This window comes from Agelaius phoeniceus, chromosome 2, assembly GCF_051311805.1.
Source record: "Agelaius phoeniceus isolate bAgePho1 chromosome 2, bAgePho1.hap1, whole genome shotgun sequence".
NCBI classification, from domain to species: Eukaryota; Metazoa; Chordata; class Aves; order Passeriformes; family Icteridae; genus Agelaius; species Agelaius phoeniceus.
This window is the reverse complement of record NC_135266.1, coordinates 28,004,102-28,076,190: the sequence shown is the minus strand read 5'-3', so window position 1 is coordinate 28,076,190 and position 72,089 is coordinate 28,004,102. Positions and strand designations below refer to the sequence as shown.

The window sequence follows — 72,089 nt, the reverse complement described above, 5'->3', positions numbered from 1 at the left end:
GCACACTGACACTGTCCCTCTGTCTTTCTTCCAGAAGTGGTTAGACTTCACCTGGAGCTTTGAATCTTCTACTGCCTTTGAAGTAATTAATTTATTCTTTGAGTTCACTTGGCTCATCCTCTCACCTTGAGGTCCTGAGTGCCTGTTTGCAGCCTGCACCAACCTGCCATCATATTGGCAGCATGAGAAAAAATGTATATTAGGAGAGGAGCAAAGGAGAGAGAATAAAATTAATTTGATCCACTCTCTAAAATGATGACACTTTAGGAGAAGTAACTTATGCAAGTGATTGCATGAACATGGTGCCCTCTTCAGTACTTCATGTGCGAGTTCCCCTGGGGATTGACTTGCTGCAGCCAAGGACAGAATGGCTATTTTACATGTTGGCTGCTGCTATCTCAGTATCACATCCAGAGCCTAAGCCACACAGCTCAGCTCCCTCCCCCACATTTTTATTTCTCTCTTTTCTATCATCCTTTCATTACAAAAAATTAAAAGAGTACACTGTAAGATCAGTTGTCTCTGTTGACGTTTGTTGCAACTCCTATGGGAAAGGAAATACAGAATAAAGTCTGGGGTTTATGTTTTCTGTGTCTCCTATTAGCTTCACTCAAGATCAGCCAAAACACCTTTAATGATGTCAAGGCACAAAGTTGAAATTACAAGCTGATGTTTAAACATGGCTTATTTTACTAGTTTGGACTGCCGGCAGTTTTGTAAATTTCCTTAGTTCTTTTGGTTGATGTATCTGTAGATCAACCAACTGTCCTCTGCTAGGAATACATCATGTTTCAGGAGTAACACTGTGATCTACACTATGAAACTCACAATCTGTATCACTTTTTTTTTAGCTGAAATTAGATTTAGTGGCTTCATATTTGTGAGCTTGGAACAGTATGATATAGCTTTTATAAAATAAAATTAAAGACATGGGAAATAAGTTTACTTACACACACAAATTGGTGGGACTGGAGTTTCAATGGAGTTATGAATACAAGTTGTTCCCTATATTTCTCTAAGTTTCATCACAGCAGTTACTTTCTTAACATTAAGACCACCTCTGTTCACCTGGTTCATACCCTAAATTTATTTAATTTTGAGACAAGTCACCCTCTCTTTAGTATTTTTATTCTATTCCCAAGTGACATATGGCCCTTGTTGCACTAAGTGGGAACTTTTGCTTTTATTTCTAGAAGCCTCAATTTTCATTCCCTTTGTATACCAAAGGTGTCCTGATGAGTTGATGTGAGCAGGGAAACAATTTGCTTGAAAGAGGCACCTCCATGAAATTTTGGTAAAGGTCCCTGCATAGCCACAAAGCTGAGGCATGCTTAGCTAAGTAGAAACAAGTGACTTCTGAATGCTCTCTGGTGCCTGAGTGTGCTGAGACCAAGTAAGGGCACATGCTGTGCCCAGGAGCTCCTTCAGCCAGTTCCAGCCAGCTCAGCAACCAAAGGGAGCCCCTTCCACTCTCCCTGCTCTGCCCTCACCCTCTCTCACCCTTCAGCAAGAACAAGGACAGGGCACCACACTAAGGACCTGCTCTGGGTTCAGTGAATTTTAATCCAGAGCTGGCTGTCTGCTCAGATGTGCTTTTTAGCCAGCACAACCACACCAGCTGGGGACATAAGTAAAGAGAAAGAAGTATTTTCATTTGGACCTGGGAGACCGTGGAGCAAGACGAATGTGTGTTGGGAGTACTGCTCCTTCTTGCAGCACATCCCTCATGCCACCTGAAAACATGCAATGACAGTGGAAAGAACTCCCTGCTGCTTCATGCCCTATCTAAAATGTTGCACACACAAGTGAGACAAACGAATTCCCATCTTTTATTATTTTACAGCAGAGAATGTTTTACGTATGAAGGAAATGTATAACTTAAAAACTAAAACAGAAATCTTGCTGCTACATGTTCATGCAAGCCAACAACAATTAATTTGCTTCAACCTTGAGGTTTTGTTCCTCAGACTTCCTAGATAATGTAAGTCAATTATCAGGTAAAGATTTAGACATTTGTCATTCAGGATTGTAACATGAAGAACATGGGGCTACAGTGCAGCTACATTGCCATAACCCCAGTTCTGCAGTCAGACACCAGTGTGGAACCATGCAAGACCTTACTCAAGGGGAACTGATTGCAGACTTAAGACCTAGGAGAACTGGTAGCAGTGATGAGGTCCTGATGAAAATACTTAAGCAAAAACCTCAGTTTCTCTGAATTTTCTGATTAAAGAATTATTTGAATTTTGGTTGAATTTATAACAAAAATAATTTTCCTCTCATGAAAAGGCAAGGTTGTATTCATGATGTTCATGCATACTTGGTCTTTTTTTGCTTTTTTTTTGCTTTTTTGGGTTTTTTGGTTTTGTTACCAGTTGGTTCTTTCATGGTTTCAGGAGCTTTTATATAGAATCCCTAAAGCTCTGGAGAGTGCAGGTAAGCAGGGAAATTAATGCACATTAGACTCATGGAGAGACTGATGTTCTCTCACCAGCTCGTGCATGCACCAGGTGTCTCTTATCTGATGGGTGCTTTGGCCTAGCTTCTATCAGGTTTTAAGAATTTGAATTAAAATATATCCTTGACAAAGAGAAGGGCACATCCAGGACCTAGAGCAAATGTGTCTGGGATCAGAAGTCCTGGTGCTGTGAGGCTAAAGAGTAGAGTGGGTAGCCTAAAGGGAGATGTGGGCAGGGTAGTCTCCAGTGGATAATGATGAACTTTCAGGCTGCCCTGTCACATCCTACATGTGTTGAATATAATAAGGGGATTTTTATTTGCTACATGGACAATATTGTTGATTATCATTGGCTTTCCAGATTTAATTCCATGTCCCCTTCCATTCTCCACCTTCAATAATGTTTTCTTTGTTTCATAGATGTGGTGCTGTTACAAACTAAACTTGGTGTGTGCTAGGAGGAAGTATTACATGACAAAAGTATTTAATTTCCCAGGGACCTGGTTGAAAAATCAATCCAATACTCTTTGTTACTCATACAAGAAAGAATCCCTAGAAAATTAAATAGGCTTTTTTTTTCTTGCCAGAAGTACCTGAAAAAAAGTTTCAAAAGGGTTCTTCTTCTCATTCATTTCTCAGTGGAAAGATACTTCATTATTGCTTTTGTTAGCATCATTATCATAATGAAATCTGAATAATTATAATAATATACTTCAGCAAACTAAAAATGCTGAAAGGAATGAAATGTTAAAAAACCTAGTGTTTTTTTCCTTTGCATAATGTGAAAGTAATATGAATCACATATATTTACTTTTCCAAAGCAGCTTCTATTAGTGTACTAAAAACAGTGGATACGTTGCTTCCCAAATAACCTTCTCAGTCAATGTCTAATGGGAAAATAAACCCTGCTTCACCCAAGTGTCATAAAATGAGCCAATCATAAAATGACAAGTCTGCGCCAAGTTCGTTATCTGATCCACTGACTTTTTCACAACAATCAGCTTATTTATAATCTGGTGATGCATATCAGCTGCCAAGAGTAGCATACAGTAGTATTAAACTACTTTTACAGAAAAAAAACCCCCACCATTTGTATAACATTAGTGAGATTCCATTTGTGTGTTCCTGACAAATGGCTCCCCTGCAGTTGTCTAAGCATTAAGTTTCCAGACAAGACCCATTTATTGCTTCATTTATTGATATGCAATGCAAGTTATAGACTAAGTATCATATCAGTGAATCTAAATCAGTAATTTGCACTGTTCTTAGAGACATAATGTCTGGAGAGTCTAAAACTAAACTAACTCCAGGAGATGTTTATGAGTATTGTGAATGAGGGATAAAAAACCCACCCAAGAGCGATAACTTGATGATGGGATTTTAATTTAATTTGAAGTAATGCAACCAAACTGCATGAGAGGAAGGAATGGAGGGAACAATCAAGTCTCTTAACCAACACTATTTTATCCTGCCATTAAATTGTTATAATTACCCAGTATTTGACCAGATGGCAAGTCATTTCTAAAGTCAGACCAGGTGTTCAAGATGCAGAGATAATCACAAAGCTGATGACTGTGGTGAAACTAATTAAAAAGTGTGTTGCAGTGGCACAGTGGTGCTGTGGAGCAAGAGAATGACCAAAAATAACATGACAGAAAAATTCTGAAGTACTACTACAAAAATGATTTGGAAAACAATAAGCAAAACCAAACAGAATTTAATTAATTTGAATGATCAAGTTCAGAGAAACACTCTAATAAACTATTAGGTAATATAATCTATTGGGGGGTTTCTGGGATTTTGTTTCTGTTTTCTAACAGAAATAGGAAGACAGAAGCCAAAGGCAGAGCTAATAAAGATGAAAAGTGTCAACCCAATCAGAAGGGCAAAACACAGGCACAGATGCACATCAAAATGAAATATGGGCACAGAAAGTCCTTTTCATGCAGATGAACGCTGATTACACGGCCACAGCTGGAAATTACAGAGAGCTTTATTCATTAAAGACTGACTATCTTCAATTAGGCTTTCCTTTCATGACAAAACAACAGAGTAGCAGAGAAATGAGTTGCCATGCTGTGCCTGCAGTTCCCCAGAACACACTGCCCTGCAGCCAGCACACTTCTGCTTAATAGACCCCTTCACCTTTCTGGGACCAAAAATCAATTCAGACATGAAAGAAAATGCATTTAACTGGCAGGCAGGGGAGAAAGCAAACTTTCAACACACGTAAACACCCCACAACACAAAGAAGGAAATCAAACTGTCTTATTGCCAGCTGGGTGCACACAAGTCTACCCTGCCAGCTCTGTACTTCGTGATCTTCTCTGGCTGCTCTAAAATGCAGGTGTGAATGCTCATGCTGTGCCCTTGGCCCTGAGGAGATCACTAATAGGCCCCGTGCTATGTCCATACACGAAGCCTGATGCTAAGGGGGCCTGGGCACAAGTAAAAGCTGAGATCTATTAAAAACAGCTCTTCATGAGGTTTTCCACTCAAGAAATGGGGGCGGTCACTGCTGCCCAGCTGGTCAGCCTTGGCAGAAGGGCTGCTCCTCTCTGTGCTCTTCCAACCTGCTCCAAAGTCTGTGGATGCCCACAGGGGAGGAGGGTTCAAACATCAGCAGGCTGATGCTTGGCAGGACTTAAAGTCCTCGTCTTCAGTAAGAATTTTTGCCATTTGCCAGAAATGATGAAAATTATATGCACTCCTTCACTGCGTGGCTGCCACATTGTGCTGATGATGTATTTTGGCACAGCTGCATGAGGAGCTTTTGTTAGCAATGGCAATTAGATTTCAGAGTCTCTCTGCTGCTTGGCTTTTATCTCTGGGAGAACTTTCAGATGTGTGACCTGACCTTTGGGCAAGGATGCTCAGAGCATTTTCATTCTCATCAAGCCCTCCATCATTACAGAGAGTTTCTCCTTGTTGCATTTGTCTTTCCCTGCAGAAAGGTGGAAATGTCTTGGTGCAGAGGTGCTATGATTTGAAATAGGAATAGGTAGCAGATGGAGTTGATAAATCTGTTGGTAGTCTGATTAATTCTGCCAGTAAGAATTTTGCACTCACATTAGTTCTAGCAATAGCATATTGTTGGCCTCTCTCTTGATTAAGGCTACAGACTGCAGGAGCCCTGCTGCTGCAATCAAATGTTTCTTCGTACCTTCTCCAGAAACCAAAAAGGATCAGTAAGTCTGTTAATGGCTGTGAAAAATATATACCTGTTGTATCTTGCCTAGTCATTGATGTCCACATGCTAAAGCATTATCTCACTGTAGTTTTCATCAGTTCTCCAGCTGACTCGAAAACACAAGATTCATTTTTAATCTCTTCTTTTTTTTTTTCTTTTTCTTTTCTTTTCTTTTTTTTTTCTTTGATCCTATATTTTGGAACTTTTCAGTCAACTCTTGTTGTGACATTGACGTTGGGAAGACATTTCCCTCGCCACTGGAATGAGAAAAATAAAGGCCCATAATTGGAAACAGGAGTGCAGACCCCAGATAACAGTTCAAGTCTATGGAACACTGTTTACCCAATTGAAAATACAGCTGCATTCATTCCAGCAGTGGCTCCTTAATACAGAACATACACTGCAGGGCATGAGGTTTTCCAAGTATTTTTAACCTCTTAGAAAACTGGTATTCTAGCACAAATGTCTCAAGGCATTTCATATTCAGTGCTTTGCAGTTTCCAATGGATATTTTTCTAGGGACAATTGTGAATAAGTAGACCAAGGACTGCACCTTCTGTGAAAGCTGGTGCAGGCACAGTGTCGTTTACTATTATGGTTATTATTAATAAGTGCATAATTTCCTGCACCAGCTGTTGTTTCTATGCTGTCTTCTTGCTGCCATATTTGCCCTGTGTTTAAACTAGCAGGGGGATTGCTATTTTTCAGAATAAGGCAAATAAAGATAGGTTAAAGGAACTTGGAAATAAAAGCTCATGTACAAATTCAATAAGGACACCACAGGATTGAGGTAAGCACACTGCTAGGGAAGAAGAAACTTTGCTGTTAATCTTCAGATTTTTAGTTACAAATTAGAGCACACGTATTTGACCCTCTGACCTAAGGTTCAAGTTTATACTGACCTACATGCAGAGGTCTTTAAGAACCATGCAATCAATTTTAAGTGTTCGATATGCCTTGCCACCTGCTCACATTTGCACACAGAATTGATGGAAAGGCCCTTTTCCCCTGGCTCTGCCATACAATGTCCTCTGCTGGCAGGTGACACTGCAGAATGGAGGAAGACTGGGTTAAAATCTGCTGCTTTCCTTGCCCAGGAGAAAGCTGGTATAAATGTTTCCCCCAAATCAGGCATGTGCCTTGGCTGTTAAGCATAAAAAAGAAAGAAGCTAAAGAGAAGAAATAAAGGGAGAGAAAAAGAAGGTCAAGTAAGTATTTCTTCTTTCATTAATGATAACTGACCATTTCCTTGTATTAGTAATATGCAAAAATAAAAATCTCTGACTTTATCCTGATACATGATATGCCTGTAGGAGCCCTTTCTGTTGTCTTTCACAGTTGTGTTCAGCCTCAGATGGGCTTTGGCTTTCCAAACCTCAACCCAAGGGCACTTAGAACATTCCACCTCTTCAGCGTTGGGGTTCATGGCCAGCTCAGAGCTGATATAACCAGGGAAAGCCCCCATCCCTCAGACAGCGGTTCTGCATCTCTCCTGGATTTTTTTGTCCCTGCTCCTACTTTCTGTACATTTTGGGTTTATGTCCAAATTCCATCAGGATCTCCTTGTTCATCTAGCAGAACTGTTGCCATCATTACTTGACTTCTTTTGTGTTGGGATGGAACATGCTTGGAAATTGAGGAAGTGATTCTTGGAAAACAATCAGCTCTCCTGGATCTCTCTTCTCTCCAGGGCCATATCCCATGGTACTTTTCCAAACAAATTTCTGGCATCATTTTAGGATAACACTTCAGTGATGACTTTGCATCATTTGCCTCACTATTTGCTTTGGATTTCCCTGTTCAAAACAACCAATTAAACAAAATTAATATTTTTAACAATTCAATAAGCTTTTTTTCCCTATTAGGAAACCTAGAGGTTCTGTGCTGATCTCATGTAGCTTTTGCAAAAATTCAGGACCACTAGCTTTGTGAATGGCTTCAGTCCTGCAAACCTGTTTAGCTGTGACAATTCTGGGCAAATTAAATTTTAATGCATGCTCAAGAACCTCAAAAATCAGTCTCCACGAGAGTAAGATCAGTCCAAGTAGATGTCATCTACATTAATATGTTAATTCTGTCATAGAATGCAGATGAGCATTCCAGTAATAACCACACTAAAGCTAATAAAACCAAGATGTCTAGAGAGGATAATTGCTCTATGACCTTGCTGCTTCCCAGTGAATGACCTTGTAAGCTTGGAGAGTGAAGGTGGCTGAAAATGTTCTGATACAATGTTTTTCTATTAGAGAATGATCCCAAAACTGGGACATTGCAGAAGGACATATATATTGTCCTGAAGAATTTGACACAAAATTATTTATTTTGTTTGTTTGAATAATTTGCAACTTAATGTGATCTCAAAACTCTGTTCGAACTAATGCACCAGTATTTGAAATGCATAGGTACAATATAAAGTTCAAAGCAAGAAACTAAGTATGAAGACTTTCAATAAACTCATGTCAATGTTTCTCACCCTTTTTAATTTGCTCTTTGAAAATCTTTACTTCTCATTCTCAACATGAAGAAGGAATGAAAGGATACAGAGTTTTTCATTTTTTAACTACCAGTACTTAAAGGAGTGTATTAAGGCAAAATGCAGTCCAGAGTCTCTTAAATAGAAAAAAATGGTGTCAGGTTTATTGTTTGGGATTTCTTTTTAATTTATATAATTAAGACATTGAGATAATAGTAGTGTTCTCATGGTTTGGGAAGAAATACCTGCACTCTACAGAGAAAACAGATGTTTTATCAAACTCTGAAGATAATCAGCATATTTACATACACACTTTTATGTTTAACTGCCAATTTCTGTTTCCCAATTAAAATGGTTTATTTGACTGTTATCTTTAGCTAATTAGTACTTATTTTAGGGAGTGAATACAGAGCAGGTTTCATGGGAAAGTAAACTCATTGGCTTCAAGTAGGGAGAATAGCTTGGTGGCTGAAAGAGAATTGCCCCAGATAATGAATTCCTGCGTGTTTTGTAATGTAACCTAATGCCTCATGCAGCTACTAAACTCCCAGATGGCCCAGCTGGGGCACATACTCATCAGGTGACATATTAGCCAATTTAAAAGATAATTAGTAAGCACCCCTCTTTCTGTATTCTTTAAGCATTAGAAAGATTCACATTCCATTCTTTTATGTACTGGCCTCCAATTCAAAGCATATGGAAGATTCATTTTTTTTTTCTTTTTCCTAGAGGTGCTGTTCTCCTGCTGCTCCCATTGACTTCAGCACACACTTATTTCCTAGAGATGCTGCTGTGCATCTTGGCTCGTGCACCTTTGATTCTCTAAACTTCTTCACTGTCAGGGTATCTGCTACTGCAGATGCCTCTTCCAGGTTTCACAGCAGGGCCAATTTCTTTTTATTTCTTATCCCAACAGACCTGATACTTAAATTCACCAAGAGGGGTATGGTTCAATTACTGGAGGATGTCAGTGCTGTGTAAGTGTTGGCATTGGGACAGGCCTAAAGTTTGGTAAAATTATTCACAAAATCCAGGAGGAAGATAAAGAATGTGCAGAAGATGAGTGTAGAGCATGGCTTAATTCTGAACCATCATATGGACCTGGCTCCATCTCTTCAGAAAACCATCTTAAAGCTGAGCCCAAATAAACTGAGGGCATAAATGTATAAATACAGCTGAGTATAGCTCTCCCTAAGGATTTAGGCTGAGCAGGCTCTGAACCAAAGGGTAGAGCTATTCTGTCTGGTATTAAGTAGATCACTAGATTCCTCTCCCCATAACATTCCAGCTTGATTCCTTCCCAAGAATCAAATAGTGAAAGGTGTGAAGTCTTGAGCCAATATTGTGGAAGGCATGTGCTGGGACCTGACCCTTCAACATCTGGATTTCAGACTATTTAGCCTGGATCTTTTTTACATACCCCAGATTCTCAACCTACATTTAATTTTTCCACAGAATACTCACATCCATTCTAGCAAGTGTAAATAATGTGAAGGCATTTGAAGCATACATACATATACTTAAGCATGCAAGTTAATATATATAGAATAGTTGCATATACTAGACTCAGTTTTCTGTCTAGAAATCTGTTTAAATCTTTTGATCACACTGTTGTCTTCATTTTTTCTTTACCCAATTGCTTTTCAGTCATTAATTTCACTTTTTTCAAATTTGCTCATATCTGAAGTCTCAATTTTCTACCCCTAAAATCCTGACAGGACAATTTGTATGGGTATTATAAATAGGGAATTTTGTTTTAATAGATTGTTACGCATCTACCACTTAGTCTCACATAAGTGTTTAAGCAGAGATGGCAAGTAACAAAGTCTTGAACCTACCTCTTGATCTGCTATTATTTTATGCTAATGGTTTATATATATAATTACATATTTATATATATATATATAAAATTTGGGCAGATCTTCAAACCTCCCCACCCACTTGCTCTGCTGCATGTGGTTCCTGCCAAGTTCAGTGACATACAGGAAGAGCAGATGGTGATCCCACTCTTCCCCCCAAATTCAGGATCTGGGGTTCTTGCAAGACACTTCTATTTCGGAATGGTTAGGCCTCCACTCCAGACAAAACACAGGGTGACTCCATAGGGTGTTATTTTTCCAGGCTGTGGCAGAGATGGCACCTGGCTGATCAGCCTGGGTGTTTCCATGCTTTGCCACTGCTTCTCTTCTTTGTTATATTGTCATATTTTGATATGCAGCGATTTAGTCTCAGCCCTCAAGGCTGCTCCTCTCCAAGAGCCAGTAACTGTCATGGAGCTGTCCATAGCCATGCACCCTCCACATACAGCCTGTGCCCTGACTTTTTAGTCCTTAGCTGTTATTCCACACTCAGACCCCACGTCAGACACAAGGACTCCTGGTGCCAGGCTCTGTTCCACACAGCAGACTCTCAGAGCAGCCAGGTGGTGACGAGCCTGGCAGGACAGGGCAGGGGCAGGCAGGGTAAGGGTTAGGGTTAGCAAAAGGCCTGTGGCTGCTCTTACTGGGCTTGCTACCACTTATAAATGCTTAAGGAGAGTGAGAAGACCCATCTGTCACAGTGATGTACCAATTACATATCTTCCCAGCCATCACAGGAAGAGAATTCATAGACTGCCCTTTGCAAACTCTTTGTCCTGTGTCTCATTACAGCACATGCTGCTGGTGTGCAGCAGCTCTTTTTTTCACAGTTGGGAAGGTAGGAAAAATGGTAAAAGTTTCCCTTCCCCATCTTCAGAAGTGCCAAACCTGTTCTGTCCTAGTAAATTGCAATGTGCCAGCAGGGAGCAACTGCTTGGAATTTCTGTCTCTTCTCCTGAAATACCTCCCAGTTGAAAACACCAAGGTGCCTGCTGTGGATTTCAGGAATATGGGTATATATCTGGATTCCACAAGTTGCTTGTTCTGGACTCCTTCAAATTAAGGACAACCATATAGACTTTTGTGAAACATTGATGGGAAAAAAGGCTCTGAGACTTAGAGGTGAAATTTTCAAGGCAGTGAATGTATACACAGCCAAGTGTTAAAACCTTGAAAAAGAGATTAAATGTATAAATGAGAGTCATTTCAAAGAGAGAGCAATAGAAGTCTGCACAGCAACAATTAAGAGTACTATGTAAAAGGTGCTATATTGAAAGAGAGAATTTATATGTCTCTGTGAATGGGACAAAATTTAAACCATAATTAGTCTTGTTGACAAACTAGAAATTTTGCCTATTGAAAGTTTATTGTTTATAAAAACTGGTATAAGGATATTATGTTTATAAACTCTAATGATCACAGAGTCAATGGCTCAAATTTTGGAAAAAAAAAAGGTTTAACTGTGTTAGAGGCCACATAATAATTATTTGACATTTACAATTTACAACAAAATTATTAAACAGGTTTGCTCTTAGGTACCTGTGACATTCAGTGTGAAGAGCCTCAAAGAAGTTTTGCTGTCCTTAATATCTTCAAGGATCTGTCAGCAAAATTTACTTTGAAGAGCAAAACTATCTCTCCCTGAAATCAACAGTCACCCACACTGACTTCAGTGCATCAGGCACCTGGTGAGCAGCTCTAAAATTCAAAGTCATTTCAAGAAGTTTCAGTGAAAGGAGGGGTGTTCAGCAGGAAACAGCTCAGGCATTCAGAGTCAATGCATTTACATTTGAATAAGTCTATATAATATATATTTATATTTGCACTACAATATTTATGAATATGTGTGGAAGGAGCCTATAGAGCATGTAGCAACGCAGTACCCAGAAGAAGGGGGTAGTTTTCAAGACATCTCAAATAAAATAAGTTGATAGATGTTCAGGGAGGTTTTGGGGCAATACCCTGAACAATCTGTACAAATTACTCTTTCAATATGGCAAGTATGATGCACAACTTCTAAGGAGTGATAGAATCATAGAATGGTTTGGGTTGGAAAGGACCTTGAAGGTCATTTAGCTCAAATTCCCCTGCCACGGGCAGGGACAGCTTTCATTACACCACATTGCTCAGAGATCCATCCAGCCTGGCCTTGAAAAATTCCAGGGGTGGAGCATCCACAGCTTCTCTGGGCAACCTCTTGCACTGTTGCATCACCCTCACAGTAAAGAATTTCTTCTTAATATCTAATTTAAACCTGCCCTCTTTCAGTTTACAACCATTCTCCTTTATTCTATCATTACACACCCTTGTAAAAAGTCCCTCTCCAACTTTCTTTTTTCAACTCAGGACAGCCCAACAGCTTTATTAGTTTTGGTTTTGAGCAAATATATGGAAAAGTGCTTTCATTTCAAATCTAAAATGAAGCCAAGGCTGGGCTTGATTCTGTTCTTTGGTGATAAAACATACATTTCTTCATGTTCTTCTGATGTTCCTTCATAGCTGCAGCTAATGATGGATGTCATGCATGATTAGTTGAGTTTCAACACAAGACAGTGCTGAACTGAAACTGGATTTGAGAAGGCAATCCTTAGGCAAAATTTTCTGCCTTTTGCAGGAGCAAGGCCCTTCGTGTTCTAGAGCTGACTTTTAATTGTAACTGTAGGTTCAGATTCAAGTCAAATGATTCAATATGTAGTACTTAAATTTTGAAGAGATTATATGCTGAGGTTCCATTACCCAGTCCTGCTTCCCTTTCCACATTCCCCTATACAGGAGTGCTTTGCAACTTTTTATTATTATTTTCCATTGTAAGTAGTGCTCTTCTGGTTTCCTTTCCCTTTTTCCTCTCATAATTCCTGAATGTATTGCTTTGTTCAGACATTAAAAAGCTGCAAATATTATTAAAAAATTGCTTAAAGTCATTGGAAAGAAGCACTGGAGCACAGGACTTTGCATTTCAGATCGTAAAACCAACACAAATAATTTAGTTCAGATTGGGAGGACTGTAACTCACTGTTCACCAGAGGGGCCTGCTGCTGATCTATATTTTATGGAACGTACATTTTTAATGAAAAAGGAACAGTTTTCCATTTTGAAATGAAATGAAGTACTGATTGTTCTGTAATTTAAAAAGAATAATAAAAAAAAAAATCTCTTGCTGCTCCCAGTTGCAGTAACCTACCTGATTGCTTATTTTCCTTGTAAGTCTGTTCTAACACCTCATTTCCCTCCTCCCTCAAAGAGAATTCTGCACCCTCTCGTTTTTCCCTTCTCCTCCCTTATTTCCCCCTCTCCTGACCCCTAGGACTATTGCTCCTTCCCTCGAAATGCCCAGACTTGCCCACAGTACTCTCCAGAGGGATGTTGCCTCCATGTCCATGCCCAGTGGAACAGATTTTCCATCTCAACACCCAAAGGGGCCAACAGTGTCCTCAGTTGCAACAGGCACAGCTTCAGCAGCAGGTTGAGGGAAGTGACTGTCCCTCTCTGCCCTACACTGGGGCGGCCTCACCTCGAGTCCTGTGGGCAGTTTTGGGTGTCACAATTCAGGAAGAATATAAAGCCATTAGAAAGCAGCCAAAGGATGCACACAAAGACAGTGAAGGCCCTTGAGGGGAATCCATGTGTAGCTCCTGAGATCACTTGCTTTGTTCAGCCCAGAGATGAGGAGACTGAGGGGAGACCTCATTGCAGTTACAGCTTCCTCACAAGGGGAAGAGAGGGGCAGGCACTGATCTCTCCTCTGTGGTGGCCAATGACAAGACCCAAGGGAATGACATGAAGTTGTGTCAGGAGAAGTTGGATATTAGGAAAAGGTTCTTCATGCAGAGGATGGTTGGGCACTGGAACAGCCTTCCCATGTAAGTAGTCACAGCACCAAGCCTGACAGAGTTCAAAATTTGGAAAATGCTCTCTGGCTCATGGTGGGACTCTCAGAGTGTCCAACATAGGGCCAGGGGTTGGATTTAATAATCCTTGTGGGTTTCTTCCTATTCAGCATAGTCTTTACTCAGTATATTCTATGTCTTGTCTTGGCCATCTGTGCTGGACATCTCCATGAGTTCATGCCCTGAACAGGGGTTTTATTCAGAAACCAGGACCCCCTTCCACAAATTCATGTGCCCTCCTTTGCCCCAGCCACTTTGAGCAGGGCAGTCTAAAGAGGTTATTGCTGCCCTGGGGCTGGAACAAGTGGGGTCTGTGCTGCAACCTTGATCTGTCATTGAGGGCTATTTTGATTTAAGGTAGCTACTCCACTATTCTCAGATTGCCTTTCACTCTTTTCAAGGGGGTGTAGATTGATGGCATTGGCAAAACAACACAAAGAAAGGCAAACTGCAGATGCCAGCTCCCTGCCTGGCCTGAAGAGAAACTTTCTCCTTTCACAAGCACAGTACAAATGCCCAGTCATCCATTCCCTAGCAGGAATAAGGGAGAAATTATCCTAGAATATGGCCCAATGCCAGCATATTACAAAGATCCATATACTATATGTAGTGGCACTGCACTTTGTATATTTTGAATCTCAAACATTTCTGCAGGAGCCTCTGCAGGGTCTCTTTTATCAGCCATGGGCGCTCGGGAAAGAGAAGGGAAGGATTTAGAAGGCAAATTAACAAGAAGCCTTCTCACAGAAAAAAAAAACTTTCCAGGGGCTAAAAACAGATGAAGCAAAACTCTAAGCTGCTGCTCTATCTCCCTCTAGCGAAGCAGCAGTGCCTGGGAGGGGCAGATGCTGCTGCCTCATGCTTCATTTTGCTGCATCTTCAGGCATCATCCACCAAACACAGCTGGTTTTCTTTTCTTATGTAGCCTTATTGCACATACTGCCATACTCTTCCTCCAAAAACAAACTAAAAAAAAAAAAAAAACAAAAAACCCACCAAACAAAAAAAAATCCAAACTAAAACCAAGCACAAGATCTGCACAGCACACAAAATTTTATATATAGATTTTGCTCTGCTGTTCGTCTCATATTCTTTTCTTTCAGTTCACTGGAGTGGTGACTAAGCCTTTCCTGATGATTGCAAAACTCCAGGTGTTTGAAAAAGAAAAATCACTGCATGTTTATTTCTACAAACAAAATGTAAGCAAGATGAATTAATTAATAAATTTTGATGACAGCATCTAAGCAGCCATTGTTATTTCTATGTATCTGACTAGTAAATGGGATATGATTATTCCACTTTAAAGAGCATGTTGGAAGATTGGATTTGGATCTGGTCTATCTGTCAGCTGCACCACAATTAATTTCATGTTATAGAAAGCAGCAGTATGGAGACCAGCAGCCAATGTAATTAGTGATTCACCTTATGTGTCATGTGCCTTCTCTTTGGAATGCAGGCAGTATATATACATGGCCATGCAGCACCCTAAAACAGATTAGTGTGGTCCTACTGGTTTAAAGCCAAGATTGCCTTAAAATTAATTTAAAGCTTCATATCTGACCCATAAGTACAGCACATGAGAAGTTCTTCATTCTGCACTCATTATAATCTTGAAGTTCATATTTTTTTGCAAAGACAAAAGAAGAATCTGACTTCTTGCATTTGGTGAATTGTTCCTGCAGAAGTAGGAAAGTAAGAAGCCAACTTGCAAACTCCCCAGCTGCTACAAGGTCCAGATCTCCATTCTGGACTGGTCCTTCCTTCACACACTGAGTTGCCATTTGGTCACTAAAGGAGCATGCTTGTCAATCACATCTCAACAGGCCTACACAGAGGAAACCTGTCTCTATCTTTACATCCTAGACAAGGGCAGTATTTTTCTAAGACAATAATGTGAAATCAAGAGGGAATGCTTAACCAGTTCCACAAGGTGGTACCTCTCTCCCATCAAATATGTGATTAACATATAGCAGAAGAGAAAGTGAGTCACAAGAGGGTAATGAGAGAAGACTGATGCTACCTTTACATCATGGTTAACCTGCAACAAGAATCCATTTAATCCTGCGGATTTGTTAAGCCTTTTCAACTGTACGTTTATTCAGCTACAGATTGATTTTTAAATATGTTATCTGGCTCTTTCAAGGACGAGTGGTGCTTCTAATCAGTTCCCCCACAAAATTAGATACTGTTTACACACTCTAACTGCAAACATCCTTGACTTCAGGAGATTTGCATTCCACACATTTCTGTTGTTTTTTTATTCTGGAACTATTATGGAATTATAGAAGCAGAAGACTCAACTGTCTACATTAGTGAAGTTTTTCTTTTTTTCTTTTACTGTCTGTCTCTGCTTTATATATTCCAAACATGCACAAGATTTTTTTCAAAACATGCTCAATAATTGGTGTTACTGGTTTTCTCTGCTGCAGCATGTACTGTAAGAATGTACATTTTAGAGAGAAAAAGGAAATCAATTGCTGTCTAGCAGGCTATACAGAGTTTTCAGATGTATTCTACCTTATATCCTATTCAATATCCCCAGGAGACAAAAAAAATGGATGCAAAAAGTGGAAATAACATTACTAACTGAAATACTACATGTTACATATATTATGTTCACATAATATGTATATTGAGTTCTTGATAGACAAGTCCTCAGCTCCTCTTTCTTCCAGAAACCCAGCATGGTGGCAAATTCCTGCAGGTGGCTTTGCCACTGTTGCAGCAGGGCTTGAAGGAACTCAAAACAGCACCTGCCCCAAGCTGTCTAAAGACAACTTGAAATAAAAATCATAAAGATGCAAAATGTTGCTCCTTGGATTTCCAAAATGTGTCAGTTGACAAGGTCATGAATCAAGTCATGTGGGATCTGCAGAAAATTCAGCCTGCTGTATTGGTACTTTGGATAGTGCTTGAAAAGTGACAGAAAATCAGTAATTTATTACCCGTGTTTCAAATTTCAGCTTCTAAAAGTGACAAGTTTCCAGGGTTTGTGACATTTGACTAATAAACACTGTCTCATTTCTCCATTCCAGGGCATCAGGTTAGCTCTGACTCACAAGAAAAAATCCTCCTATTAGGTAATGAACATCATGACCTGCAACTCTCAGCCTCTATTAGTCACAAGGAAGATGACTTCTTAAGAGCTATATTATTTATTTCAGCAACCCTCAGTAGAATAGACAGGACAGTGGGATCTGCATGTAAATAGACTTCAGCTGATTGCTTTTAGGTTTGTAGCTAATTAGGAAATTTGGGAACCTCTGATACTAATCTATTTAACCTCAAGAGAAAATCATTGCAAGAGAAAACATTACAGTAATGAAATCTCCTTTACGTGCAGCTCTGTTTGCCGATGGGTATGGGCAGCAAAACAGTCAGACCTGTGCTGCTTGTCTCCCTCTGCCTCGCACAGACAGATACACAGAATCGCAGATGGAAACCTTCCCCTTTTCAGGAGCAAGTGGCTTGCTCGTCTGGCCGGCAGGTGGAACCCTCCTACCTCTTTTTCTCTTAGAGTGTCCCTCGAAATGAAGAGAAAAGCCGCCCCTGTCCTTTTGCCGGCTGGCTTTGCTGGTGGGGCAGCCCTGCTCGCTCCCCTCGCCTCTGATCCCGCTGCCACTGTCCCCAGGAGATGCATACGACCTTTCCAAAACAGGGGAGATAAAGCCCTTTCCTGGGGGCTATATTTCATTGTCTGACCACAAATGCGACTCTGAAATGCTATGAAAATAGAACATGCCATCAAGCTTTTCTGACAAAAGTGTGTTAGCTTTCCCCCCTAAAGGGGTTTACAAGAAATATGGAGAGGTCCTTTTTACAGGGAAAGGGGTATGGGCTTTAAACTTAAAGTGGGTAGATTTAAATTAGCTATAAGGAAGAGATTCAAAGCAGTATCTGTCAAAGAATTCAAGGACAATGTCCTGGGGTGACTTTATGATGCTTGTATCCCCATTCATCTGTTTAGCCCAGAAATAAGTTTTGCACCTTAAAGACTGATTCTTTAGCTTTTAAAGCCTGAGCATTCAATGCCTTTCACAGAGAGAGTCTTATTTAAGCAGAGCTTTAAACAATTGCTTTAACAATACAGTTTCTTTTTTATTGCTTTGTTTTCTCTTTTTCCATGTCCTACACAGGGATTTACTTACTTTTCTCTCTTCAAAAACATCACATTACCAGAATATTTATTCTGCACACCTCTAGAAAAATATTTGATTGGTTAACACAAAATAATAATCAGCTCTTTCCTTTGCTGATTTCACCTGTCAATTAATTGCTAGTTGATACTTCCATTGAGTTCTGTCTTTATAGTCAAAGTGAATTATTTTTCATATTTTAAAACATTTACAACAAATCAGTCCCACTTACCTCTGGAGTCATTCTAACCATGTGTAACCAGCAAGGCCTGGAGCAGTAGGGTCATGTGCAAAGAACGCTGCTGCTTCTTAGCAGCTGATCTCTGTCCTCACATCCCCCCTCTGCCCAGCTGCGTGCTCTACCAGCCTTTCCTTTCTAAGTGATATTGCATTGCAAATGCATCCACATCCTCTTTGCTTTTAGCACCACTGGTCCAGAGATTTTTCCTTCCCATTTCATAAATGTGTATTATTTTATCTCCAGATGGATTAGCTGCATATTTCCAAGTTCAGTGTCACTCACTCCTCAAAAATACTTGCAACTACTCCCCAGTCTCCTTTGTGTGAAGCTCTGTCTCTCCTAAGGGTTTCACTGTTTACTCCCCTTGTTATGTTTAAGTTTCTTCTCTGAGACAGATCTCTTATTTCCTGGCCTGCCTCAGAAGAATACATAATGCAAAGAATGAGAGACATAAGTTTTAAGTTATGTTGGAATTTTTTACTTCATTATTCACTGTTCTTCATGAGCTAACAGTTTATTCTCAGATATTAAAAGAGATATTTCCTCCACAACTACATTAAACACACATCATATAGAAATATGCTTTACAGTCTTATATTAAAATTGTCATTTTCTCCTTAATGATTAGTTCACTACATTTTTTCTTCTCCTTTATTGCTGCAAATTACTTCATGTTTTATTGCAGTAGGCTACTGTTTATAACTTGCTATAAGGTATTTATATATATTTATATTTTCTCATAAAACAAACAGGGTAGACAGCAACTTCATACTGCTCTGAAAATCTTTCCTTTTTTACTTCCCAATTTTTTTTTTTATTTTGAAATCTGAAAGAATTTCATTCATCATTTGGCCACGAAGCAGTTGCAGCTAAGTTTTTTTTCTTCCAATATCTAATGTCTTCTGACTGACCAATGTCCACACATAGATTCCCACTATTTTTTCTTTGGGCACTTCTGTGAGTTTTCAACTTGTAGAATGTCTCTAACTGGCAGCATCAGGAATGGAATACCTGTATTTGTTCACTTAACAAGCCTAGCACAAGTAGCAGCGTCAGTGCTGCTCTCATGCTGGCTCTGCTACAGAAAGAACAGATACAGTCCCCCCTTTCTATGCAATGTATAAATCATTTCAACTCCAGAGGGAGATGCACCATGTAAACACACACCAAAGAAAAGCTCATTATTACAAAAGAAAATATATATTCTTAGAATATGTCATTTAATAATGGTGTCTTTGCTGAAGGTGAAGTTCCTTGTCAGGGAAAGGGGAAGCCACATATGACACATGGCAGGAACATAATTTTGGTTAGGAGAACAAGAATAAGATAGTACTGCATAAAGTAATACATTGATTTGTAACATGTCAGCCGTGTTGTGGTAACTCTTTGTGTTTACCACAAGATAATTGAGAGGCAGCTTATCCCTAGGTGAAACTGAGATTAAGCTGTTGTTCATCTACAAATGAAGCAGCACGTGTGAACCAGTATTAGCAGTAGAATAGCTAATAGCAAATCCACTCTCCTGAATGTGGTGTCAATGCCTGCAGAGATCTCCTGAGGTATGCACAAAGACCTTGATTATTAGAATGCATGAATGTCTAACCTGAACTAGAAGCAAGTGCCCATCTTTATTAGCCAGGTCTGGATATAGTTTTGCTCTGAGGTCAGTGAAGATTTAAACTAAGAGCCTCAGCTTATCCATAGCAGCCACACAATGCTTACAACATGTCTGTACTTTCTGCCTACAGCAGGACAGAATTGTGAATTCAGAAAAAGAAAACCTTTTCCATATTGTCCCCTGGTTTTTTAGAAGCTTATTTTGCTGTAGGTAGTTGTTTTCTCAGATAAGGTTTGGAGGCAGGGGACAAAATAAATAGTGTTGTTCTGTCCTTTTTCCTTTTCCACCTATGAATATAGAATATATGTGGAGACATCCAAAACCATTACTCATGGAGGCAGCAAAAAGCTAGGTTTGTAATGAGTAAATCTAGAGGCACATGTGCACAACAACCAAGAGGTCTGGGCACCCTCACTACAACTGCAGTTGCTGTGAACTTACAGTGCTGATGGTTTCTGTCCAGAACTGGGAGGAAGCTGATCAATTTTCTGTGCTGTGCTTGCACACATATTAATTACCAAACTAAGATTTTGCTTCATGTGCTAGAGAAAAATATTCCTCATAAAAAGACTTCATTCCTATTGTGGCCATTCCAGAGACCACCCATTCCCTGAAGTGGACACCTGAGCAGGCCCAGACCTGCAGCAGCCTGCAGGATTCCTGAGAATAGCTGGGCTGCAGCTCCATAAGATACTGGTGCTTTCAGGCTTGGAAGCACAATACAGTGAGGACTAGAAAAGGAAATACAGGTCTGAGGAAGGTGGTAATCACTTCAGATTGTAAACTTTGAAGTGTGGACAGCCTGGTTGTGCTTTTACTGGATCTTGCTGCCCTGACCGCTGCCCAGTGCCTAACACTGAGTAAACAAAAGAATTGTGGTGATGACCTTGGGGGGGGTTGACCTGTTGAAGTCATCAGACTCACCAGACATTTCTGTTATCTTCAATGCAGATTAATAGAAAGGTGATTTGCAATCTAATGTTGATTATCTTCCCTTCACTAACTTGGTTGTGTGCACTACCCAGAATGCTAACCATGTTCTAAGCTTTGTAACACTATACAAAAGAGGTCACCAAATTTTTGTACATTTTTTATTTTAAAATGACCATAGTGAAATTCCAACAAGAGTTGCCTATGAGAAAAACCCTGCAATCTTTATATATGGCAGTCTTGATCTTTCCAAGAGTCTTTGTTTTTTTCCCTGAAGAAAGATATAATACAGCATGTCTGTATAATCTTGTTATCCCAAGACCAGATGGGCTAAAGACCTTAAAAACCAGGTTCTATTTTTCACAGTCTACTTCTAAATAATAGGCCTGAGGAAGAAGTGAAAATAATATTTCTCTTCTCTTTGCTCTTCTTGAATAATCCAAGGGACAGAAGCCATGTCAATGTATCTCTGATGTCTGGTAAGAGAACTAAGGAGTCAACTTCCCACCCTTGGCCATTTCACCCACCTGGGGAAGGGAAGCCTTGTTTCCATGATATGTGGAGGAGAGCAGGCAAGAGTTTTGTTCCCCCACTGGCTCTGTTGGGGGTCATCACTGCCAGGCACTGCAGGAACCTTCCCTTAGCTGTGGGTGCTGCTTGCTGAGTAATTATCTTCTCTAATTCCAGACTTTTCACACTCCAGCAGATATCATACTCTTGGCTGTAATCTTTACCAGTCTCAAGTGGCTCTTCTCACATGAAAGCTCTGGAATCACAGCACCTTTAAAGTGCTTCTTTCTTTTTCTACTCCTAGAGGAGTTTGAGATGCAGGCGGATTCAACTTTGCTTTGTGTTCCTCAGCAAGGAATTCACCTAGACCCCAGGCTCAACACTGCTGATGCACAGATGATCTCTGCAGACATCATCCTGCAATGCCACTTCCAAATAATAGAGCACACAAAACCCCCTGCAACTCATCAGACTCACACAAATCTCCTTTGGGTCCAGAATGCAAGCAAGAAGCAGGATGAATGGATCCATGATACCATATCCTGTTGCATTTACATACTTTACATACATGGTGCAGCAATGAGGTCCTTTCTAGTACCTCATTGCTGCATCATGCAGGCCTCACCTGCAAGTGTTTGTGGCAAACCCAAAGGAATAATCTCAGAGATTGCATGGAAATACAGTATTTCACAACCACTGTGTAACTTCCCAAAAGTATGCCTGAAACAAAAAAATATTGTTAAATAAAACAGACAGAAATAAAAGTAATTATGTCAGTACAATCCTTTCCCCCCTTCTCTGTTTTAATTAAGCTTCAGTACCTCAAAGCACATATCAAATGTATCTTAGTACTGTTACTGCAAGAGGCTGGTACTTTTAGAACACCAAACCTCAATGCTCTATCTTAAAAACACTACAACATCAGGATTCTTAGGCCAAAATTTGGCTCTTTGTCATGGATAGAATGCTAGACAGACTGGGCATCAAAATATTTTTTTTCAGAAATGAACTGTTCTAAGAAACTAGCAAATGAAACATTCTGCAAGTCAATGCCCATTGAACTGATTAGATAAACAAGGTGAGGTTGGATGGGGCTTAGAGCAATCTGTTTTAGTGAAATGTATCACTGCCCATGGCAGAGGGCTTGGAACTAGATAATCTTTACAGTCCCTTCCAACCCAAATAATTCTGTTACTCTAAGCTTCTACCTGAAGGGAAAAAAATCTTTTAAAAAAACTGCCTTTTTATGCCAAATAAAAGCTGACGATATCTACAAGAATACTTAATTTTCCAGTAATTTTGGAAATTGTCAAATTAGCTGAATTATCCTAGTGGAGTTTGGAAGGTACCTACATTTGCTGAGCTGGGAAATAATCACAAGTCTCCTAGCAGCTTCCCACCTCCATTAATATAAAACAGAGACACAATCAGATCCAGTGTCACACACTATCCACTTGTGCTTCTCACAGTCTCCAAGGTCTGAACCTTCATTAGGGATTCATTTTACAACCAATGGGTGAGACAGTAATTCTCACCCATGATGAGCATTGCATGCCCCTGACAGAAAAGCAGCAAGGATTTTTGGGGATATGAGATCTCACCTATTAATAGATGGGCAGCCCTCAAATGGGGTGCCAGTAAATAAAACATCTCAGCAGCCTGCTTAGGAAATGGGTGGTGGGAAAGAGATGGGGACCTCTTCTGTTTGAGCAAAGGGGGGTTAAATGAGGCAAAGGCATCAAAGGCAGATTAAATGAAGACAAAGGGAAGTTGTTCTGCCTGGGACAGGAAATTAAAATTGGAAGCATATGGTTATAGAAACACAGGGAAGGAGTGACAGGTGGGCAGGGAAAATTCCCTCCACCAAACTCTCCTCTGTGCCTTCATTCCTGTGCTGCTGAGCAGAGCTTTTCCTGACAATTCCTATTACCACCTGGTGATTTATAGGCATCTCTCTCTCAGATGAACCAAAACACATCTCTTCTGATGGACTGTGTTCTGCAAAGCATGAGGTTTTACAATACAGCTGCTATGTGTTATGCCACACAGCAAATGTTGGAATATTTATGTAGGTTTTTTAATACAACAAATATATTTCCTCAGATGCTCTTGACTGAGCATATTGCTAATGGGAGTGTGCTTAGATTTTCAGAATAAAATTCCTTTAGAAAGGAGAAGATGCTAAAAAGCTCAAGAGTCCAACATGATTTTTTAAATGCAAAACAAGTTTTCAGCTGCATTTGCTATTCTTTCTTGTCAAAACTGCTCTAAAATTTACACTACAATATTTCTCATTAACTCATTCTTCTTAAACATGTCATTACCCAGAGGAGATGGATCATAGTAGAAGAAAGGTGTATATTAGATGTTAGGAGAAAATTCTTTACTCAGAGGGTGGTGAGGTACTGGAACAGGTTGCCCAGAGAAGTTGAACACATCCCTAGAAGTGTTCAAAGCAAAGTTGGATGGGGCTTTGAGCAACCTGGTCTAGTGGAAGGTGTCCCTGCCCAGGGCAGGAGGGTTGGAACTATATGGTCTCTATAGGATCTATATAGTCTCTTCCAACCTAAACCATTCTATAATTCTATGAACTTTTAAACCTGTGGATGCCAGAAACTCAATCTCAAAAGGCACTTTTGAAGATTTCTTATTCAGTACAATTTCCAGATTGCACTCAAGGAATTAGGTGATCAGCAGATTTTAATTTCACCAGATGTATGTATTAAATATCCACTGAAAAAACAAAATCTAAGAGATACATGTGAAGGTTTTGTTCTTGTTTTTGTTGTTGTTAAGAGCAATTCCTTCCAATTCAGAAGCTAAAGGCTAAACCAGAATAGACAGAATAGACATTTAGACAGAATAGAATACTGTCTAAATGACATCTTGGAGTGTCTTCCTGTAAATACCCCTTTACAAATAAGAATACATTATAATTTTTATATGCTTTCTTATGTACTGGATACTTGCTCCTGATATCTTCACGTGCTGCAGGAAAGTTTGCATTTCCCAGGCTGTGTTCATAGCTTGAACAGAAATAGATTTTCAACTCCATACTTTATTTTCATATTTTCACCACCACTACAAAGAACCCAAACTTCAGGTAGTGCACATCAACAAAGTTCCACTAATGTGTTGGAAGCAATTATGTCATGATTAATATCTCCCTTACAAATTTTTTGTGCCTCAGATTTTGAGAATGACGATCATTTGTGTTACTGCCACAGCCTCTGTTTGCTCAATTGATTGCTTTGTTGTTGTTTTTTTTTCTGCTCATCTATACAAGTGAAATGATCTTGTCCTTTCCCCTTTTCTGCCTTTCTCAGATCATTTAACAAGACACACTTTCCATGTAGTCCTTTGTGATGAAAAAGGGGAAAAACTGTGGGGAGAGGGACAGAGAAGTGAAATCAGTGTCTGATCCATACAAGGTAATTTACTTGCTGACAATGATTTTGCTTTCCAAAAATCTTTTTTTTTTTCCAAAAATTGTTGTGTTCATGGCTAGATCCCTTTCTTTTGTTTCCCCATGGGGTCATACTTCAGTGTTTCAGTACCACGGTCTAGCTTTATTTGAATCTGAAAATGCTAAGATTGTGTTTGTCTTTGGTATAAAAAAAAATTAAAAAGTAGGTAAAGAAAAAGCAAAACTGTATTTTTATTGTAGCTACCATTAAATGCACAGAAAGTTGCAAAAAGCATAAAAAATCACTCAACTCCCGCTTCTCCAACCCTTAAAAAATATTATTTACAATTATATTGCCACTTTATTCCTGAAAACCCAAATTTGTTTGGAATAGACTTTACTGAGGATCCTCTTGAGCTGTTAGGGTGTGTAGTGGACTGCACCATCTGCCTGCTCAGGCAGCACTCATGGTTTGGTGTCACCTCCAAGCACCACAGGTTGGGATGCTGGGGGCAGTGGCTGCTGTTCACTACTGACTGAGAAAATAGATGAGGGATTGGCACATATCTGACACTAATGATCCAGCATATTATGTCTGCTTTTTCTCTAGCCTAACAGCACATGGGAGCAAAGCCAGAACCAAAGTGGAAGCATGCCTGTGTGAGGAGGGGTTCCTTCCCTTCTCTGTGCCCCACCATGGCAACGTGCATCTGCCCTGATGCAAGGGAATGGCAGGCTCATGGTGTGTGTCCCACAGGCTTAAACAAATATAAATATCCAGTTCCCTGAGTGGTAACATGTTAGTCTGCAAATCATCTCTGGCATTAAATTGTAAAGGATAATTGAACAGCACAATGTGCTGTGGGTAGTAGTTAGGAAAACCATAAGCAGTTGAATTTTATTTTTCTTAATATATCTGTCACTGATCTAGCATACTGGTATAGAACAGTAAAATACCATTTTACTTCATCTAATCAGCTTCTAGTGGTACAAGCCATGACACATAAAATAATATTTCTGTAATCTTTGACTCTTCCCCCTGTGCAAGTGAGCTAGGAATAAGTAGAGTGAGAAACAGGGCAGAAGGGGGAATGGCCCCTCAGCATGGGCAGGCTACTGAAGAGTGCGATGCAGCCTAGGCACAAAAATAAGATTGTCACAAACTATTTCCCCTGAAGCAGTATAGAAACAGAACCAAAATATGTCCATTGGTTTTTCTTATTTGCCATTATTATAGCTATGCCATACTCTGAAATGAGAGGAAGTAACGAGGAGAGGAGAGGAGAGGAGAGGAGAGGAGAGGAGAGGAGAGGAGAGGAGAGGAGAGGAGAGGAGAGGAGAGGAGAGGAGAGGAGAGGAGAGGAGAGGAGAGGAGAGGAGAGGAGAGGAGAGGAGAGGAGAGGAGAGGAGAGGAGAGGAGAGGAGAGGAGAGGAGAGGAGAGGAGAGGAGAGGAGAGGAGAGGAGAGGAGAGGAGAGGAGAGGAGAGGAGAGGAGAGGAGAGGAGAGGAGAGAGGATCTGATTCACTATGCCCACAGGTGAGTCTAAATTCTATTGCAAGTATTGTGGAGGTGCTCTGGGAGACTGGATATGCCACAACAAATTCCTTATAATGAAGAAGTAATACTTTTTAGTATGAAATGTTTGATTTGTCAATAGATAACTGGAACAGTTGGCTTCTTCATTTTGAAAAAAAAAAGGTAAATAAATTTTAAAAATCAATGTCCCTTGTACTCTATGTTATTATCCACAGTTTTCCAGTTTCATGCATATCATAGATATAACTAAATTACCTACCAGTCAGGCACTATAAATGAGGAGAAAAGGTGAAAGCTGTAGCAACTGCATGGCTTCCCTTCTGGCATACAGGGAGTTCAGAGAATGGCTTTGAACTCTTGGAGGAACATCTCATTGTAATCTATTGGGATAATTTCTCATTCACTAATGTGGATGGAGAGGCACAGAGAAAGGCTGAAAAGGAGACCATACCATATAACTCTGGCAGTAAGTGAAAGTGCCTATAGAAACAGCTTAATAATACAAAATTTTCCAGCAAAGTGAGGGAGACAGAGAGATCTCAGTACCTACTCCAGTCCATGTCCAGAAGAAAACACCCCTCTTCCTTGTCTGTGTAGTGTAGGGAAAACCCAACTTTTGGCTCAAGTAGATCTATGAGATGCCTAAAATTGGGTAGCACAATTTCAGCCTTTACCACCAGTCTTTATCAGTCATCCACCTCATTGGATGAGTTTAGAGCATTCCTCCTATTTCCAGAAATGGAACTGTTGCTTCAGCTATCTGCAGGCTCAAGAGGACAATACAGCATTAATTTCTTCTGCATTTGATTTTCATTGGACTGATAGGAAGAAGAGCTTTCATTCAAAGCAGACCCTGAGTACAAAACAGGGAATTTTATACACTTTTCTTTTAAACACTGATCTTGTAATGTAAACTTTATTTCCATATTTCACTCTATTTCAATATTATATTCCCTCTGTATCAATATTATATACCAAAAACAAAAAAAAGGCCTTTGAATTAAAACATATTTTCAGCTTTCAGCATCTCTTTGAATAATTTCACTTCTTTTTGTTGAAATGTTTAATGGAAGGGATGTTGAAAAGTGGAATAAACTAAAGAAATATAACCAGCATCCAAGACAGTGAGGAGAATGCAAAGCTAAATCAGTTGTGGTCTCATTTGTAATACTCTTGGCAGAGGCTTATATTTGAGATATAAAATGCATGCGGAGGAAGTTTAATCTGCAGACTTTTGTCATTTGGTTGTATTTCAGTAAGACTGGAAGTATTTTAACAAGTCAGGTGCTATCTATCATCTGATGGCATATCCTCCAGGCAAATGACGAGTTGTGTGAAGCTTCCCAGCAGCCTCCCCACCCCTTGATATTTAATCCTCCAAAAGACATTCTTGATGCTTGCCCAGTTGCTTGCACACTGCTCAGTGTCACTGTTTGAGGGCTTTGTGTGGATTAAAACAGGCACCTGCAGTGGATAAGTCTATTTCTGAAGCAGTTTCCCCAGTGATCCCTTTAGCCACTAGAAAAAAAATAAGACCACAGTTTGCCTTTGCCTTAGAAAATGTCTTGAAAGATTCAGGTGACCTGGATCTTTCTCTACAAGTGAGCACACAGTTTACTGACCATGAAGGGAGTCTGAAATGACCAAGTCACACGAAGATGTCTCTGAAGTTAGGTAAGAAGGTTTCATATTTTTTGTTAAGATTAGTACACTTGAACCCCAGACACTATCTACTGCCACCACAGTGCCTGAGTTTGAGACCGGCTTTTAACTCAATGGATAATTTAATTATTCTCTAAGTCATTCTTGTCTTACATTAGAATAGAGAGAAATTAAAATCTTTGACAGGATTTGGTGGGTTTGGGGATACTTTTTAAATAAATGCAATGTCATATACCCCATATGCTTTCACATATCTGTTGTGAGGAAGTCCCACTGCCCAGTGAGACTGCCCACTATCCATTGTCTCCACTGGAAGGGAGGAGGAGAACAAAATACTCTGTATATTTCACTAGAAGCTATTTAGTCCATAATAATTTAATTATTGCTACTTAACAAGTATGGGCATCCTAATTAATATCGCTTAGACCATTATTTTCAAAAATGGTCATTATGTGTTCAGGGTATCTGCAATATGCTTGACATTATTAAAAACAAACAAACAAACCCCACAAAACATCCAAACCAAACAAAAATAAAATAAAAATACAGTCCTTACATCAAAGAGTTAACAGTGTCAAAGTAGTTTATTTGGCTGGTAAAGCATGATTTATTCCATTTTTCATTGCAGTGTTTTCTAAGGTCTTGGAACTTAAGAGACCTTCACATAACATAATCTTTCCCTCCTTGCTCCCTATAACACACGGGTGATTTGGGTGATTGAGAGTGATCTATGACAGCACGGAGAGGCTGTGCTGCAGAGTCAGAGGTGTTTCAGGCAGTCAGACTCAGACCTTCGGGAGGCTTTGGACATTCCCATGGAAGGGGATCCGGGGCGGGCTGAGCGCCGCCCGTCACCGTGGCTCCTGTCCATGGTGCTGATGCCCCGGGAGCCCGCCTGGTTCCGAGTCCCGAAACTGCAAGAGGGAATGGTAGTGAAGAGCAAAACAAAAGTAAAAATAATAGTTTCACTGAAAAGCCAGGGAAGTTTGGTATAAATTTTAGTGAGAGAATTTTATTGTAAATTAATTTAATTAATCTATAATAATTCTTACGCACATAAGAATTTAAAACAACTGACCATTTAGTAATTTTTCTGCTGTTATAAATACTAACAGAATCCTTTGTGCTAGTTTATATTTCTTGGAATAAAAGCACAAAGCCAGTCTGAAGAAAAGAAAAGATAAGGAAAAGATGAAAAGGAAAAGGAAAATATGAAAAGGAAAAGATGAAAAAGGGAAGGAGAAGGGGGGAAGGGGGAGGGGAAGGGGGGAAGGGGAAGGGGAAGGGGAAGGGGAAGGGGAAGGGGGGAAGGGGAAGGGGGGAAGGGGAAGGGGAAGGGGAAGGGGAAGGAAAGGAAAGGAAAGGGGAAGGAAAGGAAAGGAAAGGAAAGGAAAGGAAAGGAAAGGAAAGGAAAGGAAAGGAAAGGAAAGGAAAGGAAAGGAAAGGAAAGGAAAGGAAAGGAAAGGAAAGGAAAGGAAAGGAAAGGAAAGGAAAGGAAAGGAAAGGAAAGGAAAGGAAAGGAAAGGAAAGGAAAGGAAAGGAAAGGAAAGGAAAGGAAAGGAAAGGAAAGGAAAGGAAAATTAATTCTAAAGAGAAATATCTGCCTTTTGCTTTTTTTTTCCACCCATGTGTTGATATTTTTTTTACTCTAACAAGAGAGGGAGAGACCTGTTAAACCAGTACATAACCATAAATACTAGTTCAGTCAGTACATAAACACAAACCACTCTATTGAAGCCCTAAGAGTCAGGAGGCCAGCAGAAAGGGCTGCTGAATTTCAGAGGAGCCTCTCATTCATTGATATAACTTTCATCAGTTTTGTAGGTAAATCCCTCCCTTTTATATTGTTTGAAAGTTACTCCTGCTAAAGCCCACAAGGTGTTTTTCTTGTTCTCATTACTTTTAACAGCTGGATGGATAGCCTGTATAGCACAGAGTGTGAAATAAATAATTAATCACTTTGAAACATTGCTTTCATGAAAAATCACATACAAATATGATGTTTACTTGTAATTCATTTAAGTTATAAAAACACTAGCTGAAAGGGTGACTTCCCAATAAATCTGCTAAAGTACTGGGTAATGGAGCCTAGCTTCTTTCCTTTTCTTATTTTTTAATTTTTCACCTCAGCTAATTTATGGGCCCTTTCCAAAATTGTACTTTAAGGCACATTTTTTAGCAAATTCCCCAAGTGAAATGCATCTATGGAACTGTTACAAATTCCTCCAATTTTTTATTACCGGTTTTTCCCAGTTTCAATTCAATGAGCAACAAATAATAGAAAAATACCAGATTTCATTATATTTACATTTGCTTCCCACTTGTGTCAAAGCACTAATACCTTAAGGATCAGTTAGTGAGCTCAGTTATTTATTTCTTTTCTTTTCTTCATAAATAAAACAACAGAAGTAATTATTCTTATTAAAAATGGAATTAATCGAAACTGCTAAAGAATGTTGTACTGAAAGTGTCAGTTTCAGCAAAGCTTTAGTAACATTCATGTATTTTAAACCAGATAGATAAGCCTTTTACAGATTCACAGACCAGCTGTACAAGCTCCCTTTTTTCTTGACCTGCTCTGACCCAGGTCTGCAGGAACCACAGGTCTTTAAAGGTCACATTCTCCATTTTTTGAGCACATCAAGATTAGCAACTGGCCACAATTATGATGATAAAGTGTGGGGTTTTGACACACAGAGAATCTTGAATGCCTTGCCAATATCACCGAGAGCCCAAGAATTAGTGGTAGGTACAAGGTTTTCTGATCAATATTGGCTATTCTAAACTCAAACTCTACCTTCAAAATCCTTCTTTCTGTGATCAAATGCTCTTTTATCAAATATTCTCTGTCTCATTACTGGAATATTTTGGTAATTTACACTCTGCATTGCAGACAAAGGGTTCTGTAACAAATGTATGGTGTTTGGGGACTCCATTTCATTTCTATGATTCACAATTTTTATGTACTAATACAAGTTTCACTGAAGTCAGTTACAGTAATTCTGTCAGGCCCTGAAGCTGCCTCTTTGAATTGGGATGATCCACTTACTGATACACAGAATATACAAGATATTATTTGTAATTTTATCAAAATAGATTTGTCTTCCAAAAGCTTTCTTACTGCATTTTAAATACATACTCAGATCAGAGACACACAGAAACAAAAAGATGGCGCTGGGATGAAAGCATTCTTAAATGAAAGAGGAGATTTTTGTCCACAGTCAAGAACTTCTCAGTGAAAGCATTTTTCAGCTTTGACTGGTTTGTTTCAATATATATGTAGGTACTGAGATTCAGAGTTAAAGTTTGTAAATCTATTAGTGGAACCGCTGAAATCCACAGGATTATCATGATGAGCAATTAGTTGTCTGTAGAAGAACTTGAACTACTAAAAATAGAGCCAAACTTCTACATAGTGATGCAATCACTCAATAGTGATAGCAATGGACATATAAACAGATAACTCTCTGTTTTAAATAGATACCATTACAGATACTGTAAACAAGACATTTGTATCTAAGCAGCATTGACTGAAACAAATGACAAAATGATAAACACAGAAGAACAATGCCTTCTATCAAATACATCTGTGTACAAGGGCTACAAAATGCCCAAAGACTTGAATCCCTTGCACTGAGATAAATATATTTATATTGTATCTTTTAAAAGGTCCAGATTATCCTGCTAACCCAGTTGTCTTCCCTTTCAGTTCCAAATAATTTGAAACTGCTTCAAAAGAAGAGTTTTTCTTGAAATTGGAGGTCATTTTTTTTAAATTTCATTGATTCAAACTTGATTTAAAACAAGAAAAAACATTCCAGCCACCTTCAACTAAGTATTACAGTACTGTGTTCAATAATGTTTCTGAATGTGCATTAGTAAAATAAAATAAAACAAAATAAAATAAAATAAAATAAAACACACAAAAAACCAAAAAAACCCCAATCTACTTCTCCCATGATGTTTGAGACCACTCATAAAATATTAACTTGTGACTAGAAACAACTAGTGTCACTAGTGTCCTGGTGAAACTGGACATTATTTCAGCCCAGAAATATTGAGTTTGTGAACCTCATCATTAAATGTGTAGATTTTCCAATTTGACAATTTTACATAAATTCAATAAAGGTTTTATGAGATTTAACTACCACACAATTTGCACTTAAACATTATCTTTATAAACTCCTGAATACTCTGTCTAAGATTATGACTAAACCAGAAAACCCACCCACATTTCCTTCACATTCCTCCAAGTATATATCTACTATGATACCATTTTCCCACACTAATTACAGGCACTGTTTTCAAATTCCTGGTAGCAGTACATGTGCTTTTCAAATCACCTCCTTGTCAGCTGACATTGATGAGAGGAATTACTTCAAAGGTGATAAAATCAAAATAATTTTACCATTTGCTTTCAATTTGGATGCAAATGCTATTTCCAGCTCTCTGACTTAACAGTAGAGAAATAATACATTTTTTATTTTTATTTAGACAGATTATTTAATTTGAAAATACCAAATTGCATTTCTTGTAGCTCATTTATAAATTAGATCACAGAATTAAGAAGTAGCTCTGAAATGTGCCCTGATGGTATGCAGCTTATTGGCTACTAAAAATCTGACACATTTTTTAGCATTACTGACTTTTACAGGAAGGATTTCCATTTTTGTTTTTCCTCTGTTCACCTCTGCTCTATGTGTTGTTTGTTTGTGTTATTTAAGACATCAGTAGGTAGGTACAGACTTTAATTTTCTTGAAGGAATGGAGCAGTGGAGTAAGAGAACTGAGATGAATGTTTGAAGAAACACTGGCCAATTTTAAAGACAGAATTTAAAAGCTCTGTAGAAGGCAGGTATCATGTTTACTGTAAAAGCTTTAGAAGGATGAACAAGCATGGTAATATCATGGTTTAGTGGGTTTCTCCCTGTCAATGGCTGACCATCGATGTATGTTTAACTTTCATTGTGAGAAAAAAAGGTTAGTTTAAATTATATTTTATGTGGCTTTCACAATAAGCTAAGCAGATGCAGACTTTAATTTGGTTTCTGTAAATATTATACAGGAGAGCTAGGAATCGTTCTGACAAGAGTTTTATTAAAATCTACTTTAAAGCTGATACATGTCTCTTCTTTCTTGAGATTTTTGAGATTTGCAATTGACTGACACTAGTTTCAACTTTTCTGTTATTACAGAACATGCACATAGCAACAGACTGATTCATTGCCCAAATAGGGTCATCTGACTTGTGTGTAGATTTCAGCTATACTACTCAAAAACTAGTTCTTAAAAAAAAATTAAAAGGTTTGAGTGTTCTAATTTTAAAATCCTCACAAAATCCAATAATTTTTTCATTATTTTCTCCTCAAGAAATCATTTATTCTTTAGCCAAAACATATGGACATATGTGTGAAGAGAAGAGTGAAGAGAAGCTGAGTCCAAAGAGTACCAGTTTTTGATAAAGCAATTTACCCAGGGCCACAGAGAAAATGAATTTTTAATGCTTGAGATCAGTTACTGATAGTCAGTTTTTCTCGTTGTTCTCACTAGATATTTCCAGGGAAATTTCCAGGTTTAATCACCATGAGATTTTCTTCAATCATTTTTGTCAGTTCCTACTTGGCCAAAATTATGCACAGAAAATCATGTTTGTCATAAGAACATGAGCACCATACCTACTAATAATAATAACATCTAAAGTAAAGATCATATAGTGCCTTTGGATCATAGTTAACAAAATTTAGTTTCTGTAAGGTTTAGTTTAGTGCTTAGGATTTTTACTATTTGTTTTATTTTTGTTTGGTTTTAATTCAATTTGCTTTCTAATTTCTCAGTAGATGGTGGTATCCATGGGTCTAAAAATATTTTATTACTCATCTGAAGTTCACCATGAGAAAGAACAGGTCATCAGAGCCTTTACCAAAATTCTTTAAAGGCTTCTTCTAAAGACAGAAGTCCTATCAGAACAAAGTTCAAAGCAACATAATGCTGGGTGGTGCAGGTTTTCTGCTGAAGGTACAGAAGCACCTTTTCCTAAACTCTCCTGAAACTGCTGTTGTAAAGGTCTCTTACATGCTGTCACCAAAAACCAAAAATCCTTCCTAAACTAACTTTGAAAACTTAAAGTTCCTGAAATGCTTTCTCAATTTCTACTCTTTTTTTCCCAATACCACAACAGAAAATTTTCTAATAAATAGTGCACCATCTGAATGCTGACAGGTTAACATCAAGCCCTCGTGACTGGTACTGCAGGGCCAAGTATCAAAATGTCAAAAACAGCTCAGCATGGATTAAACTCATCTTAGTTTTTTCTTCCATCCTTTTCAGTTCAAACCCAAACTCACTACAAGCCATCTAAACCATGGTTTCAGAATGTTCATATAGTCAATAATAGCTCCAAAAGTGGTTCAGAAACTTCTCTCCCTCCTTTGGTTTCTCCTTTGCCTCTGGGATCTCTTGGGATATGAGACTTGATTGTCTCCAAGATGTGCAAACAGCTCTGTGGCCCACTTGTGCATCAGTCTGCCCAAGACTGTGTGACTTTATTTGCTGGGGTGAAGCACTGGCAGCCTCCACTTCTCTTTCTGCTTTGGGGTTTACTTGGTTTTCTGTTTCCTGCATGGATGAAAATTACTCAGATGGTTTCAAGATCATAATGCTCGTGTAGGCATGATCCTTCTTCCTTGGGTTGGTGATTGGTCACTGACACACTGTAACTTGCCATACAAGGTGAATTATAAATGGAAGAAATGCTGGCCTGTAGCTGAGGGTGTTCCTATGCCAACTGTCCACGAGTTCAAAGGCCCTTTGCTGTGAGCTTGATAAATGGTGGGTCTCCATTCAGACAGATTTGTTGCTCAGGGACAGATTTCTCCAGAAATCCAATAAGCATTTCAATCAACTTGATCTCATTTAGTTCATGGTATTCAAAGAAAGGTGGATCTCTGGTTTATCTATTCCCCTTTATTGATCCTAACTCGCTGTAGTTAAAAAAAAAAACCAAAACAATGACGCATTACTTTTGAATAACTTGCCAAACAGATATCTAGCATTAAGTCTTCTATTAAGAACCCATAGTTTGTATTTTAGTTTAATTTTGTTACGCCATTTTGGTTATTTCTCATGTTGTTCAGTGATGCTGATCAGCAATGCAGGAAAGAATAAGGGAAAATATGCAGCTTCTGCATCATGGTCTTCACTTTACAATACATTTGCTTAGGACTTTTTACAATGGAGCTTTGATGTCACTGGCTTCTGGAAACAACTGGGAATATCAGTATTCAATAATTATAATAATGCAAAACTTCCTTACTTTCTTCATTTCAATCAGTATAATTCAAATACAGGAGTTCACCATTAAGCAGTTTATCTTTGATCTGATTTGCTCTTATTTACAAAGTAAAACAGGAAAAATGCAATACAGATAGTGTCAGAGAAATAAAAACTAGAACATGCTCTATTTTCTCTTTCAATCCCTTAATTTCAATTTTTTTTAATCACAGCTTTCTTACAACAGGTATTCAAAATCTAATTCAGTTCAGGTTGCCCAAAATTTCTCACAATAAAAGGCTCATTTTTAATTGCATACAACTTTGCCAGGCACCAGGCTACAAGCTGAAATTTTTCATGCCAGATGTCTGACTTAGATTGGATATTGATTTTCTTTTCTTCAGAACTTCAGAAAAAAAAACCAAAGCAAAACAAAACATTGGTTTGCTTCTGAGATTTGCATGAATCAGCTACAGAAACTGACTGGACCTATCTCTTAAATATGTCCATCTATACAAAGGTGTCACATATTCCCTTAGTGTGCTCTGTAGATAAAATTATCTGTATTTCTGAAGCACTAGTTCTTTGCACCACAGAAACCTGGACAAAATCACCAGTTTTATTTTCATTGTAAAGTTTGAATGAAGTGTACTTGTAAGGCCACATGGTTAATAAGAAATATAAAAAGAAATAGTGAAGATCAACTCTTATTGGAAGAGAAAGGCATCTCAAAGAAAAATTAGTATGTGAAGACTCAAAAAGTACACAGACAAGAGGACATTAAGATTTCACACACAGTTCTAACTCTGCTTCTCTTATATTTTTAAGTACTAAACTTTAGATTCTTACAATTCTTTGGTTTGTTTTGCTTTTTTGTTTTATACTAAAAATACTGTCTGGAACTATAGCACAGAATTTAAAAAAAATGCATCACACAGCATTTGTTCCAGTAGACAAAAAGGCTGTTTCTTTGACACTTATCCAGTTTACTATCAAAAGAGTCACATCAGTGATCTACACTATCTGGAATCCTAAAAGCTCAGAACTGCAGCTGTATCTTCCCAGCAAGGTAACCAGAGACTGCAAATAACCATCAAATATATCTTCCAAAAGAGCTCTCATCCAGGAGGGGCTTTTGTGAGCTGTAGAGCAAATGGATGGATAATTTCTTTGGGAACTCCATGGTTAATCAGGAAACTGTGGAAGGAATCTAAGATGCATACTGCCCCAAAAACCACAGGAGAGTGAGGCCCTTTTTTGGGAATAATTGTAAATAAACCTATCTTTAAGTGTCAGGAAAATTCTAAATGCAAGCCTTAAACTAAGCTGTAGTAACAGCTTCTTTTATTAAGGGAACACACCTCAAAACCCTGGGGTTGCTTAGTTGTTGTTGGTGTTGATTGTTTTTTCTTAATAATGATAATGTTTTTAAGTAACTCTGTAATCCAAAATCATAAAATGCATAATTAAACCATTAAATTTTTAAACATAGAAATTTATGAAAATTTAGAATTTTGCCTCAGAAGTTTATATAGCCATATAAATATTTATTGCTTAAATGTCCTACATCATGACTTAAACCCGTGACTTCTTTAATATTGGGAATTACAGCCCTCTGTATAAATGTTTACTGGCAGTAGACTTCCGTTTTTCTCCCTCACTTTCCTATTATTCAAACTCCTCTGAGAGATCAAGTAGCAGGAAGCATTAAAAAACAAAACAAAACTGGGTGACTGTTTAGCCTAATTTTCCCTGAAAAAAAAAATTTATTTTTATCATCTCAGTTAGTTGTATCCAGAGTAACCTTTTCCCAAAAAAAGTCTTGGTGATGGACATACATTTAAAAATGCAAAAATCTGCCATTACTAAGAGGGAGTCCAAATAACCATATGTGGGCTCAATAACTCTTTGTAAATATTGTAACACCTTTGCTTAAAAGGCAGGTATTGTACATGAAAGCTAATTTCCATTGTTTCCCCAAAACACTCCTTAATACCTGTATCAAAAAATGTGATTAAAAGCAGGAGTCCGTGTCAACTTTCATAAAATCATAGAATGGTTTGGGTTGGAATGGACCTTAAAGATCATTTAGTTCTAATCCTCCTGCCATGAGCAGGGACACCTTTCACTAGAAAGTGTGTCCTTCCTTAAATACAAGTAAAGCTAACCTTAAGGATTTCTTTTCAAACAGCATATTTTCTAGCTATGTTCTTTTAAAAAAGAAAATTATGTTTAGATGCAATGCAATTGCTTTAGAAGACAAAAACTACCAATGTATTCTCTCTTTTCCTGGAAGAGATGACCTCAGTTCGAAGTGTCTCAACAGCAGAAGTTATTCTCTCTGGAAATGTGGTCAGGTCTCATGTGGAATCAGTCCTCCAGTTGCTTGAAATATCTCTAGCACCAAAGCACATCTTTTCCCAAGGGGCGTAAAATTTGCTGTACTCATTTGCACACATCCTCGGCTGTCATGAGAGCTGAGCTCTGTGGGGTGTGGCAGATGGATGCTGTTGGGTGCAGCTGGAAAAATGCACACAGGGATCCAGCATAGCACAGTCCCTTCCCAAAGGAAGGCACTAGAAATCTACCTGATATAGCAGTAGTAGATGAGAAAAGGAGGCATAGTAAATCCACTAATATTCACTAAAATAATTGTCTCCGTCCTTCTCAGCTACATCCAAGTGAAGGCAATTTCAAAGCCCAAAGCCACATCAACTAAAGGAACCTAGAGCTTAAATGGAAATCTCAGGAGAGGATGTGCAATTTAATTTATTTATAGTTAAGTACAGGAGTAAAATGTAAGGCAAAACTTGGACAAAGTTGATTCATGGGGTGGACAGTTGCAAATCATTCTAGAGCACCAAAGAGACAAAACTTGTCACAAGAGTCTACGTAAATTAAAAATAGTAGGTGTTCAGGATTTGTTTTAGTGAATTTTATTAAAATATAATTTATTTAAAATTAAATATTTTCTAGAAATAATTGTAATGAAAAAAAGTTTTCCCATTCCACTTCCATAAAAAGTGTTAATATAGCCTAAGTACAAAAGAAATTATAAGAAATATAACCTAAGTACCAAAAAAAAACATTTTACAGGCTTCATTGAATATCAGAGTTGGGATTTAATTTCAGAAGGGATTTTTTTTTCCATTGGTTAATTTTTTTTTAATTTTCCTAAGACAGGCTTGAGCCATGCATTGCATGGTCATGACTATGCTGTTTTTTGTAGTAAGCTGAACAAAACCATATAATAATATATATAATATATAATAACCATATAATAACCATATAATAATATATAATAACCATATAATAACCATATATAATAAAATGTAATTAAAACTTTGTGTGAATTTAGTTCAACATCCGTTTTAGCATCCAAGCATTTTCTATCATATTTTAATTGCTAGAATTTTCTTCCTAGCAGAGACACCCTCATTGTTTCCAAGGAGGTGTATGACTTCTACCTACTACTTATATATAAACCACATGTGTATATATATATATAGAATACCTTTAAATACCTATTTGTGTTTCCTCCATGGCAGTATTTCTGTTTAGGTGGTGCCTTGATGCTCACCTGTGCCTAAGATATGTCTCAGCTGCCTACTACTGGGAGGAGGTGTTTACTGCAAAAGGCAAACATTGCACCAACAGAATCACTGAACAACCCATGAGTCCGGCTGACAAAAATAGTAACAATCCTAACCTTTTGTTCTTTGGCCACCTTTCTGTGGGTTTCTCAAGTGAGGCCAGACCTGAAAGCAGTCTTATGCACACAATCAAGTTATGAGTGCACAATCATAATTTATTGCTCGTGAGGCACACCAATGGCTGGGGCTAACGGGGTGTGATGTGCTCAGCAGTTCGTGAGCAGGCAGACAAAGCTGCTCTGTAGCCAAGCTGGCCAGGCAGCTGGCAAATATGCAGGAAAGCACCAGCCCTTGGGTCGTTCTTTGCAGTAGACTGAGCTTTTATGAATTGCCACCTTTCTCCTCTCTGACTTTACATCTTCCCATATTGCAGTTTTCCTCTTGAATTGAGAATGATTTCAGATTTTCTACTTCAAGTTAGTTCTTTTGCCAGTAGCAGTTCTGCACTCCTGTGGGCTTTTTATTTCTACTTTTCAAGTTACATGAGCCAATGGCCCATGTTAACTGCCTCTCAAGAGCTGACAGAGAATGCCACAGTTCAGCATGATCTTCCCTTTCTCAAATCTGGGGCAAGGGCATATGTGGGTCCTCTTTGCACATGTACTCTTATTCTCAGAACCTACAAACTCACTGTCCAGCATCATTTGGAGACAGAGAGCAAAAGTGCAAGCACAGGAAAGCTGGTATGACCCTAGTTCTGCAAGTGAGGTTTATAAGAGACATGGCAAAAAAAAAAAAAAAAAAAAAAAAAAAAAAAAAAAAAAAAAAAGGAGTCTCCCAAAGAACTAACTGTCCCAGATCTGGGAAAGGCCAATGTGCATTTTCAGCCAGGTTTGGAAGGGAGGTGTGGCAAAAGATGGTCCTGACCAGCTTCTCATAGATATACCTTGGCTTGGTTCTCACCCAGTGCCAGGCCCAGGGGTAGCAAGGAAAGGCTGCTAGGGAGGGCAAGGGGAGCACAGGGGTCACCTGCCCTTCCCCTACCTCTGCTCTCTTCCCTTTCTCCATTGCTCTTTTCAGTATGTCTTTTTAGATCGGCCCTTTCATTTCTTCCTCTTCCCCGTTGGCTCAATATGATCCTGTTCCTTCCTGTTTCCCCTCATTCCCTTTTGTCTTCTCACCTCAATTTCACTTCCTAACCCTGCTTCCCTGCCATGACACGACAATCAGTCTCCCTTGAGTCATCCTTACTTCCCCCCAACGTCCCCTATCACTCTGACGTCTTTCCCCCTTCCTCCCCCCAGCTCTGACGGACGCGGTCCTCTCACCCCACTGAACCCTCCTCCTTTATAAAGAGATTTTCCTCTTTTTAATCCACGAGACCCCCGTCGCAGCCTCAGCACTCGGCGCACCGTCGGCACCGCGGGGCAAGAGACGATCCTTCTTCCTTCGCTCCTTCCAGCGGGAAAGCCCCGGGCGGGGACAAAGGCCCCGGCGGCTCGGCCCCGACACCGCCCCGCGGGATGGGCGGCCGTGCCCCGCGGGCTGCGGGGCAGCGCGGCGGCGGAGCGCAGGTGGGCGGCGGAGCGCAGGCGGGCGGCGGGCGGCGGGCGGCGGGCTCCTCTCCCGGCCCGACGGCGCTCCGGGCGGGCGGACGAGCGGGCGCTGCTGCCGCGGGCGCGGGGCGGGGGCGCGGCCGCGCAAGGCGCTCGGCGGAGCGCGGAGCCCCCGGAGCCCCGGAGGTAGGGCTGGCTCGGGCGGCTGGCCCCGCCGCGGAGCCGTCGGGAGGAGCGCGGACGGGGCTCGCCGGCGCGGCGGTGGCAGAGCGAGCGCGGAGCGGCGGGGCCAGCGTGGGGAGGGGGCTCCGGGAGAGGCTGGGTACGGGGCTGCCGCTGTCCGCGCCGCTCGGGAGTTTTCCCCCGCTGTGGTTCGTATACTTCAACATTTCTGCCTTCCGACAGCTTTTAAGCTTTCCGTTTGCTTCCCGTATCGTGAGAGAACAGATTCATATGCTTCATGCTGGACAATTAAATGTTGCAAAAAAACAAATCGCAGACTTTAAAGTACGGGAGATGTTACAAGGAGGACCAGACTCAGCATTCCAATACAAACATGTAAAAGATGTGTTTTGCTGTTGTAGCTACTACTTATACGTAGTTCTAGTATTACTTAAAGCAATTTTGTCTTCAAAATAGAGATTTTTGTAATAGTCCACATGGCCAAGATTTTTCTATCTTTTGTACCATACTAGTCTGTGACTGAAAAGTTCCCAGACATTGAGGACTTGGTGATACCAAAATAATTCAGTGCTCAATAACTGACTTCTAAGGATAGTTTAGCTTTCAGCCACGTCATTCATTCCCTTTTGTGTTCAGAGACTGTAACCACTGGTTGTTGCTCCACAGGCGTTTTAATTGGCATGCGACATCGATCTCAATTACATCTGAAATTCTCATTTCATAAATTCATCAGAATAGTCTCTTTAAAAACCATCTGAGGGTTTTTGTACACTGATTCTAAAAAGCAGGCATGCTAAAAGCAGACCTATTATTGCATTCTCTCCAGAGGTCTTAATGAAATAGCAATAAAAGAAACAGTTGGGATTTCAACATGGCTTTCCATGTGGAGGGACTGGTGGCCATAGTTGTCTTCTACCTGGCAATCCTGGCAGTAGGGATATGGGCTGCTTGGAAAACCAAGAACACCGGCAGCGAAGGAGATCGCAGCGAAGCCATTATAGTCGGTGGAAGAGACATTGGTTTGTTAGTTGGTGGATTTACAATGACAGGTATGTAAAAAAACACCTTACTGTTTCCTAGTCAGTGTAAAACTTGTCAGTTTTCCATCTGAATGAATTGCAATCTGCATGTTGAGTAATGCAAAGTGGGGAAAGTAGATATACTTTTTATTCCAATTGTTTAATGAACAGCCAAATGTAGCATCTGTATCGAAACAACAAATATTTGTAAATCTTACAGAAAGAATATATTTTAAGTAGTTTACATATATTTTCAATCCATAATCATCTGTAGATCAGATATGTTTGGGACAAAAGTATGGAATTCATATAGATTAATTAGAAAGTCTTAAAATAATTGTTATAGTTTTTAAAACCATCCATATTTGTGTGTTATTGGGTTTGTTTAATCTGAGTAAAACAATGTTTATAGGGAAAAAGATTGTTGGGAAGGGGAGGGTGTAAAACATAAATTAACTTTTTAAAAGAAAATTGACATAACTCCAGACTTGTAACTGTACAGATTTCAGCAAACTTATTTTGTGGATTCTTTAGCTTCTTTTTCAGCAATTGGACAAAATAATGCTTTACTCTCAATAGTAGTATCAGTAAGAAAAGGCTGGGTGAAGGAAGAGTTCTTCACTGATTTTGTAAACGGTGCTCTCTGACTCCCAGAGCCAGTCAAACCAGCTGTCTTACCTGGGTAAATAAAATATTCACAATACTGTCCAAAATCTCAAAACTTATATTATGGTATTGAAACAAAAATGCGTTATAGGAAGAGTGAATTTGCCCACCATTATATTAAGGCAAATTAATGTTTAGGCATGGGGTTTTTTTTTCATTCCTAATTTAATCTAAATCCTATTCAGGCAAAGCCCTTTCAATTGTCAAATTAAATTTATCTGACTATATTTATATTTTGCTGTTTTGCCCTGCTCTGCTTTCACAATTATCTAATAAAGAAGAGCCAGGTAAAACTTGGGCCAAAAATCTGCATTCTTTATTTGAGATAACTTCACATTCTTTTGCAGGGGCATTTTGCTCATTCGAAGACTGAATGTTTAGATATTGAGTAAAGAATGTTTGTAAAAGTCAATAAAGTTTGAATACAGTCAGATGTTCTACTTTTTGCACTGTGCTGTAATTTACCGTATCATGCATCCATCAGCTACTGGTGCATAGGGTATGATGAGAGTCTGCTCCTAGTGAGAGCTGGTTAGACTGCTTTCTGCTGAATGAAATGTTTTCAAGGGCATTGAAAACAGAATATTTTGCAGAAATATTGGTTGCCACAAAACAATAAACATTAAATCAGGGGAGTCGAGATAAAAAAGCATTTCCCACAGAAGTGGCTACGACTAATGGCTTTGCATATAGAAGATACAGATTCTGGTCTCCTCAATCCTATTTTGCAGGAATATTTTGTGTAACAGCTGAAACACAGATGAGACCTGAACTGGGATTTCCTGTATCTCAGGCATGTTCTGTAGCCACCACAATTCACACCTGCACATGTTCATCCTGTGTTGTGCAAGCTCTAGAGATGGCGCAGTGTCTCATCTTTGCAGCAGAATATCAGACTGATCCCAAAGCCTTTGGGTAGCTCAAACTAGCGCGGATTTTATACTGTCAAGGCTGACACTCTTTTTCCCCTATGCCTTCCTTAAGTCTGGCAATTAATGCATGATATGGCAACTAACTTACCTTTCAGTTGTAGTGAACCATGGCTGGTGCATAAAGCGAGATCTGGGCACAAATCTGCTGAGCCAGAGGTTCGTCCGAGCTTTGTCTCAGGGTGTTTGGGGCACTCAATTTCTAAAATCATAACAAAACAGTTATGAAAGTAAGCTGATGAAAATCGACAATAATTTTTACAGCTTGATAATTTTTACAAAAGGGACATATATTTCAAGGTATGCTTGAAATGCTTGCTTTTCAAAAAATGGTTGATGCTGATTTCGCACATCGCGACCCTGACTATTCTCAATACATGACTATTCCAACATCATTTTTATGTTTTCCAGGTTTAATTGTCTAAATATAAATTAGAAAGCAAAGCTTCCCCACAACAGGAAAACAAGAATTGTTTTAAAGATCTCCAGAAAGGACATTTTTTTTATGTACATGAAGCACTTCGGGTTATGAGATAAGGCCTTATTTTCTCTTTTTTGCCTGTGACAAACGCTACAATGTTCCATGGGTATTGGCCATGAAAGTGGTAGAAGTTTCTAGGGTTACTTAGTGGAGAGGATGACAGCACGTAGCCTATAAATTTGAAATAAAATTCAGGACATAAGCACCAAAGTCAATATTCCAGAGTAATTATAGCTGATTTTCTAAACAACATTGAAAAATCTTAAAGCACTACCTATGAATAACAGCTGTAGATATTTTTGGGTATATGCTATGATCCTGAAGAAGAAAAAGCTGTATCAACCAGCTACTGAAATGCTGAACACAAAGCCTGTTGAAGGTTGAGTGTGTCTGCAAATAAGAAAATGGAAGGAGTGAAAAGGTTGCATTGTGGATGGATCACAGCAGCTTATATTGAAATGAAATAACATTGTACCACAGTAGACGCATTTATTCTGTGTATAATTTTTATATAATTATAGATAAAATGCTGCATTAAATACTAGTATTCCTTATTTTTGTGAATGATTTTTTTAAGGAGTGATATCTGCAACAAAATTTAATCTAATTTGATTTTAGTGATTGAGTCTAAACCCCAAAGGAAATAGTTGAGATTACATAACTAAATGCTCACAAACATGACCCAAAAGGTAATAATCTATTGATGTAATTTTTTGCATTTTAGTTGGATAGAGCTACATAACCCTTCCACATGAAAAAAAAATTACACGATTCTATTTTATTCTAATCCTTGGATCAGTATTTTCATTTTACAGAACTTGATGAGTTTATTAAATAATTTGAGTGCTCAGACAAGGAATTCTTCCTGAAGAAGTAGTAAAAAATTTGGTTTCCTAGTATATATCACTATATATCAAGAACTCCAAGATCAACTTCTGTGTGTCTTACAGGAACTAGAAGAAAAATTTCACTCCTTACCATCAGTATTTGTCTGATCATTTTTTACAGTGCATGTTTTAAATGGATGTTGGTATTTGCTGCATTTTTTTGTTCTTCAGATGGCAGGCAAAGAGAAGATTAAAATAGATTACCACATGAATGCTTCCATAGATTATTAAATTTGTATTCCTTTTGGCTGATTTAGGTAAAAACAAAAAGAATTTCACCAAAAATAATGGTATTAAACTAACTTTAAATTGTGGTTTAGCAAATGAGGATCAGAAAATTAATATCTAAGGTTGAAATCCCATCCTATCTTATCCCTTTATTTCATTTCTAATGTGTTTACCTGTGTCAGTGTACGTGCTGACTATCCATTCACCCCCTCAGAAAAAAGACATATAACACCTTCCTAGAGCTCTGTGGTCATTGACAGGTGTTCCAGAACAGTCATGTGCACAGAAAAATTGATTAGCAGCAATTTTTCAAACGCCAATCCAGAAATCAAGAAATAAAATTAAAAATAAGGGCTAAATCCTTCATGCCACCTTACACAGCAGTATTTGTCTGCAGGGCAGACAGTGGCAGGTAATGACCCCTACAACATCACACAGAAGGGAATTGACTTGATCTCCTCCAGAAGAAAATAAGGGAGCTAGGCATGTCATCCAAGTGCCCCTTGGGGACATCTGATATCTCTGTAGCAACTGTTGGCAAATCAATGCTGGAGCTGGAAGCCCCATTCACCACAGCTGCAGCAGTGTTGGACATCTGCCCCTGACTATGGGATATTATTCCCACCTGTAACCAAGTATATAATTAATGTAGAATTCATGCTTAGGCATTTTCTGGGGAAAGACACAAATAAGCTTCCCTTTGTAAATATTTACTCTTTGCTATTGGATACAAGTGCTTATTCCACAAGATTATGCTGCTTAAGACAAAATAAGCAACACACATCCCAGGTAGTCACGGATTTTTCTGTAGAGAGTGGTGTTCCTCAGGGGTCCATGTTGGGACCAGTACTGTTCAACAGCCTTGTTGGGGCCATGGACAAAGGGAATGAGGGCACTCTCAACAAGGTTGCAGATGACACCAAGATGAGTGCTGTGGTTAATACTCTAGAGGGAAGGGATCCCATACAAAGATACCTGGCCCAGTGAAAGAGGCCAAGTGTAAGATCTTCCACCAGGATCTGGGCAAACCCAAACATGGATTGGTGATGAGTGGATTAAGAGCAGCCCTGTTGAGAAAAACTTAGAATCACAGAATTGTAGAATCATGGGGATTGGAAGACACCTTCAAGATCATAGAGTCCAGCTGTCAAGCCAGCACTACCACTGTAGCCCCTAAACCACATCACCCAACGCCAGATCCAGACCCTCATAAACACCCAGGGACAGTAACTCCACCACCTCCCTGGAAAAGATATTCCAACGTCTGACTACCCTAACAGTCAAAACTGTTTTCTAATATCTAATCTGAATCTCACCTGCCTCAGCTTAAGACTGTTTTCTCTTGTGCTTTTACTGCAGGCATGGTAGAAGAGACTGGCCCCACATCACCACATCCTCCTATCAGGCAGTTGTAGAGAGCAATAAGGTCCTACTCTTCTCAAGACTAAACATATCCAGCTGCCCCAGTTGTTCCTGATCAGACATCTTTTCTAGACCTTTCACAAGCCTTGTCACCCTTTGCCAGACACACTTCAGCCCTTTTAAAAGCGAGGGTCCCAGAACTGGGCACAGTACTAGAGGTGCTGAATACAAGGGGATAATGTCTTTCCTGGTCCTGCTGGCTGCACTATTGCAGATGCAGGCCAGGCTGCCATTGGCCTTCTGGGCCACCTGGGCACACATTTGCTCATGTTCATCTGCTGTTGACCAGCATCCCCAAGTTCTTTTGTGCTGGACCGTTTTCCAGACACACCGTTTCCACACACTACCATTTTCCTGTAGCACTGCCTGGGGTTGTTGTGACCAAAACCTTGTTGAACATCATGCAGCTTGGTCTTGTTGAACATCATGCAGCTGGCCTCAGCCCATGTCTCCAGCCTGTCCATATCTTACACTCCTGCAGATCAACACTCTGACCCAACTTTGTGTGATCTGCAAATTTGCTAATTGTAGATTTAGTCCCCTCATCCAGATAATCAGTAAAGATATTAAACAGGACTGGGCCCAACACTGATCTCTGAGACAGGCTGGAAGAGTTGGGGTTGTTTAGCCTGGAGAGGAGAAAGATCTGTGCAGACCTGATAGCAGCCTTACAGTACCTAAAGGGGGTTTATAGAAAAGATGGGGATCAGGGCATGTAGTGAAAGGATGAGATGTAGAGGTAGGGAATTGAAGGGTAGATTTAGATTACATATTAAGAAGAAATTCTTTGCTGTGAGGATGGTGATGCACTGGAACAGATTGCCCAGAGATGATGTGGTTGCCCATCCCTGGAAGTGTTTAAGGACAGGTTTGACAGGGCTTTGAGCAACCTGGCCTTGTGGGTGGCATCCCTGCCCATCACAGAGGGGTTATAAATAGAAGATTTTTAAGGTCCCTTTCAATCCAAACAATTCCATAATTCTAAAAATCTGGTAAACAAAGTATATGATATTCTCCTTTATCTTAATTCACACTGTAAAGAGTCACAAAATCCCAAATGTTTGACAACTTTTTATGTAGATTATGTATCCTTGCTCTTCTTGTTAAGAATCAGCCTTAACCCATCTTCCCCACGTGTCCCTGTATGGGCATCACTCATGCCTTATCTCTGTAGTACACAATAGTTCTTGATAACCAAAATTCTACTTGTAACAGGTCTCCTTGGGTCACTTCTTTTGTTGCAGCCTCTCTCTGCATGCACACCCTCATAGAAGTCCATTATACCATTTCCAACAACAGAATGGCTCATTCCTGTGCTTCAAATTGCTGAAAGGGGGACAATTGTAATTCTCTGGTTGCTGTAGATCTTTGATTCTAAAGCCATAGTGAAATTCAGCAAAATACTCTCTAGTAGTACTTGAGAGATATCACAGTCAAGCGGAAGACAGTAGTTATTTAGCTCTTAATGAAATTTCTTAAAGAATTTTATTAAATTTCCTAATTTGTTTTTCTCTCCAATTGTCTTAAACACAAAATCAAGTTTGCCCGCACAATGGTGGATGATGGGAAAATTCTGAGGAATGTTTAAGAAAATTACATTTCCAACTATTGTGACTTTTTACACAGAAACCCTAACTACTCTTACATGAAAAAGTAAAGGCTTCTGACACAAACCAAAACATCATTACAGAAATCTAGGACTTGTAATGGTCTGCCTGCCCTTGTTCAAACTGCAAACTTGGATTTCTAAAACTTGCTCATTATACATCAGAGATAATAATTTTTTTTTTTTTTTTGCATGGAATCTGCAAACAGGAAGAGATGAACTTTATTACTTGATTTGTTATGAAATATTTTTGCAGATGTAATCACAACACATTTCTGTGTTGGAGTTTTTCTCTCATATATACTGTTGATCCCAAATTCTCAAATGTAGAAACTTCCTTTAAAGGCAGAGAATCAACTCATTAAGTGTCAGAGGACAGTATATTAAAAATACTGCTTTTTGGAGAGAGAGATAAAATCAGAAATATTGGAGACAGCACATATCCTTTATTGAATATGGCTCAAGGAAGAATAAATTAAACTAATTAAAGTTTAGAACTTATATAGTGACAAAAAAAAAGCACCACAACTCTATGCAGAAAAATTTTGAGAACTCAGAGTTTATTAGTATACTTCATGTAACAAAAAAAATTTAACAAGGTTTAAATGGCTTTTTTTTTTTTTCATGAAGGTCCTGGTAAATAATGCGTTCATCAAACTTTTGTCTAATTTACACATTCTTCTTTAGACTCCCCCTTATACCTCTCCTTCATTTGTACTAACACAAACAAAATAGTAATAGTAAATAAGTAGTGGGGGACTCAACCCTCACATCTTCACTGACTATATAGAGACTTAGACACTTTGATGATTGCCTCAGTCCTTTTGACTTCTTTTTTCATCTGCTTAGGCTGTATATTCAAATTAGGCCTGCCTTTAATAAAAAGATGCCATGCCTGGCACTTGTATTGTTGATATAATAAAAAATAGACATATCCTACATAATGATGATTTTATTGTACAGTGTGTGATCTTTTCTTTCTTTGTGGACATAAAAGACTTTTCCATCTCTTCCTTTTCAGCCACATGGGTTGGAGGAGGTTACATCAATGGGACAGCAGAAGCTGTGTATGTCCCAGACTATGGTCTAGCTTGGGCTCAGGCTCCTATTGGATATTCCCTTAGCCTGGTTTTAGGTAAGCAAATACCAAAACTAATAGTCCCTCATTTTAAAGAGTTCTGATGTCAGGTTCATTCTTTGAAATAAAAAACTATGGTCTAATAAAAGATTGCTGAGGTAAACTGGATCCCTTCTTCTGGTACATTTGGCTATTAAAAAAAAAAAAAAAAACAAAGCAAGACAAAAAAACTATAAATAGTTTGATATCTCAAGTCTCCCAAATTGCTTGCCAAGACCTATTTGATTATGACAACCATATTCTTTGGGGGTGGGCAGAGGGGGGGGGAGTGATGTGTTTAAATTGTCAATACCAAGTTTTATATATTTAAGTTTTCTTTAATTGCCTATGTGATCTGGAACATGACCCAGGTGCCCAGGTATCAGCACACCTATAAATCTTGGAATTAGACAACTATCCTTTTGGGTTAGGACAGTGCTTGTACTTTATAGATCTCCACCAAGAATCTAGGTAACTTTTTTTGATTTTGTGTAGGAAGCATGTAGCACATTCCTCAGATTGGAAACTATTTTCTTAAAACTGAAACATGCAACCTCTTAAATGTACAAAACTCTTAATCACATGCCAGAATGCTAATGCAGAATCCTGATATATGCAGGGACAGTGTGTAAAATACAGACAGCATTATAAGTTCTAATGCTGAAATAATGATGCAACTGTTTAAAAAGCATGTTGTTACAGAAAAAAAAAAATCCTGTGTTTTTCATATTCCCTTAACGTACTCACTTTTCTAATATTACTTGACCTCTCAGTCTATTCTGAGTCTATTCTCAGGGTCCTCCTACCTAATCTGTCCCTTTCTTTCCTTTGGTTGTTTATCCAGATCCTCTCTCACATTTTATTTCTTCCTATACAACTTGTTTTCCTTCCTCTTTCTTTTTTCCCCTTGAAAATGCTTTCCAATGGCCTGCCCTAGTTATCCTGACTTCCCAGGCAGAAACTTCTCCCCCTGCAGATGATCCTCCCTGGCATGTGCAGGCAAGCTCCAGTTCTGGCAGTGGTTGCCACCCCTGAGAGCAGCTCTGTGTGCTGTAAGGAAAACAGGGACTGTGGATGTCTGCCTGGAGATGAGTTGGTGTCTTTAGGAGAGCACGAGGGTCACGATCCATCGGTGTCGTTAACCGGCTCTTAGGATTGGAGTCGAAAGCATCCTCCTCACCCCCAGCTATAGTAGATATTTTTGCCCCCAATGAAGGAGGAATGATGAGGAGGACTCCATCTTATCAGAAGGCTAATTTATGACTTTATTATACTATATTATTCTATACTATATTACATCCATATTACATTATATCTAAACTGAATCTGCCAAGCACTGCTCTCCACTGCATGGAATCTCGTGACTGTCAGCCAACAGTCCTGACACACACACACACACACCTGGATACAATTGGCCAGTGAATCAAAACACACCAGAATCCAATTATCAGTTCCCTTCAGGTAAACAATCTTCCACTATGCATTCCACTTGTGAACAACACAGGAGCAGCAAATGAGATAAGAATTGTTTTTTCTTTCTCTGAAGTTCAGAGAATGTGAAACCCAGAAGTATTCTTGGGAAGAATTGTGTCTTGCTTTTCTCTGTGAGGAGAAATGTGTTGACACTCAGCCCCTGCAGAATTGACACAAATTAACAATAGTCCAAAAGAGTTAACCTCTCTGCTTGTTTTCCAACTGTTTAGAGATACCCAGACTTGTTTTCCTGAAAATTACGATGTCTACTGCAGAGAAAAGCAGTCTGTATGTGTAACCATGTATCTCTCTGCAGAGCATGGAGAGAATTTCTCTAGGCATGATGTGTACATGAAGGTTTGAGGGGAGGAATTCTTTATCCTTCTTTAAAAAAATAAATAATCAAAATTATAAATACCAGGCTGAGAGAAATATTACTGCTTCAGACAAGTATTTAAGATTAAATCAATCTCCCTGTTTGTTATCCATACAATTTATTTTCCTTAGTATTTCAAGCAATTTAGTTTTAAAAGTTTGGATACCTCCTATTTCCTTTAACAGGTGTTTGAACATCCTAATAGATTATGTTTTTTTCTTCTTCAATTGTCTTTTGCAATGATGGCATAACAAGTAGATTAGGAAAAGGATCTATTACCAAACCAAGAATCACAAAAAAGAAAAAAAAAAGCTGAAGTGTTTCTGCATCTACCTGCCTAAACACAGCATCCACATAAGCACTATAAATTGGGATGACAGTGTATGGCCCAGTACCTTCTGTTCGGGGAACTTGATGAAATGAAAAAATATGAGTTATAAAAAGCAATACATAGAAATTTGGAAAAATCTTCTGCACAATATGATGAATAAATGACATGTCTTGTCATGAGGAACCTAATTAAGGATTGCCAAATGCCATACAGTATATCTTACTGGGAACTGACAGGGTTTCCACTTCGAAATTATACCTTATACAGCAGTTTTACTGTGGTGACTGGGTGATAGTCATGTGCAGATCTCAACTACACAGGCTTCCATACAAGGGCTCTTTCAGCTTTCCTCAGATAGATAGAAAGACAGAAAGAATTTCCCCAAGACAGAAAGAATTTGAGGAGGGGAGGCCTTTGCACATTTATGTACATATGAAGCCCATATACCAGCCAGGCAGAGCAGAATAGTGATATATCAAAATTCCTGAACATACCTAAGTGAAATAACTGTATAAGGAATATTAATGGAATCTGACACCGGCAGAACTCAGAAGACCTCTGACATATCCTGCAGGTGTAGTAAAGTTGTTCCAAACATACAAAATAAATCTGAATTATCCTGAAATAATCAGATTTGCTGTGTGTGCACTAAACCACATGTGAAATTCTATTTCTGATTCGGGAATCTCAGACGGTTTTATTTTTAGAGTAGGAGTATGTGAAAATTCATGCTGGATTCCAGTCTAAGAATCAACAGGATTAGGTAGAAAAGCCATTCTCTTAGGCTAATCCAAAATTAGACAAAACTCTGACAGCATCCATAATGGGAGATTACATAAACTGAGCCAGAAAAAATAAGAAAAAACCTTTTTTTTAAATCATCAGACTATAGAAACTAATGGAGTGTGTGTTTAAGTAATTCTGTAGACATAAATAAGAGTTTCCAGAGAATACTTTTACTGTACTTTTTACTTACAAACAAACAAACAAATACTATTGGTGATATTTTGGACCCTTAACTGACCATGAACATTTTATCTCTTAATGGTAATGCATTTCTGAACTGCAGCTGGTGTCTTACGTAGCTTTTTCTTTGTAGGTGGCCTTTTTTTTGCAAAACCCATGCGATCCAAAGGCTATGTGACAATGCTGGACCCCTTTCAGCAGCTTTATGGAAAAAGGATGGGAGGACTACTGTTCATTCCAGCTTTAATGGGAGAAATGTTTTGGGCTGCTGCCATCTTCTCTGCCTTAGGTAAGGAATAAGCAGTATAAATATTAATTTATTACAGATAGAAACTATCAAGAATATCAGAAATGCATTAAAATTCTGGCTCCAAATGGTAACTATTTAAGGCAAGTGATTCAGACTGTGATATTTCTCAGACCCATGCTAACTAGCAAATAAATCCAGTAATGCTACCCCTTTAATTATTTTGATAAGGGAAAGACATGCAAAGTATCTATTAATTTTCACATACCTTTAAGTTGTATGTCTTCAAAGAGCATGAAAGGATTTAGAAGCAAATTTCTGTTAATAGTGAGGGTGTCATAAGTGATTGCAAGGGCCCCTTTTGTGTCAAATCTGACCCAGCTTTTCTTTTACATCTCTGGGATGAGAGAATCCCAGTCAAAATTTCCCTTAATGATATGTAACAGCATTTCCAATGCATCTTAACAAAATAATCCTTTGAATATAGGAGATCTCCTTGTACAGACCATTCCATAACACAAATAATAGAAATAAACCAGACGCTGATCAATAAAGTGAAGAATTCTTCAATTCTAAATGGCTTTCTTCTTCACAAAATGAAGAAAATACTCAAGAAAGGATTTGGAGAATTAGTGAAACTATGACTCAATAGAAAATCACTCAACTACTCATCCAGTTCTGAAAAAAATCAGCTTCCAGGGTTTCTAATTATATTTCAGGCCTGCATTTAGCAACCCCTTTAAGAATAGAGAAAGCCCTTGAGTTGAAGCACCAGTAATTGACTTTTACCAACTAATCATACTAATAATGCACATGCATGTGGTAATGCCTTCTAGCATAAGCTATTTTAAACAAAAATAAACTTTGAAGGTACTCTCCAACTGCGCTCTGATGGACTGCAAAGCAATGGGGAGCTTGTTTACCACAATTTCATCACAAAATCCTTAAAAGACTAAGAAAAAAACTGCATGCTGAGGTGATAGGAGTTGAATAACTTGAAGAACACTCAGAGTATTTGCTATATTTTTGATTAAGGACAAGCCATTCTCTTTTATTTCAACAGAAGTGGTGTGAATACCTTTCTAGATTTATATAACAGCCAACAGTTAAAGACTGTCCATGATTATAAAGGTCATTGAAGATTTTTATTTTAACTATTCTGTGATTAATCTAGTTCATTTTTCACACCTATCCTCACTGATTAATGTTTAATCCCAGTATTCTTCACTACTTGCTCTTCATCCATACTCCTTGCTTGGCAGGGTTGTAGACGGGAAACACTGATCATTAAGCTGTGGAAGAGGTCTGAGCTTGTAATTCTTAAGCACATGAACTTTGAAGGTTCATTGTGCAGCAAAAGCCACAAAAGATCTGTCAGCTCCCAGAAGCTCTTATATATCACATATCATGTTGTCTTTTAAGTCCAAAACTCTTCCAAATATGTTCTCCAGAATATCCATCTACTATAACTGCAAGTACTAAAAGTAGTTGCAAGATGTTTCATTGAAATCATCCTAATTAGGAGGAGAGGAATTTTTTAAACATGGTCTTAAAACATCACAATGGTTTGAAATAGTTGATACATCAAAGGGAAATGTATAACCATCCTGATAGCTGCTGGAGGGGCTGAGCAGAAGGACACAAGCTGTTCAGGAGGTTTCTTGAGTGCACTGGCAGCAACTTCTTGACACAAATGATCAGGGAGCTGTTGTAGGGAGGTGCTCTGTTGAAGCTGTTCCTTAGACACAAGGAAGAACAAGTCAGAGGTATAAAGGTCAAAGGCAGATTTGGCAGCAATATTCATGAGATGGGGGAGCTCATGGTCCTGAGAGTGGGGAACAAGGCAAATATCACAACTGTAACCACAGACTTTAGAAGAGTAGAGCTGGGCCTCTCCAGCATTCTGCTGGGAAGAATCCCATGGGAGACTGTCCTGGAGTCCAGCAGAACTGGTTCATATTCAGGAATCACCTCCTCAATGCTCAAAAGCAGGTGTGGACTGCTGAATGGGATGGGGCACTTGGTGGTAAAAGATGTGGAAAAGACTGATGTAGTCAGTGCTTTTTCTGCTTAATTCTTTGCTGGCAAGATCAGTTTTTAGGAATCCCAGGACCCTGAGAAGCCTGGGAAAGTCCAGTGCAAGGAAGACTTGCTGGAAGAGAACCAAGTGAGGAAACTTTAAAATACACTGGACAGACACAGTTTCATGGGACCTCAGGGGATGCATCCTGCAAGTGCTGTGGCAGCTGGCTGGCAGCATTGCAGGAACATTCTCAGTATCCTTCTGAAGACTGTGGCAATCAGGGATGGGCATAGCTGGTTTTCACAGACAGAAGAGAGTGCAGTCCTTACAGACCTTGAGCAACGTAAGGAAGTGCTGTTGGGACACTTCTCAATTTCCTAAGAACATGCAAAATGACAGATGCTAAACTTAGACCAACAGGAGCATCTCTTTTCCCATTCCCTTTAGAGGTGCAGAAAGGGTGTGCAGAATATAGAGGGTAATTATTAATGCTGTTGCTAAGTGTTAGTCCAGAACCCATATATGCAACTTAACAAAGGTGGGGCTCTCATCACACATGCTGTGATACACACACTAACACCCAGTGCTCTGGTTTTCCCCTTAGGTGCGACTATAAGTGTGATCATCGACATTAATGTCAATATTTCAGTCATTATTTCTGCCCTGATTGCCACTTTGTACACACTTGTGGGTGGGGTTTATTCTGTGGCCTACACCGACGTAGTTCAGCTCTTCTGCATCTTCCTGGGACTGGTAAGTTTGGCTTTTTTTGCCCTATTTTGTCAAGACTGGTAAGTTTGGCTTTTTTTGCCCTATTTTGTCCTGAGCAGCTACAAGGGCCAAGTGTGTCCTGGGCTGTACCAGGCACAGCATTGCTAACCGGTCAGACTCACAGAGTGCTGACTTTAAAAGAGTTTGCATTTGCATCAATGTACAGCCTGTACTTGGGAAATAGTGCTATCCAAGAGGTCTGATTCTTTGGCTTTTTTCCAGCCAGTCTGGCAGTCCAACCACTCTTACAATTTTCCTCTGGAGTATACATCTAACTCAGAATAGAACTGGTGCTGACTCCTTCCCTGTCAGTCTTTAGGACTGTGACACTGGCAGGAGGCATCAGACATACGAAGCTGTTGGTAGAAAAATTCTGTCACTGGACCTGCAGAATTGATACTCTACTGTTTCTCTTTCCTGTGGTTGTCACCTACACAGCTTAGTTAACCTCCTGTTAACTTAGTTAACCTTCCTGGTTTTTCCCTCATTTCCCTCCACCACCCTTGGAGACCATAATATAGGAAGTCTCACCAGATGTCTTGGCTGTTTTAGTGTGGAAGTGGATATCCCTCATCAGCTATCAATGATATGCCAGTGGGTAGCCTTTTATTTTATGCTGTTCTTTAAGCCCCATATTGAAAAACATCAGTGTGATACTGATCACAAGGGTGAAATCAAAGAAGCTGCTGGCTTTGTTTGCCAGTGGCAGAAACTGACAGTCAAAGGTGTGCAGAGAAGTGAGATATGCTAAAATAAATGGAGTGGCTCAAGACGGAGGAATCAAAGGGAACCTTGGAGGCCTGGTGTTCTTTCTCTGCTTTCAACAGAGTTCTTGTGCAGCTCTAGGAAAATTGTTTCAGCCATTGCTTACACAGGTGGTCACTAACCAGCTCTCTGTGTGCTTACTTTGTGGCATCTTACTGTGAGGACTATGGCCTTTAAGTGATTTAATGGAAATGGTGCTAAATAGCCTGAAAAAGTAAATCCAAGTTCCAGCTGGCCACCTCAAATGAAAAGTTATTCCAGACTTTCTTCCCTCATATCTTTTTTCTTCATCTGTACAGTGGGGAAAATACTCTTTCCCTAACATAAATGTTAATATTTGTGAGACATTACGTTTCTACAGATGGCATGCATTACAGAAATTCCCAAAACTGGAGATAAATCAAAGTACAGAAATTGTCTTCCAGCGTGATCCACTCATGAACCACTAGAGAGCCTGAACCTGCAGGAATAGCATAAAAATTAGTGTGAACCTGATGGGGGGGTGGGAAGCAAATGAAGGTTGTACAGAAGTTTTCTAAATTATTTGATCTATAGCTCTTTAGTGTTTTGTTTAATTCAGGTTGGGCTCTTTAAGTAATTTCCCATTTGAAATAAACAGCAATAATGTAGTACTGAAGAACTCATATTCATGAACTCAAGAGTGTCATCAGTGAGGCTGAAGAGTCAGTATCTAAGTTGTCATGCTCTAGGGAGGCAGGTTTAGATCAGATGGGACCCTCTCACAGTAGATGTCACAGTAGAGGAGAGCACAGATTCAGTTATCCCAGCTTCTCCTCCAGACTCTGGAGCAGTTTTTATTCCCACTGTCAGAGAGCTTTGCTGCTCCTTCCTCTAGTGTCTGGTGGTCCAGGAAAGAGTGTAAACAATGTATGAGGAGGTTAGGTAAAACAGAACAAAATTGCATAAATGTGTATTTGCTTCTGCTTTTGCAGTTTCCATTTATTCTTTGCTCACACTCTCAAGGACACGTGAGCTATTCACTACCAAGCCCTCTGGATTTCAGAAATGTTCCACCTGCACATAATCTGACTTTTTGCAAATCATCTTGATAATTTGGTATTCAATCTTATTCAAACAAGCAAGAATAATAAAACTGGAAGGTGTTAGTATTAAAATTTCACAGGTTTAGAATATCTTTAGACTTGAGCAAATTGTTTCTCTTTGGTTCCAGTGGATCAGTGTCCCCTTTGCCATGTCCCATCCTGCAGTAACAGACATTGGGCTCACGGCTGTGCACCACGTGTACCAAGCACCTTGGCTTGGATCTATCAACTCCCTTGACATTTACACATGGTTGGACAATTTCTTTTTACTGGTAAGTGGTGATTTGTATGAAGGAGTAAAGCATTTAAGCACTTACACCATGTTACTGTGACAGCTGAAAATGATGGAGTCTAGTTAACAGTTTCTATCACACTGAAAACTTTTACCCTCTTGACTCCTGCTTGATATTTCTGCACATTTGAATGATTTCAGTGACATATCAGCCAGCATTGCCAAGAATGCAATTTAAATAACATCAGGCTGAAAGAGCTGACATGTTAAAATTAAATAAAAGTGTGCAGCTAATGCTTAACTGATGTAATTGTTGGCAGAGGAATTCATATATTGCAGAAGGCAATAAATACATTATACAAATGATTAAATATGCCTTTGGTATAGGGAAATAAAAAGCTGTGCAGAGATGGATGGCAGGATGGATAAATTCATACATGCACACATGCCAGAATGAACCATGGTCTTTCATTATTTAATACCTATATTACACATGGGATTGGTGGTTATTAAGTACTTTCCATTAGAGGATCTAGAAACACATGCTAATATTTTCCATTCTCAGTGTCCCAATGCAAATTTACACTCGTTTTATTATCATGTTTTATTTTGGGATTACATTTTCTGTCTTTTTTTCAAATCCTCACAGCCAAAAATCTTCAGGGTTTTTTTTTTATAATTGGTCTATTAAAACATCTTATTTTATTCAGCATTCTCTCAGAGACCTGAAGTATGACATTAGCTCAAGTGGCTGTATTCTCTCCTGTAAGCCTGAAGGTTTCATTTCTGCTGTTGACCAAAGGAAAGTTCTGATATTGCCAAATTATGACACACTTTCTTGTCATCTTGTCTGTTTCATTATAGCTCAAGAAAGTTACACATTCTTGGAAAGCTTTGATAAATTAACATTATTATCAAGGTGGCAAAGAAAGACAGTCATAAATAACAAGTCAAAACCAAACTTGTCTGTGAAATATTAATTTATTCCCAATGTGTGCATGAAGCTATATGAAACACCTGTATACACACTTTCTGGTCCAAATGCCTCCTGCCTCATTTAGTGTATAGAACTAGGCTATAAAATTTGCTTGGCTTTTTGTCCATGCTGTTTAGAGACAGACACTTGGTTACTTAGTGAAGACTATTCAAATCCTGCTCTCAAGACAGAATTGTTAGCACTCAAATTTTCAGCCTTTGGTAATACTATTTTGTGTTATATTTTGCAGAAATAATTTTAAGTCCAATCAGGATCTTCAGTTACATATCCAAATAAAAGAGAAGGGTTTTCACCATAAATCAAAATTTTTCCTTTTTTTTACCTGTGTCTTCTACCAATTTCTATTGGTATTTTATTTGCTTAAGGCAGTAGGAGAATAATTTCTCAGATTCCTGAGTTCAGTGTATACAGAATGTCTCACCTTCTTTGAATGACTACACTCATTCACAAAGGAAGATAAAATCTTGCTCTGATATCATGTCAGAGTCTAATCTAATTTTAGTGGAGGAGGAGTATTGGAGAGTAAATTCTTCAAATATGAAATATGAAAATATTACTTTCCATAAAGTTTTATCAAGTCAAAAGACTTGGGGACAACACAGACTATGAAAGTGCAAGTGTTGATGCTAATTGTATAAAAAATAACTTGTCTAAAAGAATGGGATTTAAGTGGACTTACACAGTTTTGACATTGCTTGTGAGAATGAAAGTTGCAGTTATTACTGGCTGGCTGATATTCAATAAATAAATGAAAAAGTAGCGATATGGCTTTCAGCATTCAAGTGATCCTTGTGCATGTTCTCTCTATGGTGATAGTAAAACAATTCAGCTACCCCCCAGTCACAGCATGCTGTTGTGTTTGCAGACATTAGGAGGAATTCCATGGCAAGCATATTTCCAGAGAGTTCTTTCCTCATCTTCTGCCACATATGCTCAAGTTCTGTCATTCCTGGCTGCTTTTGGCTGTCTTGTGATGGCTATTCCTGCAGTGCTGATTGGTGCAATTGGAGCATCTACAGGTAAATGGTTAAAAGTCAGTAGTACAATAAATGTAAAACGAATACTGCAACAAGTGTGTAAAAATAATCTTGAGTTAGATATAGGTGACATATAGGTCAGATAACCAGGTGGCATCATTTTTCAACTCATGACTGCTTCAACAGAAGACTAGACAGAAAAATAATGTTATAGAATATTTCTCCCAAAGGAAATTGCTCCTACCACAGTGGATGAAATTAAATAATTTTGTACATTCTAGATATCTACAGACACAATACTTCAATCTTTGTGTTAGATTCTGGTACTTTTATTTGGTTGTTAAAGTAATAATGGGGAATGGCCAAAGGAGCTGTGGTTATTTAGCCTGGAGAAAAAAAGACTGAGGGAAGACTTGCGCTCTACAACTACCTGAAAGGAGGTTGTAGCAAGGTGCATCTCCCACATAACAAGCAACAGGATGAGAGGAAATTGCCTCAAGTTGCAGCAGGGGAGGTTTAGAATGGATATTAGGAAAATTGTGTTTACCAAAGGGTTTGTCAAGCACTGGAACAGGCTGCCCAGGGAAGTGGTGGATTCTCCATCCTTGGAGCTATTTAAAATAGGTGTAGATGTGGCTCTTGGGGATGTGGTTTATTGATGGGCTTGGTAGTGCTGGGCTAATAGTTCAACTCAATGATCATAAAGGTGTTTTCCAACCTAAATGATTCTTTGATTTATCAGAAATTTCTTAGTTTGACCAATATATCCTTGCCAAGGTTTTTTTGTCATAGTGAGAGTGCTCCCAATCACAGTGACTGTGATGCTAAACTGCTAAAAATATTCTGTTAGAAATGTTTGCATTGCTTTGAGACCCATTTGTAATCCAAAAAGTAGTTAAACACATCAGAAAAAAACATGGATCCCAGACTTATTTTATTGAATAAAACTACATTTATGAGCAATTTAAAGTTTATTTTAGAGACAAAGAAAAATGCTGAGCAGAATTAAATCTGCCTAACAGAAACTGGTGTGACACTGCCTCTCTGAAATGCCATTGGTCTGGCCCTAATAGCAGTTTGTTCTTGAATGTGCATGAAAATGTGGTAATATGAATAGCTTGCTACTCATGAAGTCAAGAGGTGCTGTGGCTGCTAATGTTACTGATAACATACTGGTGTCCATATTGCAGCTTGGAACCAGACTGAATACGGTGTCCCTGACCCCAAGAGCAAAAAAGAAGCAGATATGATTTTACCAATCGTGCTGCAGTACCTTTGCCCAGTATACATCTCATTCTTTGGCCTTGGTGCCGTGTCTGCTGCTGTGATGTCCTCAGCTGATTCCTCAATTTTATCAGCAAGTTCTATGTTTGCTCGGAACATTTACCAGCTTGCCTTTCGGCAAAATGTGAGACAATGTTTTCATTTTTACTTTTAGAGAAAATTTTAGGTGAGATCTTCACTAGGTGATACACAGACTATAATTTCATAATGAAACACCTCTTTCATGTTCCTGCCTGTAACTAGAAAAAGAATTTAATTGCTAACAGTATGTTGAACAAACTGAAAATCATAAAAATAATTGTGATTGTGACTGATGACAAAAGTGAAAAAGCTGGCTTGGGGAGGGCAGCTGTCAAGAGTTCTCATGGACATGCAATTTATCCAAACAGTTAATTAGTGTTGCTACAAGTGTAAGTTCCACATAAATTCTTCACAAAATGAGACATTTTTCTAATCTTTCATTTATTGGGAAATCATTTGGCAACAGAATAGTCTAATGAGTTGGAGTTGTTATTATGAAACAGAGAAGAAGAAATTCTGACGCTAACAGGTTTTTTCAAGTTGTGTCATATTGTGATTGTATTTAAAAGCTATTTTTTACACTGCTGTTTTTTCTCTTTGATTCATCATCAAGCTTTTTGCTATGTTCAAAGAGTAATCGCTTTGGGAATGGCAACCATAACCCCTAAGGTTTTATCTCTGAGCTTGAGATTGAGTTATTAGTTTGTAATTATTATTGAATTAATCATGCAAAGCTTTCTTTTACAATTCAGTATTTTATATTGACTGTATGTAAGTGTAGGCATACATGTATAGACATGAAAAAACCCCCTAACACTTCCCTTTTTTTGCAGGCTTCAGACAGGGAAATTGTGTGGGTCATCAGAATCACTGTTCTTCTGTTTGGAGCATCAGCAACAGCGATGGCACTGCTGGCTTCATCAGTGTACGGCCTCTGGTACCTCAGCTCTGACCTCATTTATATCATCATATTCCCCCAGCTCCTGTGTGTGTTATTTATTAAAGGAACCAACACCTACGGTGCCATTGCAGGATACCTGTTTGGCCTGGTCCTCAGAATAACCGGAGGAGAGCCATACCTCTACCTTCAGCCCTTGATCTTCTACCCGGGCTGGTACCAAGATGATAACAACCTCTATATCCAGAGATTCCCATTTAAAACACTTGCTATGCTCACCTCCTTCTTTACTAATGTCATAGTCTCCTACTTAGCCAAGTACTTATTTGAAAGTGGGACTTTGCCACCAAAGCTGGACTTTCTTGATGCAGTTGTTGCCAGATACAGTAGAGAACACATGGACAAAGCAACTCTTGTAAAAAGTGACAATATTGTATTAAATGAACTTGCACCTGTGAATCCACGACACAGTCTAACTCTGAGCTCAACTTTCACAAACAAGGAAGCCTTCAACTACGTTGATTCAAGTCCAGAACTGTCCAACACGGAAGATAATTAAAAAATCAAAACAGGCAAAACAATGAGAAGCAGGATATTCTACAAAGAATAATAAGAACCATTTTATCAGAAGAAAAGCAAGAATTGGGAATAAAATGCCGCTGCACATTCTTTAAGTTGTTTCTAGGAGCAGGAGCATCTCATGGGAGGAACTCTTTTCTGCTATTATCTAATATGTTGGATTAGATCACAGAGTGTTTACTAAAGTATACACTCAATCCCATTCCTTCCATCCAGAGCTATATACTGTACCATTAAAAGATATTTAAAATATATGTAGAACAAAATGTGCAACAGTTCTTAGCTAGGATATCATATGAAGAGATTATAATACAGTAAGTCTGAAATATTATCACTCAGCATTTTATTGGCATTAAGTGAAAATATATTGCCACAGCTATAAGTGATTTATTTCTAAAGAGCTAGTTGCTTGAGCAAAGACAGATAGATAAATTCCCTGGGGTTTTGGCCTGGTAATTTTTTTCCTCATAAAGAAATTTAAATAATACTATCTAGTAATTTATTATTTGTATGAGACAGCAAAATGCACAAATAGTAATAAATTCCTTATAGGAGTGCTAAACATGATATATTAATTTTAAAAGTTAAAATTAAATCACCAGTTTAAAATTATATTATAGCTGATATAAGGCAACCTAAAGCAAAATATGTTAATATGGGTGTTCTCTTTCTTTTTCTGTGGTTAGTGACTGTCACCAAAATTCTTAGAGCAATAACTGGAGTTGAAATTCAGCTTGTGAAAAATGCTCTTATAGAAAAACTCAAACTAAATAGATTTTTTTGGTGTTGGGTGAAGAAGACTTATCTTGACATCATCAAAATGAACACAAGCAAAGCAGTCTGACACCAAGCAACTTCACCAATGGAATAAATATTGAAAAGTAAAGACAATCAAGAATCTTTGAAAGAGAGAGGGTTTTCCTTGCAGAAAATTCCCAATTTTCACTTACTTAAAAAAAGCTATTCTTAAAGATGCTGAAAAGTCTTTTGGCTTGGTCATGCTGGAATTACTCTGAAAAATCCAGATTTTCCATAGAAAATAACATTTCTTCAAAAATTTCTCAAAAACCCAGGCTTGCTGTACAGCTTTCCACATCTCTAAGTGTTTGACTCTGAAAGCAGCTTGGAGAGGAACTGAAAGGAATGCTGAACCCACACACACAGTGAGAGGCACAGTGGTGTCTTCCACTAAGTGCCAGACTCCTCCACTGCTCCCTGCCCTCCTGGCCGTCTCAGTGAGCCTGCAGAGCAGCAGCAGTGGCCAGGTGCAGACAAGACGTGGCTCACAAATGGCAATGCTGGCCAGAAGCAGCAAAGTGGGGAGATGAGGCCCCTGCTGACTTTGCCCAGGCCAGCAGGAACAGGCAGTGCTGTTTCCACTTGCCCAGGGCCAGGATGATTGTGTCTGTCCCCATTGGTATGTGCCTTTCTCAGCGCGAGCTCCAGTAGCTACATTTCTCTACAATTAAGGGTTATGCTCCAATAATTCTTTTTAAAATCTGTGTATGACGCAAAATGTTCGGTAGAAATCCAGATATCCTCCTGTTGCTGGTCACCAGTGAAATTTCTTTTTTTAACACTCACAGCACGAGGAGTTATAGTGGAGGATAGAAGATGTAAGAATAGGTTTTGCTGCTAAAGGAAGAAGCCATCAACTTGTGCATTCAATGTTGACATAAGCTTTCACAAGGTTGAATCCTTAGATATGTTTTGCTCCTTTTGTGGAGTCTTAACAGCATACATATATATTTAATATGTAGGGAATATTCATTTCAGAGAGGTTAATTTTTTTTTCTCCTTACACTGCATTTAAAAATAACATTGCAGCTCATTTCTGAATATACACTGTGACCTGCAGTACTACTGTGCTTACCAATATGGAGTGTGCTCTGGGTTGAGGGAATCAAAACCAGGATATGCAGTAAAAACTCAGAAGAGCCAATATAGCAAAGAAATTAAAAACTCCTGTGAGATGAGTTAATAGGCCACCCGTGAAATTCAGGGTGCTGAGTGTCACAAACCAAACACGAGCCCAGCAGTCTTAATTCCCCCATGAACCACAGAAGAGAGATAAGGAAATAGACTTTATAGAGGAAAGAGGGGAAGAACAGAGGCACTGCTAAATTATTCTCCATTTTCAGCCCAAATCCACTAGTCTGAATCCCTTCTTATGGGAAAATATCAAGTCACAGTTTTACCTGCTTACATAGCCAATGCCTTATGCTGCTGTTCCAAATTAAGTTAGAGGATCCCATTTTACAGTCACCTGTAGGCCTTCCTAAAAACTTTTCTCTTACCTCAGTTTTGTCCAGGAATTGCTAGAATTTCACTATGAGATGCTGCATAGTGACCAGATGCTTTAAATACAGCAACATTTTGGTATTATTTATTTCAAAATGCCCAGTTATGGGAAGGGAAAAAAGGAAAAGAGAAGGGGATTGAGCTGGAATAATTTAAGACATTTTGATTAAAAAATAAAAATATTTTTCTTTTATTGTTGCCATAAAAACATAAATGGCTTTAAAATGCTCAAAAAAAGGTAGTTGGAAAATATAAGTGTTAGCCCAAAAAATTTCAAACCAGACACTTTCAATATTATCAGAATATTTTGCACTTTCTATCCTATATAATGTTTTTTTTTAATTGATGCGATTTTATCTAGTATTCCTGCTTGGATGGATTACAAAAGCCAAACCAAACAGCCCCATGTAAAGTCTGTTTACAGGTTTTATTGCCTTAGCTCAGCTGTCCTACCATTAAAATTTGTACAGAGCTGTTCATATAACCAAAGGCCATATCTGTGATTGATAGCCGTGGGGAAAAAAAAAAGGCAAAAAACCAAAAACCAAAACAAACAAACAAAAACTATGCTACTTCCACAAGCAAAATGCCAACAGGATGTGATTCTTTAAGCAGATTTTATTTGCAGAGGAATTATAAGTTTTTCTCCCCTTCTGCAATTTGTGGACAGTAGTACTATACAGTAAATTGGATTTATAATCAGTGAAGCAAACAGCTCATTTTCAGACACTGAGTTTATTGTTTCTGAGCCTACAATTTTAAGATAAAATATTCATGACACAATCATACATTTTACTTTCATATTCCTCACATTTGTGAATAACATTTATTTGACAGGGGTTCTTTTCCTCCTTTGCATGAGATGTGTTCATAAAATCAAAGTTGATAACATAGCTGACATGTCAAAAAAGTTATTTCATCTCTACTTGTCCAAATGGGATGGTATACGTATTATAAACAAACCATACTTTTGTGAACCTGAACTGAATGTAAACATTAAGTGGATCAAATAAAGTCACTTTTAGTGTTTTATTTTCATATAGTACAAGAATTTAGGAGTTCAAATAGAAGTATCATAGGAAAAAACTGTTATTCATTTTCCTTCTGCCCTTCAAGTGTATTGGTCAAGTTCCATGTGCAGTTAGTAAGTTTTCGTAAGTCTGCTGCTAATCAGGGCAGTATTTGTGGATGTAGTTAAAAAAAAAAGTATATTTTTGTCTGTGTCAGAAATGCTATATTAAGACTATACTTAACAAAGCAGATAGGAAGCATAATATAGATATCTATGTTTTAACTTCATTTGTATTGTATTCAATAGCGTCCATGCATTTCAGGAAAACACTGTCTGGTTTTGGGTCTGTTTTGTCCATCTATTAAAAATAAAGACATTTATTTTATTATCACTCAGCATCACCTGATATTCTGTCTCACAAGCACAGCCCCACAGAGATGAGGTGGTCCTGGCAAAATGGGATCTGGCCCACACTCCAACCATCAGCATGGTCACAATGTCTACAGCCCTACCCCAAAACCTGGCTTCAGTGTTGGAAATAGAGATCTCATTTCAGTAATGTCCCCCTTCTTCTCACAGTCACAAAGAAGAGAAGCCCCTGAGTTCCAGGATAATCTACATCCAATAGAATTCCCTCCTGCAGACCCCTTGCCAAGGACCTTTTACTTGGGGGTGCCACATTGGACAGGGGCTGTGAGCTTGGTAAGGAGCACAAAATGCACTATGAGTCAGGAACTCCCACACCTAGGGACTGCAGCTGTGATCCACTTCTGTGTGAACTCACTGGAGAATGGGTCTGATAGCTTTTCCCTTTGTAGAGGGACATGAAGTCATCCTGGGCATTGAATATATTACAAATATCATTATTTAGAAATACAAAAATTAGTGGATTGAAAACTAAATATGCGCTTTTATAGGCCTATTACGAGTTTGATCATCACAGGAAAGATGCAAATGCATGGCTTTCCAAATGCTAATGGCATTGCCAAATAATGCCACATGCCAAATATGCAGAGTATTTATCCCCCAAATGCTTTGAAAAAATACATGAACAATACTGTCCACTCATGGGTGGGGAAAATAAGGCACACTGGTTTGTTTTCCAGGGCACTAAGGTGTTCCCTTATGGAACAAGCACTGTCTGAGGTTTTCAAAGAGTGTTGAACAGTGTAGACATTTCCCTGAGGCTGTAACGCTCTAGTCTCTTTTGCAATTAGTTGTTTAATTCCCACCTGCATCTTTGAAACACTGAAGCATGCTTTAAGACAAGACCCCTGATGTCCTGTAGCTTGTAACCTAGAAAAAAAAGCAAGTCCAGAATTCTACAGATTCAAAAAAAAGAAGAAAAATCCTTAAGTAATGTTGCGCTGAAGGTTGCAATGGAAACATTAATGAATGGTTTCACCACATTACATGATAGGTAAAATGTCACATGCAGGCCAGCTCTGGCCAAAAGCACAACAAAACCCAGCCTAGGAAGCTCTGCTTTGGGATTCTGGGGCTTTTAACCTTCAGAAAGCTTTCCCACAGAAAGCATAGTTCCCAGGGGTGAGTTTGAACCTGAATGTCTGGAGCACTGACCTTCAGCAACCAAGACTAGAAAAACAGATAAAGAAAAACATCCATCTCAGTTGCAGGATCTGATCACATGTTGTGATTGAGAGAGACATAGTCTATGTGAACAAGTGGTGTTAATAAATAAAAGGTAAAGTCAATGGAAATGAGGATGTAGTCAGGTATAAGGCTATTATGCTACAGAATAAAGTACTGGAGAGCACAGGGGGGAAAAAAAAGTATTTCTATGAAAGAAAGAATTGATCAGGTTGGCTATATTCAATTGACTTAAGAAACTCTGTGAGGTCAAAAGAAAACAATGAAGTTGTTTGTGGACTAATGCAGGAAATGTGGGTAATGAGATGGAAGAACTAGAACTGCAAGCAAGATGTGGAAACCTCTCATGCAGAGTAGAGGAATGACGATAGAATGGCTCTCAAGATGGAAAAGGATTTGAAAAGACCATTTTCTGAGGTTATACAGGCCTAAAGAATTTAAGATGAATGTGGAAAAACACACATTAGTATTTCAGTGAAAGAAATCCTACTTCAAACTGTATGATCCTGTAAACATTTGAAATCTGACAGAAACTGGGAAAGAAAGATTCTTGCAGCGCCCAAAAATTAGCAGATTTAGTCCTGTGGGTAATAGATTTCTGCCTCAAAGAGTCAAAGCACAGAAAAACAGTGCTGGTATTTCAACTTTGTACTTAGTGCAAAACCATTGAAAAATATCTGGTGGTAGAAAATCACTCTGTATTGGAAGCTAAGAGTGATAAGATAATATACAAAGATTAATTAAAGGACATATTTAAGATGGAAATACATTAATTAAGTGGAAATACACAATATTAATTATTAAAATATATTCATTAAAAGACATATGAGTATACAATACTATAGAGTAGATCTGCCATGGCAATTAGAAACAAGTTCCTTATCATACGATTGAATTTCTGAAATAATTGGGATATTGTAGACAAAAAGCAGAAGTAGTGCTAAAATAGATTATGTGTGGATGAAACAGGAATGATGGTCAGGTCCTGCAGGTCACAGACCTGCATCTCATGTTGCTCCTGGTCCTAATGTGCATCATTCTAGGAGTCTAAGCACACTTGAAGTAAATTTGAGTGGCATCCTGTAATGTATAATGGCACTTAGCCACTTGTTAATTCTCCCAAATGAGAGTTTTCCACAATTATGACTGAAGCACTAAAATTGACTTAGTCCTTTCGAAATGGAAAAGGTCATTTTTTTTGCCAAGCTGGTGAATTTCACTGCAGGCAAAAGGAGTTGAATATATCCAGCCAATTTGCCAATGGAATATAATTTTTATTTATGTATTAATAACGGAGGTTAGAATACTGAACTGCACTTTGTGTTATTCAGCAGTTCACATCCATCAAAACATCGGACACAATTTTCAAAAAGACTGAGAAGGAAAGATGCTCCCAAAACTTATCTGTCACTGTGGGCATGGCAGTCAAGGCATGGGCAGTTCCATTTATCTGGTTTCATGTGGTTTCAGCATGTTTAGATAAAACACAGATTATCTTTGATCAGTGCTATTTTGACAGCAGAGTCAATTTTTATGTTACGCCACTAAGCACTGCAGAGCCATTACTGGGTAAGGCTTGTCCTCCTGCGAGGCTGGGCAGGAGCGTGGCCATGGTGAGAGGAATGAGAGATGCCTGCTGCCCACCAGGCTCTAGGTCTTTTTGCTGTCTCTCCATCCTTTGGTACTTGCATTGTTCTGGTCTATGGTCAAGCATAGTGACTAAATCTGTCCTCAGCATCACATGAGTTGTCTGGCTATGAACTTGCACATAGCCTACTAACAGTCAGTCAAAAATGGGAGAGAGCCATCTTTAAAAACCACATCATCCCACAGAATCACACAAAAAAATACCATCAATGAAGTTGTGATGGGTTTGACTGCATGTTATGCTGAGCAATTCCACTTTGCTCATGGAACAGCCCAGCAAAACATGCAATTGCTCCTTTAACAATGTTAAGGTTTCCTTCTTTTCTTTCCTATATAACAGCATCTTAGGAATCTAGAGTATCTTGATTTGACTTCCTCCACAATGTGCTCCCATTCCAGTAATGATCAACAGCTACTTTTGCCAGCACATGAAGTGCAAGCCTCGTTGCTCATCATGTAAGAGGGATGTAAGTAGTGAGCAATAAAAAAAGATTTCTAGCCCATACAGGTTTTTTCATACCCACGAAGATGAGGTGAAAGAAATATGACAGTGAAGTTAACTGAACACCAGAAGTAATAAAATTTCTCAGGGCTTGTGTATCAGAGAGCTATGTAAACTTTATTATTCTGTGAGACTGTTAGAAAATATTATGCTCCAGCAAAGAAATGAACTAATAACTTCTGCTTCATTCTCGTTTCCTGCCCAACATGAAAGAAATATTTGAAGACATGATATTCTTTTACGTCAGTTATCTGTTCTGCTGGATATTGTTAAGTGTTCATTTTAATTATTATGCACTCAAAACCATATACTAATTGTAGATTAATGATAAACTTCAATAACTAAAGGTAAGACAGCCAAACTAAAAAGGACAGCTCTACTCCTTAAGTTTTAAGGTAGGCTATTAAACTTAACTATTTCATCTGTAAAGAACTATATAGAACACTGGGCTCTGGTTTATGAAAACAGGAAAGGAAAAATAACTGTGGTTCCTAGTTGAGAGATTTTTTTTTTTATTTAAAATAACACCAAGAAAACTGACAATAAAAATGTAAATGTCTGGGAAGTCATCTTATACAGCCTCTGAACTGTAGCCATTGGACAGTAATGACACCTTCCTGGTGTCACACGTGGGAACATGCTGTTGAGCAGGATCAGCTGTGTGGAGCCAGAAGGAGTAGAAACACCTTTTGCAGGAGACAAGGAAAGAAAGATTTGGACTCAATGAGTTAAAACTCTAATTATCCAGCAATCATGCAGAGGTTGCTGACAGAGACTGATTGGTATTCTACTATGTAAGTTAAAATGATATTTGCATATTGTCTGATATTTGTGCATGCCCTCATATGCAGCAGCTATGCACATAAGGTGTCCATGTTGAGGAACAAGCACAGTTACCCAATTTTAGGACTAAAAATAAAATTGTGTTTTCCATCAGTTTAAAATCAAGTTTTCTGTTTCTGGTGAAGTGTCCTTGAGGATTTCACTTAATCAAAACCGCTTGAAATATAGGGGAAATGTCATTTTAGCAGCTTAACATAATATTCAAATAAGGAAAATGAACTAGTTATATCTTCATAAGGAACTTATTTCCCTTCTTAAAAAAAGGAAGATGAAGCCTTCATTCCTGAACAGGCCCTCTCACAGGATTTCAATGCTAACATTTTAAGGGGACCTCATTTTTAAAAAAAGTTAAATGTTTGCTCCCTGAATACTAAATCAGGTCAAAGCAGAAATACAAACTTAAGAAAACCTGGACTGCAGAAACAGTTCAGTCCCATGCCTGATGAACTGACTAAAATACATGTTTAGCTTATCTTGCATGAAGGCTTGCATCAAAATTTGGGAAACTTGACACTGCCTTTTTATAACTAATTTTCATGCACAAGCAGTTTCTATTCAGGAGTACTATGAGAAAAATACATGCACCAGATCAAAGGAAAACCAGAAATTAGTTGTCTTGTAGACCATATGTTCAGAAAGAAAGGCTTTGTCTGAGGGATTTCTCACGTCATTCCCTTTTGCTTAACCTAGTGAAGCATTTACAGCTGCACTGCTCATCCATTTCCTTCTCAACATCTTCTCTAGATTTATGTCTCTTTCCAACAACCTAAGGAATACTGCAGACGTTTTTAATGAATCTAGAGAAACTGTCAGCAAAAAGATTTATTTAACAACATGTTTCTAATTTAAAAATAGGGACATAAAAATGCAGAGGTCTCACAGCAATTACAGTATCTACAGTCATGAGAAGAAATGTCAAGAGAAAATAGGCATTTGGCAATATGACACTGAATAGCAATACCAGGACAATGCAGAGCATTTCCATTACTCAGGGTAGTAATGAAGGTTAATGGTCCTGTCTCTGCTGTCACTGTATGCCAGAGTAATCCTGGAAGCAAGCAGTGGGGATGCAATTGAAGAGTTACCAACTATAATTGAATATTCAAAAGTAAACTTTACATTAGTAATAGATTCTTGTTAATCACACAATGAGCCATTGTGACAGGCATTATCAGTGAGCAACTTCTTGTTTACAAACCTACTCAAAATGCATGGTCTGAGATGGTTTTCAGCCACACAGAACACTGTGAGGTAACAAGACCAAGTAAAAAATATGATGCTTACCTAAACAATTTATGTATGGAGACAAAGCAAGTTGGGAATAATGGTAGCTACTGGTAGCAAGCTAATTTTTGCTTCTAAATCAAGGCACCACCAGCAAATTAGGGTGGGAATGGACAGACTCTATGTGTTTGTCCTGCCCCTCATCACACCTGTGCTCTAGTCAGCAATAACCTGTGTACAAATATTTTGTACGGAGAGGTACTAAACTTCTAGATAAGTAGCAGAGTCTTTGTAATTAAAAATATTTAAGGCACCAAGAAATTGCTTTTCTAAATGCAGGTACACCACGTCATATATATGCAGCTGGAATGGAGGGTCTATGACAAGGAGGAGAAGAATAGGGCTCACAAAGGTGGTATAATTTGGATTTCACTGGATGATGCATTAGAGGAAGCTGAAGCAGGCCTTGGAAGCATGTGACCTCTTCAAAGTCTTTGTACTGCTTCTTTCCCATCATTTTCTTCCCAAATCTGTCACTAAGGGCAGGAGATAATGAAAACGTTTGTATATGTTTGCTAGATTTATTTGTTCTACCATAACAAAGGTTTGCACCAGACTATTCCTCTGGGTTTGTATAATTTCTCCTTATATAATTTGTCCTTTATGTTGATTTTTACAATCATTTCAAAGGTCAAATGGCTGCAGTTTCATTGCACTGAAGAAAGCCACAAATATATTGGGAGACAGTCCATGTTCCGGAGAGTTATTCCCATACAGCTGCAGAAGAGGACATATATGAAACTACCAGGGATTAAATGGGAGGACAACCATTCATACAAACTGACTGGGAACACAACTCCTGCGGTTCAGCTTATAGTTTTGCTATTAAAAATAAAAAAATAAATGCCAAATTAGGCTACATGCCTCTTAAGTGTCCTGTCTTATAACCTGAGTAGCGGGACCAGGAAGGAAATGCCTGTAGAAGCAGGGAGTTGGAAGGGTGGCAAATCCATCCAAAATGTCTTCTTAGGTGTCTCAGACCATCTTGGGCACTTTTACAAAATGGGTATTTGATGTTACTG

General features: G+C 38.7%; 1 protein-coding gene across 1 annotated transcript; it reads left to right on the top strand.

Annotated features, from left to right (window-relative positions):
• The first annotated feature begins 40,003 nt into the window (after positions 1–40,003).
• On the top strand, positions 40,004–65,571 carry SLC5A7 (solute carrier family 5 member 7). The gene is made up of 9 exons (XM_054628009.2): positions 40,004–40,343; positions 41,335–41,557; positions 48,768–48,881; positions 52,143–52,298; positions 54,884–55,032; positions 57,008–57,151; positions 58,974–59,127; positions 60,276–60,493; positions 61,224–65,571. Exons 2-9 carry the CDS (start codon positions 41,380–41,382, stop codon positions 61,845–61,847), a joined length of 1,737 nt encoding a protein of 578 aa, XP_054483984.1. The 5' UTR covers positions 40,004–40,343; positions 41,335–41,379; the 3' UTR covers positions 61,848–65,571.
• Positions 65,572–72,089: the final 6,518 nt, after the last annotated feature.

What these genes read in the sequence shown, in the direction of transcription:
- SLC5A7 (XM_054628009.2), top strand. Translation starts at nt 41,380, where the DNA reads ATGGCTTTCCATGTGGAGGGACTGGTGGCCATAGTTGTCTTCTACCTG. An exon ending in TGGACAATTTCTTTTTACTG is followed by an intron (nt 57,152 to 58,973) that starts GTAAGTGGTGAT and finishes TTGTGTTTGCAG; the next exon opens with ACATTAGGAGGAATTCCATG. An exon ending in TGCAATTGGAGCATCTACAG is followed by an intron (nt 59,128 to 60,275) that starts GTAAATGGTTAA and finishes TCCATATTGCAG; the next exon opens with CTTGGAACCAGACTGAATAC.